The sequence below is a fragment of the Lactuca saligna genome, chromosome 8 (genome assembly GCF_052625555.1).
Source record: "Lactuca saligna cultivar CGN05327 chromosome 8, ASM5262555v1, whole genome shotgun sequence".
NCBI lineage: Eukaryota > Viridiplantae > Streptophyta > Magnoliopsida > Asterales > Asteraceae > Lactuca > Lactuca saligna.
The window spans coordinates 247637646-247709734 of NC_136424.1; positions in this window are offsets into that span (position 1 = coordinate 247637646).

Below are 72089 nucleotides of genomic sequence, written 5' to 3' on the forward strand. Positions count from 1 at the left end.
ATTGAATTGAAAGAATTGTTTGGTTTAAAAAGATTGGATGAGAATCGAAGTGTACCTCTGTCATAATGGACAAAACAGAAAACTCTTAACTCATTTGAGAAGAGTAAGGTAGCTCATTTTTGACTTATGCGAATATAAGCCTTTATGGGAAGAAATTATCATGTGATAATGTCATTAAGGCTTTCTTTGCACACATAGAGTCATGTCGAGGCTTTTGGTCTACATACAGTAGCATGCTTCTAGGGACATCCTAACTAGTCTTAAAAAAATTAATACCTTCCCATAGAAACAAAATGTATGACCACTTCGCATTTTAGCCCTGCAGTAAATTCTTAGCACACAATTGAAAAAACAAAGAAAAATAAAATCTTTTTGGATTTTTGATTTTTTAAAAGAAAATACAAAAAAATGAAAATGTTTTTGTATTTTTGAATTTTTCAAAAGAAAATACTAAAAAAAATGAAAATCTTTTTGTATTTTTGATTTTTCAAAAGAAAAAAATAACATATGGAAAATTTTCCTAAGTTGATATTACCACATATGCGAAATGATATGGATGCGTAGCCATGCGAAGCCTCTGAATGAACAGTAACCTCTGAACAATGTGAACGCATCTTCTGAACACAACATTTATTCTTGTGTGGATGAAATTGAATTCGCATTAAGCATCCCCAAACCTGCTAAAATTCTAACAAATGATTTTTCATCAAGAGGTCTTGTAAAAATATCAGCAAGTTGTTCAGTTGTTTTGACAAAATGAATTTCAATATTCCCATCTTCCACATGATCTTTGATAAAATGATATCGAAGAGCAATGTGTTTTGTCTTTGAATGTTGCACTGGATTATGAAAAATGCGAATCGCACTTTGTGAGTCACAATATAAAGGAATCTTTTTCATGTTTATTGCATAATCATGAAGTTGACTCTGAATCCATATGATTTGCGAAGTGCAAGCAGCCGCAGAGATGTATTCTGCTTCAGTAGTTGAGATAGCCACACAAGTTTGTTTCTTTGATTACCAGCTCACCAACTTTCCATCCAATAATTGACATCCACCAGTCGTACTTTTTCGATCCAAGGTACATCCTCCTAAATCAGAATCTAAAAAAGCTTGAATGAAAAATCCTATTTTCGCAGGATACCAAAGGCCTAAAGAAACAGTTCCCTTTAAATATCGAAAGATATTTTTCACTGCCGTCAAATGTGGTTCTCTTGGATTTGCTTGATATCTAGCACAACAACAAACCGAAAACATAATATCAGGTCTACTCGCAGTTAAGTACAATAAAGACCCTATCATGCTACGATACACTGTTAAATCAACAGCAGGAGTGTCTTACGAAGGATTTAGTCTTGTTCCTACTACCATAGGGACTCTAAGCTTCATGCTATTAAGCATTCCAAACTTTTCAAGCAAGTTCTTTGTATATTTTTCTTGATTGATGAAGATTCCTTGCCTGTTCTGTCTTATGTTTAAACCAAGAAAATTATTAATTTTTCCCATCATGCTCATTTCAAACTGACTTTTCATTAAATTTTCAAATTCAAGTGACAATGCTGGATCAGTGGAACCAAAGATAATATCATCAACATAAATTTGAACAAGCATTAGATGAAACCCAACTTTCTTGTGAAATAATGTGGGGTCGACTGATCCTTGTTTAAATTTAGATTGTTTCAAGAAATTTGTAAGTGTTGCATACCAGGCCCTTGGTGCTTGTTTTAACCCATATACAGCTTTATCTAAAATGTAAACATGATCAGGATGTTCAGTGTTTACAAAACCTGGTAGTTGTTCAACATACACTGTTTCTTCGAGTTTTCCATTTAAGAATGCACATTTAACATCTATTTGATAAACATCAAAATCTTTGTGAGCTGCATAAGCTAAAAATATGCGAACTGCTTCAAGTCTTGCAACAGGTGCAAATGTTTCTTCATAATCAATGCCTTCTTGTTGCGAATAACCTTTAACCACTAATCTTGCTTTATTTCGAATAATATTGCCATCTTTGTCGGTTTTGTTTTTAAAAATCCATTTTAATCCAACAATTGAAACATCAGACGGTTTAGAAACTAATCTCCAAACCTTGTTTCGTTCAAATTCAGCCAATTCAGATTGCATAGAAACAACCCAATCTGAGTGTTCCATAGCATTCTTGACTGTTTTTGGCTCTATTTTCAAAATAAAGACATTAAACATACAAAGTTCTTGGTTAGTATTCAGTACCTCATTTTTCGCACGAATTTGAGCTCTAGTCAACACACCTTCTTGTAAATCGCCAATTACCTGTTCTTGTGGATGATTTCTTGTCCATTTCGCAAGTGGTGGATAATTTGGATCATAGTCTAATGGTGTATCTTCATGCATATCTTCATTTTCAGATCCTGCAACAGAAAAATGATCATTAAATTCATGAAAGTCTGTATTATTATCAAGACTATTTGTCTCTGTTTCATCAAGCTCTCTCTCAACATGATCTGCATTTGGATACTCCCCCTCAAAATTATGTTCATGGTGATTTTGCTAATGCTCCCCCTCAACTTGATGTTCTTGTTGATTTGGTGAATGCTCCCCCTCAACATGATTTTCTTGTTGATTTTGTGAATGCTCCCCCTAAAAAGTTGGGATAAAATCTTCATGGACACTTGTGTGTTCCTCCTCCATATGAGCATTTGGTGTGCTTTCACAAGTTATCGATGTTGAAGTTGTTGTTGATTCATCAGTATGTTTTGAGGATTCTGATGTTTGATTATCAGGAGCATTATTTTCTGCATCAATTGCCCTGTCAGGAATTCCAAAAATTAAGTCATAATCAAAATCATTAATTTCAGAATTATCAATTTGAGTAGTTGAATCCACAAGTATTGGTTTCTGATCTAATTTACTATCAATATGTTTAAGATAGTAATCATCAAATGTTAAATTGAAAGTTTCTTCAATTTTTCTTGTTCGTTTATTAAGCACTCTGTATGCAACTGAATTCTGTGAATATCCTAAGAAAATGCCTTCATCAGTTTTTGCTTGAAACTTTGAAAAATTATTTTTGAGATTCATAATAAAGCACCTGCAACCAAAAACATGAAAGAATTTTACATTAGGTTTCCGATTTTTGATAATTTCATATGGAGTAACATTGAATCTTCTGTGAATGTATGACCAATTCTTAGTAAAACATGCTGTGGACACAGCTTTTGCCCAAAGATATTGAGGTAGATTCGCATATGAGAGCATGGTTCTGGCTATTTCGCATAGAGATCGATTTCTTCTTTCAACTACACCATTTTGCTGTGGAGTATATGGTGATGAGAAATTATGCGAAATACCTTTGTTTGTAAGAAAATTATCAAGAGTTTGATTTTTAAACTCCGAACCATTATCACTTTTAATTTTTCATACATTCTTCTTCAGACTAATTTCAATCTTTTTGATAAAATCAATCATCGTCTGAGCAACTTCAGATTTCAACCTGAGAAAAAATACCCATGTGAATTTAGAGAAATCATCTACAACAACTAAAATATACCGCTTTTTATTTATTGTTGCAACAGTGATGGTCCACATAGATCAATGTGAAGAAGTTCCAATGGATCTACTATCTTTGAATCTATGACAATCGGATGACCTTTTCGATGTTGTTTTCCTTGTTCGCAAGCTGCACATAAAGAATCATTGTCAAATTTTAATATTGGTAACCCTCGAACTAAATCTTCAGTTACAAGTTTATTTATATTTCGAAAGTTCAAATGTGACAATCGTCGATGCCAAAGCCAGCTGATATCATTGGATGCTTTTGATAGTAAACACACAGCTGGTTTTCCCACAATTGGTTTGATGTCCAATGTAAACATATCACCATATCGTTTGGATTTTAGAAGTATTTCATTTGTCTTTGCATTTTAGATGATACTTCCTTCTTCATTAAACACTACTTGATTTCCTGTACCCACAACAAGTTGTGATACACTAATCAAATTGTGTTGAAGTCCTTCAACATAAGCAACTCTGTTTACTGTGAAGTTTCCATTTGTGACTTTCCCATATCCTTTCACTTGACACTTGTGATTATTTCCAAATTTGACAACTCCAGCATTCTTCAAGCTTCGATAATCTCGCAAGTTTTCCTTTCTTCCAGTCATATGACGAGAGCAACCACTATCAATATACCATTTTGGATCATATTGCTCGTCACATAGCACCTGCATTTATTGAAAAAATTTAGGAACCCAAGACTTATTGGGTCCATCATTAGTAGAATTAAACAACTTTTTGGAACTTAAAAACCATGTTTTCACTTTGCTTGTAACAGAATTCATTATATCAGCATCATCAGTTCTAGATACTGAAATATAGTCATTCAATAATTTTGGATTCGCACTGATTGTAATCTTATCCTTCACAACATTCGCATGTTTGATAATTGGTTTCCATTTTTGAACCGGAACTTGCAAATTATAAGATGATGTACCAGCAGTTGAAGAATTATTTGCGAACTTATCAAAGGCACTTTTGATTTCTTGTTCTGAAAACTTTGCACCTTGATATTTCTTTCCTTTCCCTTCAAACCAATTATTGATCATATTTACATCAGTCTTTCCTTTGATGTATGAAACTTTGGTTTTTGTTGATATTGAAGGATTTGGAAATTTTGGTTGTTGTGGTGAAAATTTCGCTTTGACTTGATTTGATTTCTTCAAATTTGATGAATTATTCGTGAATTTGTCAACATTTGGAAACTTTTGATTATTTGCAAATTTTTGCGAATTCTCAAATTTTCTTTTGTTGTCATATTTGCGAATATATGAAACTTTATCAACAGAATTTATTTGTTTATGAAAACTTGAAGTTGTGTTAGTGTTTTTATTTTGAAATTTCGACGATGTTTTTGAAATTTGTTCTTTTTCATTATTCACAACTTGCCAGAATATTGCTTTTCTTACTTGTCTTTTTGAAACATTATTTTCTGTTGAATAATTTCCAACCATCAATTTGAATTCTTGAGAATTTAATTTCACTTCAACCTTTGAGTTTTCAACTTTTTCAAAAGGTTTGTTTGATTTTTCACCTTTAACCACCCATTTTTGTAATGATTTTTGTTTTTGAAACACATAAGAATTTTGAGTTAAATTGTTTTCTACTGTGTTTTGATTTGCGAAGAAACCTTCAGGTGTTGACTTTTGATTATCTTTTTCAATCATTTTATTGAACTCAGGATGAATTTTCTCAGCATTTCCAGTAGTGACAAAAACTTGATTTGGAAAAATAGTTTTATCAGTACATACAAAATTTGGATATACCACTGTGTTGGTTTCCAAATAATGTGCGCCTTTGTCATTTAAAATTTTGTCAAATTCTTTTGTGTTTTCAAACACTTGATCAACCACAACCCTTTGATGTGTTTCAGTTGAATTTTTCTTTTCTTCTTTATTTTCATTAGTATCATCAGATTTCCATCTTTCAACTTCCACATTATCAAACTTACAACGTTGCGAAGTTGAAGATTTATCAACTTTATCCTCTACTATTGAATCAACTATTATTTCTTTACCTTTGATCTTAGATATGATATTAACGATTGACAATTGAGAACAATCAATCTCTTCTTCTTCTGCAATTTCACTGATTTCACTCACATTATCAGAATTTTCATCAATATCAGCATAATTGAATTGCGAAGTAAGAGTTGAATTTTCGGTTTTCTTTAAGATTTTCACTTGTTCACTTTTTGTCAAACTTTCATTTACAATGTCAACCAACTCATCAGCATTCAGAAATTCATCAATTTTGACAATACCATATGAATATCTATCATCAGGTATTTTGTCAAACTGAGCAATTGTACTTTCACAATCATAAGAAACAACATCAACTTTTTCACGCTCATACTCAAGAAAAGGTAAAAGTTTCCTATGTTGTTCTTTGCTAATATCAGAAGAATGATGTAAAGCTGTTAATTTTGCATACAATCTTTTTGCTGAATTACAATAGATGTTTCTTTGTGCTAGTAACAATCTAACATCATTAGAAAGATTATTCCTATCATAATCTATGTTTTTTATTTGCATTTCTAATTTTTCAACTCTACTCTTCTTTATTTCTAAATCCCTTTGTGTCTCACTAAGTTGCACATTTAATTTCTTAGCTTCATTACTAGCAGACACAATAACATAATCAAAATAAGCCACAATATCATCAAACGAAACAATTTCAGCATCATAAGCAGATAAAGGAATATTAAAAGATTCAAGAATTGCACGTACCTTGGTTGTCATGGGAGACTTGTTAGTGGATTTAGACATAAAACATTTCCCTAAAATGTTCTCTTCGCATTCCTCAAAACTTGCAAACATTCCTCCATGTGTGGGATGTCTCATTTCTTCATCATCAGATCCTGAAGACCAGATCTGATACGTTCCACTTTCTTCTTCATCAGATTCTCCCTTAGCAACCAAAGACACTCCTTTGTTCTTTGCACGTAATTCTTCAATCTTTTCAGAATAGTATGCTTCATCTTTGACTTTTTCTTTCTTTTCTTCTTTCTTTCGCAACATGCAATCAGCTGCGAAATCATTCGCACCATTGCAGTAGTGGCAATAAATTCCTGAATCACCCTTCAACTTTTTCTCTTCATTCGCATTTTTCTGTTTTCCATCTGTTTTCTCCATTTTCTTCTTCTCTTCTCCTCCAGTTCTTGTTACATCATTTTTCACATCACTATTCTTTCCTTTTGGATTAAAAGGCTTTTTGAAAAACTTTTTAACTTTGTTGTTTGAATAGTATGCTACTGCTTCATCATTGGAGTTCATCAAAAATCCTTCTACATCTGAACCATCTTTTTCGTCAGTTTCTATTACTTTTGAAACAAGAGCCAAAGGACCACCAATAGCTTGTTTTGATTCTTCATACATTTCTGTGACCTCACTTTCATGTGTTTTCAGTTGATTGTAAAGATCATTCAATGTAGGTGTATCAAAACATTGTTGATTCTTTATCATCATTCTCACACCGCGCCATTCCTTGCGAAGACTCATAATGAAAGTTAAATTGAACTCCATGGTGGATCTAGTAATTCCATACCTATTGCAGCGAAACATAAGCTCATTCAGACGATCATAACAACTTTCGAGAGTTTCTGTATCCTTTTGTCTGAATTCCTTCAGTTCAACTAGGCACTGCTTCACATAGTTGATCTTCGTCTTTTCACTACCTTGATATTTTTCTTTTAGAGTATTCCAGATCTCTTTTGCTGTTTTACAACTACGAATGTAATTGTAAACCACAGGAGGTAGAGCACCTCTTAGTTCTCTCATGCATCTCTTTTCATTTTTCTTCAATCGATTTCGTTGTTCTTCAACATCAGTAGATGCAGTGGATGATCCAATTGGTTGAACATTAGCAGGAGCTAGCACTGTTCCATTGATACACTTCCAAAGTTCTTCATCAATTCCATTTAAGTAATCTTCCATTCTATCAGCCCACTGATCATAGTATTCTGGAATTAACATCGGAATTTTGGTTGAGGAACCAAGCAAGTGAGAGAAAGAAGTCATTGAATTCATGTTGAAGTTCGCCATTGATGAACACAGAAAATATCTGAAAACTTCAAACCTTGATGAATTTCAGAATTTATCAAACGAATTGATCACAAATCACTAATCGATTACTCGACTTAACAATTCAAATGCAGAATCAATTCAAATCTGAAGATCAAAAGTGATTTTCAAAACCAAAAATGTGCGGAAAATTTTTAGTTAATTTGTAACTCAAAAAACAAATGATTCTTATACGAAAATCAGATCTAAGCAGTTTGAATCCTGCTCTGATACCAATTGATGAGAATTGTTATCGAGAATTTAGAAATGAAAAGATAGATTTGAATGATTAAGATGAAGAACATAGACAGTAAATATTAATCAGATCTTATATTGATAAAGACTGATTACAATGTTAAGCCGAAGTAAGTTCTGGCATCGTACTGCAACTTCTAGCCTAAGTCCCTATTTATAGGGAACAACAAAAAATATACTAAGTCTATACATTTGAACTTCTCACAAAAGATGACTTAGTAAAATAACATAAAATGTGAAACTATACAAAACACTTTATTCGACTTTTACAATATACATCAACAGGTTTTGTTCGATATTTGAGTTTGCCCTTTGTCCTGAGGTGCGCCACTGATGTGAAACGGCGATGAATCTTTTTGTCTTCGCACCACTCTTTGAAGGGACTTCCTTCAAATTGTGTGTCGTTATCGCTTATAAGAATTCCGGGTGTGCCAAAACGGGCCAAGATGTTCTTGGTCACGAGTTTTATCATTTGTTTTCTTGTGACGATGGGAAGTGGTTTTGCCTTTATCCACTTTGTGATTTTAATCCACGGCCACTAGCCAAAAGTTCACACCTCGCCGTACTGGTGGGAAAGGTCCCATTATGTCAATCCCATATTTGTGGAAGGGCCAGGGGCTGGTGATGCTGGTCAACGACATGGCCGGTTCATTTTGGAAAGGAACGAATGCCTAGAATTCCTTGCATTTTTTGGTTAGGGTTGCAGCATCATTGTACACATCTGGCCAATATACCCTTACGCGGAGTCTTTTTCCTTTAAGTGCTCAGGCGACTTCATGTGTTGACGCATTCCCCGAGTGACTTTCTTCAAGGAATGTATGTCCCTCTTCCTTAGAGATGCACTTTAGCCATGGACTGAGATACCCTCTTCAGTATAATTGGGTATCCCTGATTGCAAAATGTGACACCATGATCTTGACTTTTTCTTGCCTCCTAAAGGACATCTGGTAGCATGCCATGGAGTAAGTAATCGACATATGGTTTGGTCCATTCCAGTGCATTTGACACTGTATTGACCCTTTGGTTATCGATACTTCTCTCTAGGAGAACTTCAACTGGCACTTTCTTTGTTAAGTCATCATATGAAGTTGAGGATAACTTGTTGAGAGCATCCACGCTTGAATTCATTCCCTGGGAGATTTGTTTTATGGAAAAGCTTTTGAACGTGTTGGTTAGACTTAGGACTGCTTCTAGGTATTTCTGCATCCTTGAGTCTTTAGCCTCGTACATTCCATTTACCTGTTTTGTCATAAGCAGTGAATCGCTGAGGACTGCTAGTTGCTTTTTGCCAACCTATTTAGTGATCCTCAGACATGCTAGGAGTTCCTTGTACTCTACCTCGTTATTGGATACTTGAAAGTCAAATCGCAACGCGTATGTGATCTTTTTTCCTTTGGGGATTTGGAGGATCGGTCCCATGACTGAGCCTTCCTTTCTTGATGTGCCATCGGAATACAACTTCCAGAGTTCCTTACCCGCTGCAGGCTCTAGTGGATCGGTGGAGATCATCATTGGCACTCCCTTGAAGCTATTCGGGATTTCAACTAGGAAGTCTGCAAGGACTTGGGCTTTGATGCTTGTTCTGGGGTAGTTTTGGATGTCATGTTCACCCAAGTTTATGACCCGTTTGGCCAGGTGCCTGGATTTTCCTAGCCTTAGTAATACTTGCTTTATCGGGTAGCTAGTCAGAACATCCACCTTGTAGTCTTGGAAATATCTCCGCAGTTGCCTGACAGCGTAAACCAGGGTGAGGACTAGCTTTTCCAAGGTCGGGTAATTGACTTGTAGCCCTTGTGGGACCCTATTAACAAAATGAATGAGGGTCTGCTTGCCTTTTCTTTCCACTACTAGCACAGAAAACATGTCCTCTCCAGACGCTGCTAAGTACATCTGTAGTGTCTCCCCTTGGAGCAGGCGGGCGATATCTGGGAGTTTTTGTAGGGCGTCTTTCAGTTTTTGCAATCCCCATCTGCCTCTTGTGTCCATTTCAACTGTTTTTTATCTAAACATCCTTTGAATGTCTGGTAGAGAGGAAATGATTTCTCTACGGATTTGGCAGTGAACCTTCCCAATTTCATCAACCTACCGCTGATCTCCTATACCCCTTTGAGATTGTGGGGGCTTTCGATTCGAGGAGCTCCTGTATTTTAGTGGGATTAGGGAGAATCCATTCCTTGGACACCTGATACCCAAGAAACTACCCTTCCTCGACTCCGAAGGTGCACTTATCTGGCTTTAGCTTCATCTACGCTTTCACTAGCGTTCTAAAGGTTTCTTCCACATCTTGGAGTAAGTTTTCCTCGTCACGACTTTTGATTACCATGTCGTCAACCTAGACTTTGATATTCCTACCAATTTCATCGGTGATTACCTGGTCCATCAACCTTTGATAAGTAGCACCCGCGTGTTTGAGCCCGAATGGCATTTTTTGGTTGCAGAATGTGCCTTCTTCTGTATGGAAGGCTGTTTTCGCCTCATCTTCTTGTTTTATCTGTACTTGGTGATAACCCTTGTATGTGCAAAGGAAGCATCTGAGCTAAAAACCTTCAAGCAATTGGACTTTCTGATCGATCTCCGGAAGGGGGTAACAATCCTTTGGGCAGGTGTTGTTAAGATCTGAATAATCAATGCACATTCACCATGACCCATCGACTTTCTTCACCATGATAGGATTTGCTATCCGCATCGGGAACATGACCTCCTGGAGGATGCTAGCATTCACTAGGTCAGACACTTCTCCGTTTATAGCCCTATTCTGGTCTGCTACTTGGCCCCCTTTCTTTTGTTTAACAGGGTTACTCCCTAGTGCGAAATTAAGGCTATGCTCTATAACTTGTCGATCGATGCCCGTCAAATTGGTTTGTTTCCAGTAGAAAACAGTGGAGTATTGTTTTAGGAGTGCCACCAGTCTTTCCCTGGTTTTGTCTGACAAGTGATCGCCAATTTGCATGAGTTGTTCTGGATATTCATTGTTTATTTGTTGTTTCTCAGTGGAATATCCCTCTTTTGACTTCTTTGGCACTCGCACAAGCTCGAGAGCAGCTATGATTTGGTGACACTTTTGTGCCCTGGTATTTGTGGCGATGATCGTCATTGATCCTTGGCGTGCGCTAAATATAATGATGTCGTGGATCGTTGATGGTATGATGTCTAGTAAGGAGATTGTCGACCGTCCGAGCAGAATGTTCTGTTATGCCGGGTATCGGATCACATAGAATTCGATTGTTCTTGTGATTCGATCCCTCTTGTCGTCACTGAGCATCATTAAGGGTAGTGGAATTGTGCCCAATGGCTATAAACTGTGTCTGGTGAACCCTATCAACGGCCCACTGGTTGGGAGTTTTAGCCCCTCCTTCCATGCATCTGGTAGTTATCTAAAACAGTACTCGTAGAGTATATTAGAGCAACTACCATTGTTGATATATATTTGATGGATTTACGTGTTACAACTAAATCCAGATATGAGGAGCGGATCTCGTGGATCCTAGTTCGATGGTCTGGGATCGTTGCTCGAAAAACTGATATTGAGTAGATTTCTCGATACTACCTCTATTTCGTCCCCTGCTTGGTGAGCCGTATTTCCCTTATGAGGATTAGAGATAGTAAGTACTTCCATGTTCTGGAGCGGAAGTCCTTGCAGCAGATTGGGATGCAAATATCGTTTTCTGAGGCGATAAACCACTCGATGACAACTGCTGGAAACTGCTCTTGAGTACTGGCCCCATAGCCAGTGAGATTTGTTCCATGAGCACCTGGATTGGGATCTGTGACTTATACTCATGGTGGTGTCCTCTAGGTATTGCCACCGATATTTGAAATAGATCTCCAGTGTCATTAATTGGTTTTATTACTCTGAGGATATGTCCGATGGCGCCAAATGTTGTGACATGTTCAACAGGGGTTTGGATGCCGGATAATGGATATGCCTCGAGAGTTTTTCTGAGAACACAATACATCGAAGAATCGTTAAAGGACGTCCGAGTGTTCTCCTGGGATGTCGCTCCAACGATCAAGTTAGATTTCTGAGATAGGTAATTTTAGGGTAATCTTTTTGAGAGAGAAGATGGATCCCTTACGTGATGAGGAAGAGATCATTTTATATCTGCCTCTAACGGATCGTGGGGACCTCGTTTGATTAGCATGAGACATGGCCTCCTCTTACTGGGAGATTGTATGAGTAATTTGGGAGTACTTAATTGAGCTCGGCTGATTACAGCACCACACCCTTTTACTCTTTTCAAAATGCTTTTTGAAAAATGGTTTTTCTTTTAAAAAAAATTTATACCAAGTCCTCAGTTTGAGTTCAAACACACTCGAGAGTGTGCCCGAATCCTTCAAACCAAGGCTTTGATACAAACTTGAAACATCCCAAAAATACAGTCCAAAAATTTCATTTTAAGCCAATAAGAAAACCATAGTTAGCAAACATCATATAAAAATCATAAGTCGTGTATCTCAAACTAACATAAGCATCTGTCAAATATATCAGAGTATAAACATCTCAGGCTAAACAAATGGTGTGTGCACTGTAATCATCCCGATATCTTCCCTTTGCTACCAGAAGTACATGAAACCAAAATTGAAAATTGTAAGCATGAAGCTTAGCGAGTCTCCCCAAACTACCACATACCATACACATAATCACATAATCATATAATAACATACATTAGGTCTTGCCCGCTACATAATCAAATGGTGTGTGCAGTGCAATCATCCCGAGCTCTTCCTTATGCTACCAGAAGTACCTGAAACCAAAATTGAAAACTATAATCACGAAGCTTAGTGAGTCTCCCCAAACTACCACATACCATACACATAATAACATAATCATATAATAACATACATTGGGCCTTGCCCGCTACATCAGGCCCCGCTCGACATCGGACTGAAGTCTGGCATTTGGTCGAAGTTCGGTATACATATAAACATATCAACAATGCATATAACATAAGCACATAACATAAATATATAAATATTCCTCGGGCCCCACCCAGCATCAGACCGAAATCTGGAAACATGTGACATATAAGCATTCCTCGGGCTTACCCTGACATCGAGCCGAAGCCCGGATCATATACACAAGCACATGAAAGAATCACGAAGACATCCAGTATACAACATTCTTCGGGCTTTCCCTGGCATTAGACCGAAGTCCAAAAACATATAAACCTAAATCGGGCTATCCCCTACATCAGACCTAAGCTCGGAAAAAACTATAATATATCTACGGACCACCATTGGTGCCTTCAACCTATTCATAGAGGAGGAAACTCACCTTGCAAAGCCGAATGCGGAATCTCGAGGTAAGGAATCTCTAACACCTACGGACCACCATTAGGGTGAAATGACCATTTTACCCCTGGTCAAAGTCAACATTCTTGTCAAAATCAACATTTTGGGTTGACTTATCTCGCCGAGTTGACTCATGAACTCACCAAGTTCCATAAATCAGAAACCCTGAAATCACGATCCAACTCGTCAAGTTCCTCATGAACTCGTCGAGTTTCTCCTATTATCAGATCGGGACTTTCCAACTCCACTCGTTGAGTACGTCCTGAACTCGTAGATTTTTTCCTTCTGCGGGGTTGGGGAATTTCAATCCAACTCGTCGAGATCCTTTATAAACTTGTCGAGTTCTCCAGTCTGTTAAGCTATCTTAATAAATTAATCCCTTATCTTTCAGATCTGATCTCTAGACTTAATTTGCACACTGGAAATTTCCTTTTAAGGGTAAAGTTTCCAACTTTACCCATTAATACCCTTCCTTAATGGGTTTAGCTCAAACCCTATCTCTTTAAGACCTTGCTCTTGACCCAAAAGCCATTAATACTTCAATCTAACGCATACAAACTGAGATCTAGACCCTAGACTCTACATGAACATGTAAAGTCCCTAACTTTCTCTCCATGCATGGCCTTTTGGAGCTTAAAAGGCCAAAATGACAACCTAAAGCTTGCATGGGGCATCAATGGCCAAAAAGTTTGCACTTTTATGCCACGAAATCCCTTCAAGGACCTAGATCTAGAAGTATACTCACTTGGGACGTCTATTTCCCAAGGATCAAGATATCCTGACCAAAACCTCAATAAAAGTGAAGATGAAGAGATCTAAGTAATCGTTGAACAAGTTTGAGATTTGCTTACCAGAAAAGGCTGCAAACGGTGTGATTTTTCTGGATCTAATCAGTTCCTCTTGGGTCTTCAAGCTTCTTTTTCTTCTTCTTCAAGCTTCAAATGCACAAGTTTTCTCTCAAAAATAACTCACAAGCTCACACAAGGTATTAGGTTTTCGAGATTTAGGGTTTGGGACTTGGAGGCTGTAAATAAGGCCAACCTTTGGAGGTTAAGGTATTTAAATAGGGCGCAAAACTATGAAAATTAAGGTTTCATTTTGCTAGTCCTACTCGTCGAGTTGAGGCTCTCAACTCATCGAGTAGACTTTACAACTATTGTCCAATTCCATTCCTACACGACGAGTTTGGGGCCTCCAACTCGTCGAGTTTGCATACGAAAATGAATAAGTCTTAATTAAATACATACCAGGAACTAGGCGTTACACCATGGTTAAAATTCCCAAATTTGCTAAGGATGTGATGACTATCCAAAAGAAATTAGAAACAACATCTACCAATGTGCTTAATGAGTTATGTTCAACAACAATAATTGATGGGTTGCCAATCAAGATAGGAGATCCAAGCCGACTAACTTTACCTTGTGAATTTTGCAATACTACTTTACTAAATGATTTAGCTAATTTGGGGGCTAGCATCAATCTCATGCCATATTCCTTTTACAAGAATCTTAGTATACCAAATCTACAAAATGCGAGGATGACACTACGAATGGTGGATCACTTAATCACTCATCCACGAGGGATTGTCAAATATCTGTTGTTAAAGGGTCGGAAGACCATTTTTAAGCACCGCAAGAGATCTCGTTGACATCCATTACCCAAAGCTCACACTTTGTGTAGAAGATGAAGAAATCACTTTTGACATGAACCAAAAATTGAGTAATGACAAGCAAATAGATGAGCTGTCAGCATTGAATAATTGGCAAGAATAGAATTTCAATGATGCAAATGAAATAGAGAAGAAAATGGGGGAAGAATTAAACACTTGGGAGAAGCCTTACTGGAGAGAGTTGAGGATACAAAGCATCACGTGTGGGTTCCCATAACATTTGAAGTTTTCGCCTTTGCAACACCAAAGTCTAAAGTGAATGAAGAATGTGAAGAATAAACTTTGGTTTCAAGTGATGATGATAAAGTGAGTAAAAAATAGATTACACAAGAATTAAGAAAGCAAACCTTGGACAAGATGGATGTTGAATCAAGGGAACAACAAAAAGGAGAAGTAAAATCACAAATTGTTGGATGGAGTAAAGGGTTGAAGCGGAAACACGAGGAAAAATCCATTCCAAAGAAAAAGGAAAACTCAAAAAATGTGTACATAAGAAGGGTTCAAGCCTACAAAAGGATGTGAAAGGAGCAAAAAGAGAAAGGGAAGTGATTCGTACACAATAGTTTTTTGCCATACACAACAATTTATGCATTATAGAGTTGTACAGTATAAGATTTTAAAGAACCAATTGTTGTGTATGGAGAAAAGGGAGATCCCACTCCCAAACGTAACAACATAGATTGTGAAGGAGTTCAGCTCAAGACTCCATTAAAAAGAAGTGCTTATCGGGAGGCAACCTGATGATTTTAGAGTTTGCAATTTCTTTTCTTTTTTATTTAGTTTTAAATTTATTTTAGCTTAACCGATTGATCATGTGTTTCTCTAGTCTTTTGATCTTATTTTGTAGTGTTGAAAGAAGTTAAATAGTGAAGGAGCTTAATTCAAAATAGTCTGGAGATTTTAGAAGCGTAGAATCTAGAAGCTGCATTTCTTAATAAGTGTGGAATACCTAACGGGAAGATTTTGAAGAAAAGCACTCTGTAAAGATACCATGATGTGGTCATCATTACCACCTCGTAGCAATTAAGAATTTCGCGATCAAACGAGTTCTGACTAATCACCATGTCGTGGCTCTCAATTACCATGATGTGGCGTTTCTAATTTTTGTGAACACATCTTTTCATCATTGACACCGCGGCATGGAGTCTGTTTCCCACGTTGTGGTTGGGCTTCTTTGAAATATTTTGACGTATTTCATAGCATACTTTTTTAAGATGCAAGTCTCTACTTCACATTTACTACACATTTGCGAGAACTTGCATGGGTATGGTTTCCAGTTACATTTTTGAGATGTCCAAAGCTTTTCCACACGCTATCTAGACATCGATCTCGCCACTACTACCCTAAAGGGAGTCTATTCTTTTTTCTCCCTTTCTACTGCTTTTATGTGCTTAAATTGTTTTATGCATACAATAAGGGCATTATATGAAATAACTGTGGGGTAGGGGGTCGAAAAAGGAATTTAAGTATAAATTGGAAAATAAAACTACTAAGATTGGAAAAAAATTATAACTTAAAAATACTATAGATGTGAAGTAATAATCTTAAAAATTAAATCTAGTGACAATTTAAAACTTAAGTATGAAAAAAGTGTGTGGGATGATCTAATGTGAGCTTAGATGTTTACTTGAGCCAATATATATTATAGTATATTTCTTGTAACGTCCCAAAAAAGACACAAAATCGGCATTCCTAAAACATCGTCATACAAATCCAACTAGAACGATTGTATCAATCACCATTTATTAGCAGACTAAATCGAGAAAATCTTAAAGGAGGAGGTATGTTCTCTGCAATCATCACGAGCTCTTCCATTTGAAAATGAAATTACCTAAAACATAAACTGAAAGTCGTAAGCACAAAGCTTAGTGAGTTCCCAATATACCCCATACCATACATAACTAAGCATATAATGGGCCCCGCACAATGTGTGTAGCGGACCCCGCTCACACTCGCATATCGGGTCCTGCCATCTGAATATAATGCGCCCTGCACAATGAGATATGGGCCCCTCCCACACTCATATAACGGGACACCTCACACTGAATATAACGGGTCCTGCCACACTCATACAACCGGCCCTGCCTAGCAAACAAACACATAATCCTACTAACACATGCGATAATCACAAAGATAACAACATACAATATCGTCATCGAGCTTTGACCGGAATACATACCAATACAAACACATGCAAGATTCATGCATACATCTAGGATCCTAACACCATAAACCATGGTCCGGCATAGGTACCTTCGACCCGCTAAACACAGTGAGGAGAGTCACTGTAACACCCGATTCCTGGTATTCCTTTAATTCAAGTATTTCTTATGTTTTTCTCTGGGACTCGACGAGTTGGAGGCCCAACTCATTGAGTAGAGTCGTGATCTACGGGAAGTTTAAGTAGTCTACTCGACTACTCATGAGACCAACTAGGCAAGTAGATGCTGTTTGAGTGAAACCCTAAATTGAGGGTTTGCATCCTATTTAAGCACATTATGACCCCTCAACTCAGCCCCCATCGTCCAGAGCAAAACCTAACTCGAAACCCTAGTCGTTTATAGTGTGATCTTGAGCCTTGTGGTGTTACTTTGTGTGATTGAAGCTTGAAGAAAAGAAGGAGGCTTGTGAGATCAAGGGGAAACAAGAAGATCCAGAGTTTAGAGCATATTTCCAGCTTATAGAGGTATAAAGCTGAAACCTTGTCAATTCATTGTCTAGAACTTGATTTTGGACCCTTTTCTTAATCATTCTAAGCCCTAGTGAGGATGTATTCGATATTGAGTATAAGAAGTGAGTTTGTGCTTCAGATCTAGGGCTATTGGGGGTCTTTATGGCAGAAAGGTACCCACTTTGTTGCCATAAACACCCCATGGATCTTGTAGACCATCTTTTATGGCTTTTTGAGCCAAAGATCCCATGCATGTGCACCAAGCTTGGAGATTTACGTGTAAAATGGACATTAGGAGGCGAGATCTATGGTTTTCAAGTGTTAAGACCCATTTAAATCGACTGTATAGTAATGGTCAAGGATGGACTCGGCGAGTCGTTCTTGGGACTTAGCGAGTCGGGGTGTAATGACCACCAAATCCTTACTGTCAATGGAGCAGATGATAGTGTGGAAGGTCCCTCAGTTGTTTAGGCTCTGAAGGGGCTGGGAAATCATGGGACTCGATGAGTGTTTGAGAAAACTTGGCAAGTCCATGGAAATCTCCCAATATTTGAAGATGGACTCAACAAGTTGTTCTTACAACTCGATGACTCATATACTGGACACATTCTTATTAGGGAGATGAACTCCACGAGTTCAAGGATGAACTCGGAAAGTCGGATGAAGATGGACCCGATGGTATGATTAAAGGATAACTCGTCGAGTTCTTGCTAGACTCGATGAGTAGAGTCGGGGATTGTTCTGGGTTAGAGGAATATGGACTCGACGAGTTGGTACACCAACTTGGTGAGTCAGGTCAACTGGATGTGTACTAATGTTGACTTTGAATGAATTGAGTTGACCCTGGTTAAGGTTTCATATTCAAATTGAAAACTTAGAAAGGTTGTAGTGTAGGGATTGAAGTTTCAAGAAGAGTCGATTTGCATGCCGAGGATAATTCAGAACTACACGACATCGAGGTGAGTTACCTTCCAGTAAAAGTAGGTCTAAGGGACCAAGGCTAGCCCACTAGTAGATGTTTAGTTGAGATGATTTTCTTTGTGATAATCATTTGGTTCACTATTGCTTGACATGTGTGTATGCTAGTATGCTATGTTATGTGAGATAGTATCAGTTTGAGGGGACTAGTCCCCGATTCGGTCGCTAGGACCAATGGGTATGTTAGACACCCTAGATATGTCTGACAGCATGATTATGTTATGATATTATATGTTAGCGGTAGGGGGTGGAATAGTCCCTGTGTTCGGTTGAGACAGACCGGAGGGTAGGTTGGCACCTCAGAATACCCTGACATGGGTCAGTCAGTACCCCAGATTGGCTTGACATGGGTTGGTCAACACCCCAGAATGGCTTGAAATGGGATGCTTAGTACCTAAGAATGGCTTGACATGGGTAGGTCGGGCACCCTAGAATTTCCCGACAATATGTATGTGGTTTTGGTATGTGGTATGATGGGGGAAATCACTAAGCTTTGCGCTTACAGTTTCAGGTACCTCTTCGTCTAAGGGGAAGGAGTCGGCGGTGTAGTAGCGCATCACACACACACAAATTGTTTCCGCATTGAGTTTTTGGGATTCTACTATAATTTATATTACTTGTGTTGAGATGGTTTTTGAACACGTTGTTATAGTTTTTTATAAAATGACATGACCTTGGTAATGTTTTGGTAAACTATGTTGTGAAGTATTTATTCAAAATGAAATTTTTGGTCTCAAAAATTAGGATGTTACAAGTTGGTATCATAGCCTTGGTTTGAGGGATTCGGACATACCCTCGGGGGTATCTGAACTCCAACCGAGGGCTTGAATGTTTTTTACAAGGAAATAGTTTTTATAAAATCTAAATTAAAGAGTTTTGAGAAAGAACAAGGTCTTTGATGCTTGCAACCTGCCGAGCTCAAGTAATTTTTCCCCAAGATACCCATACTTTTTATGTTATATGATATGATTATGAGAACTGCATGCCAGATTAGGGCTAAGGATCTAGGAGGATGCCTTGTATGCCTGTTATGTGTTTATGAGAACTGCATGCTAAAATAGGGCTAAGGATCTAGGAAGGATGCCTTGTATGCCTGATATAGGAGCTCATTGATTCATATGTTAAAGTTGTTAGTTAGCAGTAAGATACCATGATTAGGTTATGCTTGATTTGGTTACTCTATGAAAGAATGTTGCTTGCTTTGTGCTATAAGGGTTCTTGCTAAATTTAACAAACTAGTAAGCGAATATGTAAAAGTATATGCAAGCTAGTTTTGGATAGGTGGTGGGGACCCCTAGTATAGCTGATGGCGGAGAGTAGGTCGGAGGGTGCCCTTGGAATGCCTAGGATGAGATCAGCTGGGGAGGGATAATGGTTAAGAGACTTGCTGAAGTTGAGGCAATCCTTGAGGAAAGTACAGATAGATGTGGAAGGTTATATGGGCCTGTACTAATGAAAGCAGAGGATCCGTACTCGAGTCAAGGAGGGCCAAGATGGAACCAGGAAACCTGGGGAGTGTGTGAGACCTCTCAACAGTGTGTATGATCGAGACATTTATGTGATTTATTTTCAGTATGGTGGTCACATGACATGGAGCAGGAGGTTCAAGATCTGGATCAGGATCAGGATCAGGCGCGGGTGCAGGGTCCGAGCAGGACGATGATGGGCTACGCGAGTTCATCGTGTCTAAGATCACGAAAGGTATCCTTGAGGCAACCCCTGTCATTTTTGGGTTGATCAAGGAAGGGATTATTGAGCTATTGGAGGATCGCCTCTATACATTCAGGAGTGATTTGGCGTCTGGCCAGACGGGTACGTGCACCCTACCCTTCAAGGACTTCAGGGGGAGTAGTGTGCCGGACTTCCATGGGGTGAAGGGCCCCATTGCTGTGAGGACATGGATCGCGGACATTGAGTCTGAGCAGTTTACGAGCTTTTTCCTAGAGGGGTCGAAGGTCCGCTTTGCTGCGGGATGTTTGAGGGATAGAGCCAGAGATTAGTGGGAGTCAGTTGGTGACTCGCTGGGAGCCCTAACCATCGAGGATGTGCCTTGGTCAAATTTTGTGACCGGGTTCAGGGTGGAGTTTGTGCCAGCTGTGGAGCTTCAACAGTTGGCCACAGAGTTTCTTGATATGAGGCAGACGACCAAGTCAGTGACAGAGATCACCACCAAGTTCAGGGACAGAACCTTGTTGGTACCTCGGAATGTAAGGGACGAGGAGATTAAGAAGACCCGCTACCACGATATGTTGAGGGCTGATATCTGGGAGCATGTCAATTATTCAGCTTCCCCGACCCTAGAGTCCATGATTGCCAGGGCGTAGGAGAGGGAGATTAATCCGGAGCACCTCAGGAAGAGGAGGGTATGTCACACCCCCAAACCTGAACGGCGGAAACGTTCGGGGGCGGATGACTTCATGTGGTAACGTAACAAATGAATACATAGTAAAGAAAGCAATACAACCATCATATATATATAATTGAAAGTTTACATTTGTCAAAAGTTACATGTTCAAAACTCAATTACGATATGATGTCAAAATACGAGATTAAACTGGCGCCGCAACATCCCTTCATCAAAAGCGAAATGCATACCTGAAATTACTGATTTCCTGGGACATACAAGTAATTTTGAAAGAGTAGATCAGCATTTAAGCTGGTGAATTTTATAAGTATTTAAATGACAATGTTTAAATGAAATGAAATGTTTTATCTTTGTTTGTATGTGTTTAGAAAATCCTATATTTTCTACTAGCATAAAAGTAGCCTTCATTCAAGACCAATGTTTGTTTCCAAAATGTATGTAAAGGTAAAATAATAAATGAGTTTGAAAACCTTGTAAATCAATGTGTTTTTAATACCCCTTGTGAGTTTTATAACCATACTATTGACTCGAAATGCCTATACACAACGTTCTTCAGGCGTTGGAATGTTATGATGTTTGTCACCCCAAACGGTGGACTGCAGCTAACAGTCAGGGCGCGGGTTGTCAAGCCCGTATATATCTATACACAAACACCATGCTCCCCCTCCAAGGGATTCTGGTATATAATACAGGACTTGAAATGTGTACTCGAACGTACATAAATTTAGTGTCTCACAAATCCGTGGTATAAAAACAGATCTACTTGTTAAAATGTTACGTTTGTTCTTGTATACAAAAGTAAACTTCTTGAAAATATATGTTTCTAGTACCTAAGAGTTAGAAATCTGTTCGTAAAACTATACCTATTATAGTTTTAAAAAGTGTGCTTTGTTTGTTTAGAAATACTTAGGAAAAGAATAATTTGTTTATGAAAGCATAAATTTTTGGTGTAGAGTCTAAGATAGAACAGAATAATTTAAGAATAGTTTAGTTTTATACATGTATTACAACAACTTTATATTTTAAAAGATCGAATGCTATTGTAACATATGTTATATATTTATTTATAAAAGTTCCTTTAAAAGTTTATAAATCGAATGTGATTTGAATATTTAACATTATATAAAAGAGTTTCTTTATGTAACACACGATAATACTCGTGTGTTTTACTTGTAATCCCCCCCTTGAAAGCATATAAAAGTATTTAGAATAATTAAAACGGTTGATTAAGGGGTATGAAACTCACTTGAAAGTTTTCGAGATAGCGAGATGGAAAACCGGGCAGAGTTTCGTCTCGGGAAACGGATTTTCCTCGGGATTCTCGGGAATCTCGGGAGTAAAATCGACCTTCGGGACTTGAGCCAAGAAGACCAGAGCTTCGGGTTTGAACAGACACGGGAAACGAGGCAAAGTAGAGAGAGAGAGAAGAGAAATGAGCCCTTTCCTTCCAAACCCTCGTATGCTATTTATAAGGAGGCTGGTCTGCCTCGGTACGCGGGGCGTACACTCGTACACAGCGCGTACGCGTACGTCATGCGTGACCGAGGCCTCGACTGCCTCGGCTTTGGATGGGACGGGTCGCTGGGTATGCGGGTCGGATGGGACGGGTCGCTGGGTACGCGGGTCGGATGGGACGGCGAGTCGGATGGTGCGACGTGGACGATCAGAGGCCGCTTCTCTCGGTTACGCGGGGCGTACAGGAGTACGCGACGCGTACCTCGGATGAGGGCGTTGACTCCTCTTCGGATAATATCCGAATTTTGATTAAAATAAATAATTAATTTATTTAATAACTTCAAAAATTCATATCTTCTTCATACGAACTCCGTTTTCGAAGGTCTTTATATCCTTGAGTAGGTGAGACTACGCTCTACAACTTTCGTTTAGACTCCGTAGGCAAATTCCAAAATTATTTTTATTATTGTTTTTATTATTTAATAACAATCCATCGTGTTTAAGGGAATTTCTTTGAAAGTTCATAACTTCGCTATATGAAGTCGGATTTGGGTGATCTTTTTACGTACGATCATGGTTCAAAGACATTAAATCATAGAAAGAAATTAAGTAGAACTTATTTATACATTTTATTACGCATAAGTGGTTACAATACTTGACCCATTTTGGTCGTTACAAAGAGTTGAAGTATCGGGTTGTCACATCATCCCCCCGTTAGAGAGAATTTCGTCCCGAAATTTAAAGTAGTAAAGATACTAGTGAACATGTAAGAGATGAGGGTACTTTTGTTTCATCTGATCTTCGCGTTCCCACGTGAATTCGGGTCCCCGCTTGGCGTTCCAGTGAACCTTCACGATGGGTATGCGACTTTGTTTTGTTTGTTTGTCCTCTCGGTCCATGATTTCTACTGGTTCTTCCACAAAGTTGAGGCTCTCGTTGATCTCGATTTCGTCGAGTGGGATAACAAGAGTCTCGTCGGACAGACACTTTTTCAAGTTTGAGACGTGGAAGGTTGGATGGATGTTACTAAGTTCGCGCGGTAGGTTAAGCTTGTAAGCCAAAGGGCCGATTCTGGCAAGAATCTCGAAAGGCCCTATGTATCTTGGATTTAGTTTCCCACGCTTTCCAAATCGTATTAAACCCTTCCATGGTGAGACCTTTAATAAGACGTGGTCTCCTACCTGGAATTCCAAAGGTTTCCTCCTTTGGTCAGCGTAGCTTTTCTGTCGGTCTCTTGAGGCTTTCAATCGTTCACGAATCTGAACGATCTTCTCTGTTGTTTCACGTATGATCTCCGGACCGGTGAGAGTGCTTTCAGGAACTCTTCTTCCAGCTAACTGGGTATCGCCCACTTCAGTCCAGCACAGAGGGGATCTGCACTTTCGACCATAGAGGGCTTCAAACGGAGCAGCCTTTATGCTTGTATGATAACTATTGTTGTATGAAAATTCGACAAGGGGTAAATGAATATCCCATGCCTTTCCAAAATCAATCACGCAGGCTCTCAGCATGTCTTCTAAAGTTTGTATCGTTCTCTCACTTTGTCCGTCTGTCTGTGGGTGGTAGGCTGTACTCATGTCTAGCCTAGTTCCCAGTGAACTTTGTAGTGACTGCCAGAACCTTGAAGTGAATCAACTATCTCGATCGGAGATAATGGATATCGGAACACCATGCAGTCGCACTACTTCCCTTAAGTAAGTTCTTGTAAGCTTCTCCATTTTGTCAGTCTCCTTGATGGGTAGGAAATACGCGGATTTGGTCAGTCTATCGACAATGACCCATATGGTATCGAGTCTACTTGTCGTCTTGGGTAATTTGGTTATGAAGTCCATAGTAATCCGCTCCCATTTCCATTCCGGTATCTCTGGTTGTTGTAGTAGTCCTGACGGTTTCTGATACTCGACCTTAACCTTAGCGCAAGTAAGACATTTACTCACGAAGGTAGCAATTTCTGCTTTCATGTTAGGCCACCAGTACAGTTTCTTAAGATCCAGATACATTTTATTTGAACCCGGGTGAATGGAATATCTTGAGTTGTGAGCTTCAGTCATGACTATGTTTCTGAAACCACCATGTTTTGGGGTCCAGATTCGGTCCATGAGATAGTAGGCTCCGCCACCCTTGACTTCTAAATTCTTCTCCATTCCTCGCAGGGATTCACCCGCCACATTTTCGGGTTGCAAAGCTTCCATTTGTGCTTCCTTAATTTGTGTGGATAAGTGGGAATGGATAGTCATGGTCAGAGATTTGACCCTCCGACCAGTGTATTCCTTTCGACTGAGGGCGTCGGCTACTACGTTGGCCTTTCCAGGATGATATCGAATCTCACATTCATAGTCATTCAGTAACTCGACCCATCGTCGTTGTCGCATGTTGAGTTCCTTCTGATCGAAAATGTGTTGAAGGCTCTTGTGATCGGTGAAGATAGTACTCTTTGTTCCGTATAAGTAGTGCCTCCAGATCTTCAGAGAAAATACCACAGCTCCTAATTCGAGATCGTGTGTCGTATAGTTCACTTCGTGTGTCTTAAGCTGTTGGGAGGCATAAGCGATAACCTTCCCCCTCTGCATAAGAACACAACCTAGTCCTTGATTTGAAGCATCGCAATACACAACGAAGTCTTCTATCCCTTCGGGGAGGGATAGTATCGGTGCAGTGCACAAGGCCTGCTTTAGTGTCTGGAATGCCTTCTCTTGTTTCGCTTCCCAGTTAAAGGCCACACCTTTCTGGGTTAATGAAGTAAGAGGTTTCGCAATGCTCGAAAAGTTCTTTATGAATCTGCGATAGTAGCCAGCTAGACCTAGAAATTGACGAATTTCAGTAGGTGTCTTTGGTGCCGACCAGTTCTCAATAGCCTTAATTTTGGAGGGGTCAACGTGTATTCCCTTTTCGCTAACAACGTGACCTAAAAATTCGACTCTTCGAATCCAAAATTCGCATTTAGAGAACTTCGCATAGAGTTTCTCCTTTCGCAGTGTTTCTAGGACTTTTCGTAGGTGTTGACTATGCTCTTCCTCACTTCGAGAGTAGATAAGTATATCATCGATAAAAACGATGACGAACTGATCCAAGTAAGGGCGGCATACCCTATTCATTAGGTCCATAAATACTGCTGGTGCATTGGTTAATCCGAACGGCATCACCACGAATTCATAGTGTCCATAATGAGTTCGGAAAGCTGTCTTTGGAATGTCCCCCTCTAGAACTCGTAATTGGTGATATCCCGATCGCAGGTCTATTTTTGAGAAGTAGTTCGCCCCTTGAAGTTGATCGAATAGGTCATCGATACGGGGTAGAGGATAGCGGTTTTTGACAGTAAGTTTGTTCAGCTCTCTGTAGTCGATGCACATACGGAACGATCTGTCTTTCTTCTTTACAAACAAAACCGGTGCACCCCAAGGTGAGAAACTTGGTCTTATGAATCCTTTGCGAAGGAGTTCATTAAGTTGACTGGAAAGTTCCTGCATCTCTGCTGGTGCAAGACGATAAGGCGACTTCGCTACTGGGGTAGCTCCTGGAATTAAGTCGATTCTGAACTCGACTTGGCGTTGCGGTGGTAATCCTGGTAGTTCTTCTGGAAAGATATCGGGAAAGTCGCGTACTACCGAGATGCTCTTGATGTCCTTCAGTTCTTGACTTGTATCGACGATGTGCGCTAGGAATGCCCGACAATCCTTCCGTAAGCACTTTCGAGCTTGGATGCACGAAATGATGCGAAGGTTTGTACTAGATTTGTCGCCGTAGATAACTAATGTTTCGTTGTTCGGGAGGTTAAGACGGACTGCTTTCTCAAAGCACATGATGTCAGCGCGAAGGAGACTCAACCAATCCATGCCAACTATGACGTCGAAACTTTTAATTTGTACCGGCATGAGATTGATTGGGAAAGAATGGCCGTCCAATGTTAACGTACAGCCCATGTATATGCAATTTGTGCTTTCGGTTTTTCCATTGGCCATCTCTACAGTGAATGATTCTTTTAACTTGCTAGGTTTAGGTTTAAGTAAATGGATAAAGTTTTGACTCACGAAGCTTCTCTCCACTCCACTATCGAATAATATGCATGCGTATGAATTATCGAGAAGAAACGTACCAGCAACTATAGTTGGGTCAGCTACAGCTTCGTCGTGTCCTATTGCCAAAACTCGTCCTACACCTCCGGTGCCTGCTGCCTTAGGACAGTTTCTCTTGTAGTGGCCCACCTCGCCACAACCGTAGCAAGCCTTCCCTACACCCGCACCGGGAATTTGAGTGATCGGCTTTGCGGGTTCTTTGCAGAAACGAGCCGTGTGTCCTTTCCTGTTGCAGTTGGCGCACTGCATATCTTGGCAAGGTCCATGGTGGTGGAAATTGCACTTGGTGCATTTTGGGAGGTTGCCTACATAAGGCTTTGTTGGGTAGGTATTTGTAGGGACTGTAGCAGGTACAATAGCAGCATTTACTGACACGAGTTGTTTCTTTGCGGATTCTTGGGAAGATCCACCCTTTCCTTTGATCCACGCTCTCTTCCTGCCATTGTTGTTGTTGTTGTTGTAGTTGCTGTATCCTTTCTGTGGTGCTGGTGCAGAAGTGGTTGAGTTCTGATGACCTCCGTAGTCGATCAGAGATTGTGCCAGTTCCTTAGCACTTTCAAAGGTGTCAGGTTTGGAAGCTAACACGCTTGACCGCATCTGGGGCGTCAGTCCCAAGATGTACCTTTCTATCTTCTTGCTCTCGGGAGCAATCATGTCTGGACAAAGGATTGCCAGTTCGCAGAATCTGTTGGTATAAGTAGCGATGTCGGTACTCACCATTCCGAGAGTCCAAAGTTCGTGTTCAAGCTTTTGAATTTCTCCCCGCGGGCAGTATTCTCTCATCATCATGGCCTTCAAGCTCTCCCAGCTTATGGAGTTTGCCACGATTAGGGTAAGTACTTTAACGTGACCATTCCACCAAGTTAAAGCTTTATCAAGAAGGGTGAAGGTTGCAAATTTGACCTTGCTGTGCTCGGGACATGAGCAGATTTCAAAGACTGCCTCCGTCCTTTCAATCCACTGCCTCAGAGCCATCACACCACCAGTACCATAAAACATCCGGGGCTTGGAATTGGTGAAGTCCTTATAGGTGCATTCTCGAGGTGGTCCATGACTCTCGCCATGGTTGCATGTGTGTGCGCCAGATCCCGAGACATTAGCACTTGAGTTATTGATCTGTGACATGGCAGCTGCCACTGCTGCGGTGACTGCTGCTTGAAACATTACAGCATCAAATTGGGGTGGTGGAGGTGGTGGTATAGGTATTTCCTCACTGTTGTTTCGCCTTGGATTCCTACGCGGAGGCATCCTTCAACTATAGATGGAAAGAAAACAAGGATAAGAATTTCATGAAATGGAAAATGTATGTGTCTCATGAATTAAATCGCTATAATTCAACAAGAAATGATAGTATGAGTCTTAAAATAGAAGAATGAAAGTTATTTGTAAGACTGAGGGTATGAAACAAGTATTTGGGTTCCCAAGGACCATTCAAGGTTCGAACGAAATACTCAGCATAGTAGTAATAGTGCCACTTATATTAATATAAAAGTTGTTACAACGATCAAGAAAATTTGTCCCTTATAAGGATCTCCGTTTACCAAGTTCAAGAAATTTAAAGACTTTTAGCCGAGGTCCTAAGCTATAACAAAATTTGAGTTCTTGACAAGCACTACTTGCGTCGAAAGTTGCGTTTGGAGCTTGACTCTGTATCTGATTGCTTCAACTCCATTAGACGCCTATCTAAAGCGGCTTGTTGTTCCCTTAGTTCGGCGAGGGCTGCAATAATTTGCGCTTGAAACGCTTCGGTTTGGAACTGAGCGTTGTCTTGCCTCTTGTCCAACCTACGGATGTCAGAAGTGTGAACCTGCACTTCTACGTTGATATCCCGGAGTCGACTAGCTTGTACTCCAGACTGATAGGACTGATTGGCTAACTTACCCACCATTACCGGGAGTGCTCGATCAGCCGAACTTCCGCCACGGACATCATAGAAGTCCCGGCACATGCCGTAGGGAGGGCGTAGGTTTTGCTGTTGGCTCCAATGGTGGAGGTGACTTCCCCAGACGGGAGTCGGTCCTTGAAAGTTCCTTACGAAGATGGGAGGTTGAATGGGTGGTGGAACGATAACATCCGGCTCTGAGTCGGTACCGGAGTCATCACCCACGTCTATGGGTTCCTCGTCCCCTTCGGAATCATCTTCGATCCATCCTCCGTTGCCTTGGTTGGGAAAGTAGGGGTCGCCATGGTGGTGAAATCCAGCCATTTGACTATACGAGAATTAGGGTTATAAGAATTGAATAAAGTCGGAACATGTAAAACGTGTAAGTTAAACTAGTTTAGATAGCAAATACTCCTATAGTATTTAAATTCTTGTGTTTGATTTTTGTAATGGCTTGGTAAGGTTTGACATTGTTGCCCACTACGATCATTCCTTGATTTGTGCGTGTCAACTTGCCTAAATACTTGTAAAATTGTATAACATGAAAATAGTTTGTGGTATGCATGTAATTGTACTTAAATGAACTATTAATTTAAGTTGAACGAAATGCTGCTTAAGTGTAAAAAAAAGAAATTTGTTTTGTCAGAGAGTATTAGTCCCTTAAGCATTTATAGTTTGTATATCTTATGTGGTTCGATATACTTAGTTCACTATAAACATTGCTCTGATACCAATCTGTCACACCCCCAAACCTGAACGGCGGAAACGTTCGGGGGTGGATGACTTCATGTGGTAACGTAACAAATGAATACATAGTAAAGAAGGCAATACAACCATCATATATATATAATTGAAAGTTTACATTTGTCAAAAGTTACATGTTCAAAACTCAATTACAATATGATGTCAAAATACGAGATTAAACTGGCGCCGCAGCATCCCTTCATCAAAAGCGAAATGCATACCTGAAATTACTGATTTCCTGGGACATACAAGTAATTTTGAAAGAGTAGATCAGCATTTAAGCTGGTGAATTTCATAAGTATTTAAATGACAATGTTTAAATGAAATGAAATGTTTTATCTTTGTTTGTATGTGTTTAGAAAATCCTATATTTTCTACTAGCATAAAAGTAGCCTTCATTCAAGACCAATGTTTGTTTCCAAAATGTATGTAAAGGTAAAATAATAAATGAGTTTGAAAACCTTGTAAATCAATGCGTTTTTAATACCCCTTGTGAGTTTTATAACCATACTATTGACTCGAAATGCCTATACACAACGTTCTTTAGGCGTTGGAATGTTATGACGTTTGTCACCCCAAACGGTGGACTGCAGCTAACAGTCAGGGCGCGGGTTGTCAAGCCCGTATAGATCTATACACAAACACCATGCTCCCCCTCCAAGGGATTCTGGTATATAATACAGGACTTGACATGTGTACTCGAACGTACATGAAGTTAGTGTCTCACAAATCCGTGGTATAAAAACAGATCTACTTGTTAAAATGTTACGTTTCTTCTTGTATACAAAAGTAAACGTCTTGAAAATATATGTTTCTAGTACCTAAGAGTTAGAAATCTGTTCGTAAAACTATACCTATTATAGTTTTAAAAAGTGTGCTTTGTTTGTTTAGAAATACTTAGGAAAAGAATAATTTGTTTATGAAAGCATAAATTTTTGGTGTAGAGTCTAAGATAGAACAGAATAATTTAAGAATAGTTTAGTTTTATACATGTATTACAACAACTTTATATTTTAAAAGATCGAATGCTATTGTAACATATGTTATATATTTATATATAAAAGTTCCTTTAAAAGTTTATAAATCGAATGTGATTTGAATATTTAACATTATATAAAAGAGTTTCTTTATGTAACACACGATAATACTCGTGTGTTTTACTTGTAATCCCCCCCTTGAAAGCATATAAAAGTATTTAGAATAATTAAAACGGTTGATTAAGGGGTATGAAACTCACTTGAAAGTTTTGGAGATAGCGAGATGGAAAACCGGGCAGAGTTTCGTCTCGGGAAATGGATTTTCCTCGGGATTCTCGGGAATCTCGGGAGTAAAATCGACCTTCGGGACTTGAGCCAAGAAGACCAGAGCTTCGGGTTTGAACGGACACGGAAAACGAGCCAAAGTAGAGAGAGAGAGAAGAGAAATGAGCCCTTTCCTTGCAAACCCTCGTATGCTATTTATAGGGAGGCTGGTCTGCCTCGGTACGCGGGGCGTACGCTCGTACGCAGCGCGTACGCGTACGTCATGCGTGACCGAGGCCTTTGGATGGGACGGTTCGCTGGGTACGCGGGTCGGATGGGACGGGTCGCTGGGTACGCGGGTCGGATGGGACGGCGAGTCGGATGGTGCAACGTGGACGATCAGAGGCCGCTTCTCTCGGTTACGCGGGGCGTACAGGAGTACGCAGCGCGTACCTCGGATGAGGGCGCTGACTCCTCTTCGGATAATATCCGAATTTTGATTAAAATAAATAATTAATATATTTAATAACTTCAAAAATTCATATCTTCTTCATACGAACTCCGTTTTCGATGGTCTTTATATAGCCTCACGTAGGTGAGACTACGCTCTACAACTTTCGTTTAGACTCCGTCGGCAAATTCCAAAATTATTTTTATTATTGTTTTTATTATTTAATAACAATCCATCGTGTTTAAGGGAATTTCTTTGAAAGTTCATAACTTCGCTATATGAAGTCGGATTTGGGCGATCTTTTTACGTACGATCATGGTTCAAAGACATTAAATCATAGAAAGAAATTAAGTAGAACTTATTTATACATTTTATTACGCATAAGTGGTTACAATACTTGACCCATTTTGGTCGTTACAAAGAGTTGAAGTATCGGGTTGTCACAGGGTAGAGACTGAGCAGGTTACAGGGGTTTCAGGGAAGAAACCCAAGGGATCCGACTTTAGGTCGAAGGTTTAGCCAGGCCAGAGCCGCTGCAGGAAATGCAGCAGGCCGCATGAGGGAGCTTGTAGAGTAGGATCTTTGGGTTGTTACAAGTACGGAAAGACAGGGCACTTTGGCAGGGAACGTACTTCCCCCGCCCCCACAGTTCAGACATCAGACTTGATTTCCTTCCATTACAATTAGAGGTGGCATAAGAAAGCCAACTGCCCTAGATTGTTAGCAGCATCAGTAGCAGCGCCAGTGGCGGTGCCGACTCTAGTGATAGCACAAGTGGCGGATGGCTGGAAGGTCAACGCAGAGACTCCAGTGGTGTGGAGCCGAGCATGTCAGCTGATAGCCGAAGAGGCACACGCTGCACCCAATCTGGTGACGTGTATGATTTCTTTTCTTTGCTCTTTTATGTTATGTCACTGTGATTTTGATATGATATATTTATGCTATATTTAGGATCGTTCCATGTGAACGGCATCCCAATTCAGGTGTTGTTTGATTCAGGTGCTACACGATCGTTTGTCTCTCTTGCGCTTAGCAAGAAGTTTCCTGAGTCCTCGGGCATGTTGGACTACCCTCTGGAGGTCGAGATTGCAGACGACCGGTCAGTAGGAGTTCCCATACCTTTGCGGGGAAACAAGGTTATTATAGGTATGTATTGGCTAAGCCCCAATGGGGCGGTGATTGACTGCACGTAGCAGTTGGTACAGGTCAGGACCCCAAGTGGGGGAGAGCTGGTGATTCAGGGCGAGAGGCCACAACAAGGACCAACTTTATGTTCGGAAACGAGGGCTAGGCGCTACCTTCAGCAGGCTTGCGTAGGATACGTCGCCTATGTTATGGATATCCGGGAGGCGGGTAAGGCGACGGTGGGGCAATATGCCAGTAGTACAAGAGTTCGCAGATTTCTTCCCTGAGGAGTTGCCTGGGATACCTCCGGAGAGACAGCTAGAGTTATGGATCGACCTAGTCCCTAGTACGGCTCCAATAGCCAAGGCACCATATCGGTTGGCTCCTACTAAGATGAAGGAGCTGTCCATGTAGCTACAGGAGATGTTAGACAAGGGATTCAATAGACCGAGCAGTTCACCCTGGGGAGTCCCAATTTTATTTGTGAAGAAGAAGGACGGGTCACATCGGATGAGTATAGATTATCGGGACCTGAATAAGATAATGGTGAAGAACCGTTACCCACTCCCAAGGATTGATGACCTCTTTGACCAATTACAGGGAGCATCTTGGTTCTCAGAGATCGATTTGTGTTCGGGTTATCATCAGATGAGGGTCAGAGAGAAGGATGTGTTGAAGACTGCCTTTCGGATGCGTTATGGTCACTATGAGTTTGTGGTGATGCCCTTCGGGCTCACCAATGCTCCTTCTGCGTTCATGGATCTCATGAATCGCGTGTGTAGACCGATGTTGGATCGGTTTGTGATAGTTTTCATCGATGATATCTTCGTTTATTCCAAGACGCGAGAGCAACATGAGGAGCACTTGCGGGAGGTGTTGGATACTCTGAGGAGGGAGATCTTATATGTTAAGTTCTCCAAGTGTGAGTTCTTGTTGCGCGAGGGGAAGTTTCTTGGGCACCTTCTCAACCAGAATGGCAATTCAGTTGACCCAGCCAAAGGGGAGGCCGTGATGACACTGGAGGTTCTGTGCTCTCCATCTGAGATTTGGAGCTTTTTAGAACTGGTAGGCTACTATCGGAGATTCATTCAGGACTTCTCCAAGATAGTCGTGCCCTTGACCTGGCTGACAAGGAAATTCATGGTCTTCCGTAGGGGGCCTGAGCAACAGGCCGAGTTTGAGACGTTGAGACAGAGATTATGCGAGGCACCAATCTTAGCCCTACCGGATAGCATGGATGATTTTGTAGTATATTGTGATGCATCCATCTCAGCTTTGGGCACGATATTGATGCAGAGAGGGCATGTTATCACTTACGCTTCAAGGCAGCTAAAGTCTCACGAGGCAAACTATCCAACGCACCACATGGAGTTGGGTTCTGTTGTTTTCGACCTCAAGACCTGGCACCATTAGCTATATGTGGTTCGTTGTACCATTTACATAGACCATAAGAGCCTGAGGTATCCTATGGAGCAGCCAAATCTTAACATGAGGCATCATAGGTGGCTTGAAGTGGTAAAGGATTATGATTGTGAGATTCTCTACCACCTGGGAAAGACCAATGTCATGTCCGACGCACTTAGCCGCAAGGTAGCACCATTTAAGGACATCTGTTTGAGGATGATAGTTGAGACTCCACTATTGGAGCAGATTCGGGAGGCCTAGCAGGAGGCCGTAAAGGAGGAGCATCGAAAGAGCGAGCGAAATGTAGGTCAGGTTTCCTCCTTCGACTACGATAGTCGGGGATTGTTGACTCTTCACCGTTGGGTGTGGGTCATATATCATGGAGGTGTGCATCGAGTATTGATGGAAGAGGCGCACAAATTCAGGTTCTTTATCCATCCTGAGGCAACAAAGATGTACATGGATCTTCGTCTTGATTATTGATGGCCCTGTATGAAGAGGGACGTAGCTTGGTTTCTAGAGAGGTGCCTAACCAGCAAGAAGGTCAAGGCTGAGCACTAGAGACCTCACAGCAAGGTCCAATCGTTGGATATCCCGTTGTTGAAGTGGGAGGATATTACTATGGATTTTATCACAAAGCTTCACAGGTTCGCGCATGGAGTAGATTCGATTTGGGTCATCGTTGATCGGTTGACCAAGAGTGGCCAGTTTATTCCGATTCAGCAGAGCATTTTGGCCAAAAAGTTGGCCAACGTCTACATTAGGGTGGTAGTGGTGTGGCACGGGGTGCCAGTTTTAATGATTTTCGACAGGGATGTTCAGTTCACTTCTAGGTTTTGGAAGAAGTTTCATGACGAGTTGGGTACTTGCATGTATTTTAGCACTGCATTTCACCCACAGACAGATGGTCAGTGTGAGGGGACCATCTAGACTCTGGAGGATATGCTGAGGGCGTGTGTTTTAGAATTCGGAGGTAGTTGGGACACTTACCTTCCATTAGCATAGTTTTCCTATAATAATAGCTATCATGCAAGTATCGACCATCCTCCTTTTGAGATGTTGTATGGAGGAAGTGAAAGACCTCGATATGTTGGGTGAGGTTGGTTAAAGGGTCATGTGGAGTACCGAGGTGGTACTCAAGACAATGGAGAGGATCCAACAAGTTTGGAGCGGGCTTCAGAATGCTGAGAGTCAGCAGAAAAGTTATGCCGACAAGCATCGATCGGACCTGGAGTTCCAGGTCGGAGATATGGTGCTCCTGAAAGTGTCACCTTGGAAGGGCGTCATTCGATTCAGGTAGCGAGGCAAGTTCGGCCCCAGGTATATTGGACCTTCACGGTCGTAGCCCGGGTGGGCAAGGTGGCATATAGGTTGGATCTTCCAATCGAATTCAATCAGATTCATAGCACTTTTCATGTCTACCAGTTGTGGCAGTGACTGGTAGACAATTCAGTAGTAGTTTCATTAGAGGATATTCAGGTGGATAACAGCCTGAATTACATCGAGCGGCAAGTGGCCATCCTTGAAAGGAAGTCGAAGGATCTGAGGAACAAGAGAGTGGAGTTGGTTAAGGTGCAGTGTCAGCACTGCAAGGGCTCGGAATGGACCTAGGAGTCGGTGGACGAGATGAGGGAGCATTACCCCGAGGTTTTTTAGGATCGAGCAGCAGCCTTCGAGGAAGAAGTCTAAGATAAGTGGGGGAGATTTGTAACACCCGATTCCTGGTATGCCTTTAATTCAAGTATTTCTTATGTTTTTCTTTGGGACTCGACGACTTGGAGGCCCAACTCGTCGAGTAGAGTCGTGATCCCCAGGAAGTTTAAGTAATTAACTCGACGAGTCGGGAGACCAGCTCGGCGAGTAGACGCTATTTGAGTGAAACCCTAAATTGAGGTTTTGCACCCTATTTAAACACATTATAACCCCTCAACTCAGCCCCCGTCATCCAGAGCAAACCCTAGTCGTTTTTAGTGTGTTCTTGAGCCTTGTGGTGTTACTTTGTGAGATTGAAGCTTGAAGAAAAGAAGGAGGCTTGTGAGATCAAGGGGAAAGAAGAAGATCTAGAGTTTTGAGCATATTTCAAGCTTATTAGAGGTATAACTCTGAAAGCTTGTCTATTCATTGTCTAGATCTTGATTTTGGACCTTTTTCTTCATCTTTATAAACCCTAGTGAGGATGTATTCAGGATTTAGTATAAGAAGTGAGTTTGTGCTTCAGATCTAGGGCTATTGGGGGTCTTTATGGCATAAAGGTTCTGACTTTGTTGCCATAAACACCCCATGCATCTTGTAGACCATTTTTTATGGCTTTTTGAGCCAAAGATCCAATACATGTGCACCAAGCTTGAGGATTTACGTGTAAAATGGACATTATGAGGCCAGGTCTATGGTTTTCATGTGTTAAGACCCATTTAAATCGACTGTATAGTAATTTTCAAGGATGAACTCGACGAGTCGTTCTTGGGACTCGGTGAGTCGTTCTTGGGACTCGGCGAGTCGGGGTGTGATTTTTGGGTTTTGAGCATTCTAACACTCCTAAGTGTACATGCAACCTTAAATATCTTCGATCTATGTTTTCTCTATTATACATGCAAATATGAAGTTTCCAAGATATTACCCTATACTAGCATACAAATATCATATACTTAAGTAATATAACAAGTTAGAATACATACCTTTTAATGAAGCTTGAAGTCTAGAACTTTAAGAGCTTAGCCCCAATAGTGAGGAAGCCTCAAGTGGAATCACAAATCACTAAAACACCTTGGAAAACCTTTAGAGAATATGGATAATTGGCTCACACGTATGAAATCAGTTATTTCCCTCTTGAGTGTATCCACACTAGCCACTAGCATAATTTCATGAACCATAAGACCCTTTATATAATGTGGAGGATTAAAGTTAAACCCTAAACACGTGACCTTTCATTTCCTAGGATCCATGGGTTAAAGCTCCATGGACTATCCATGAAGACTTACCCCGACCTAAATGAACTTGGCCCATTACACATATATATCTAAGAGTCCATAATTAATTAGTTCCTTTTGATCAATTAATTAATTATAAATTAATTCTTGATCAATACTAATTAAATAATATGATTATATATTAATATATTAGAACTTATAATATATTAATATAAATCATAAGCATGCTATTCTCAAAGGATTATCCGTATAAACTGTTTCGGTGAAGTGCAACCCAAATCTACCATGCCAAGTCGGGTCAACTACATACCAATTATAGTTATTGTCACACCCCGAAACCGAAGGCGGAAACATTCCAGGGTGGACTCCACGTTGAGTATAAAATCCAATGCACATAGTAAGCAAAGTAAACAACCATTACATTACATATTAGAATTTACATATGTTCAAAAAGTAAAGTGTTACAAGTGTTATACATATGTATATATAAACAAAAGTTTAGACGTGTCTTCTACGTACTCCGTCTTCATCAAAAGGGTCATCTGGTACCTGTCTAATGCGGACCTGAGAATACAAGAATATTAAAAATCAGCATAAAGCTGGTGAGTTCATAAGCGGTTTTGTTTTATGAAAATGTACGAGTTCCTTTCGGTTTTTGAAAAAGTTACGACTCAAGAAAATCCCATATTTTCTTAAATGAAATGTTTAGTTATTTGTTATGTTACATGGTTTTGGTTATGTACAATTGTTATCCCAAGAAAGTTCTATATTTTTCTAAAATGTTTGTGAAGTGTTATCGAATCTGAAAGTAACGTAAAAGTATCTACCATACTTAAAGCGTGTGTGTGTGTGAAGTTTCCTGAAAGTTTGGTTACCTTTAAATGTACATTAGTTTTAACTCGTATATTAAACAAAGAAATAAGTATAAAGTTATCATAATCTTGATTGTGAGTTCCATAACCGTACTACAGACTAGATATGACTCAAGATGGGGCCAATATCTTCTATGACTTTTGTCACCGTTGAACCTTTCGGTTCGGCTGTAGCTAGCAGCCAGGTGCGGGATAGTCAGTACCGTATAGATCTATACACTCAAGTCACGCTCTCCCTTTTCGAAGATCTTGGTTACAGGGATAGTCCTCCACTTTCGTGTCTAGGGGAAGTGTTGTAAAGGACGTGTCTCCAATCTTAAGATTCATGAATTTAAAATTGAATATTTTAATACGCAAAACCCGGTTTTATTGGTTCTTTACTTTCGTATCTAGGGGAGTACTAACTAGGACCTGAGTAAGTTCCAATGATACCTATCCTTCACACTCGTGTCTAGGGGTGTTTTATTAAGGATAATACAAAAGTTCTATGATTTCAAACAGTAAATGTGTGAACTATCAATTGCGAAGTATAAAGTATAACACTATATAATAAGAATTGAAATTTGGTTTGAAAAACAACTCTGGAAGTCAAACAGTTTGTTAATATGTTTTTAATTCTTAAAAGTTTACGGATTATGAAACCATTCAAACGAAATAATGAACAAAAGTACAAGAATATATTGTACTTAAATTCATTATTTCGTTTGAATGGTTTCATAATCCGTAAACTTTGAAGAATTGAAAACATATTAACAAACTGTTTGACTTGCAGAGTTGTTTTTCAAACCAAATTTCAATTCTTATTATATAGTGTTATACTTTATACTTCGCAATTGATAGTTCACACATTTATTGTTTGAAATCATAGAACTTTTGTATTGTCCTTAATAAAACACCCCCTAGACACGAGTGTGAAGGACAGGTATCATTAGAACTTAGTCAGGTCCTAGTTAGTACTCCCCCTAGATACGAAAGTAAAGAACCAATAAAACCAGGTTTTCCATATTAATATATTCAATTTTAAATTCATGAATCTTAAGATTGGAGACACGTCCTTTGCAACACTTCCCCTAGACACGAAAGTGGAGGACTATCCCTATAACCAGAATCTCCGAAAAGGGAGAGCGTGACTTGAGTGTATAGATCTATACAGGACTGACTATCCCACACCTGGCTGCTAGCTATAGCCGAACCGAAAGGTTCAAGGGTGACAAAAGTCATAGAAGATATTGGCCCCGACTCGAGTAATATCTAGTCTGTAGTATGGTTATTGAACTCGCAATCAAGATTATGATAACTTTATACTTATTTATTAGTTTAATATACGAGTTAAAACTAATGTACATTTAAAGGTAACCAAACTTTCAGGAAACTTCACACACACACACACACACACACACTTTAAGTATGGTAGATACTTGTACGTTACTTTCAGATTCTATAACACTTCGCAAACATTTTAGGAAAATATAGGATTTTCCTGGGATAACAATTGTACATAACCAAAACCATGTAACATAATAGATAACTAAACATTTCATTTAAGAAAATATGGGATTTTCTTGAGTCGTAACTTTTTCAAAAACCGAAAGGAAGTCGTACATTTTCATAAAACAAAACCGCTTATGAACTCACCAACTTTATGCAGATTTTTAAAATGCTTGTATTCTCAGGTCCGCATTAGACAGCTACCCGACGACCCTTTTGATGAAGACGAATTACATAGAAGACACGTCTAAACTTTTGTTTATATATACATATGTATAACACTTGTAACACTTTACTTTTTGAATATATGTAAATTCTAATATGTAATGTAATGGTTGTTTACTTTGCTTACTATGTGCATTGGATTTGATACTCAACGTGGAGTCCGCCCCGAAATGTTTCCGCCTTCGGTTTTGGGGTGTGACAGATTGGTATCAGAGCAAAGGTACATCCTATCGATGTATCGATAAAGTTTTCTTTCCGACTATTAGTCGTCTTGATGGTGAATTGTCTCATTTACTAGTGAAGGGCTAGGATCAAGAAGATGTATGAATGAATAGTTAACAAATTTTCCTTTTAGCACTAGAATCGAAAAGGATTGCAGACGTAAGAGTTGTTGAGGAGGAATATACCTGAGGCAACGGTGGGATCAGCGGCTGTCTCCTCTCGTCCTATTGCTAGAACTCTTCCAGTGTTACCAGCCATTGCTACCTTGGGGCAGTTTCGCTTAAAATGCCCGACTTCTCCGCAACCATAGTAGGCCTGACCAATGCCTACTCCGGAAGCCTGATTGATTGATTGAGTGTGTCTCTTGCAGTTCTTTGCAGTGTGACCCTTTTTGCCACAACTGTTGCAAAACACCTCTAGACGTGGGCTGGAGGTGAGGTGATGATAGTTGCACTTATCACAACTAGGGAGGGTTCCAGCATACCTACTGGTAGGTGTTCGAGCTAAGGATCCAACAACAGAAACAGCTGCAGGGGTAGTAGCAGCGTGAACTACCACAGTTTGCTACCTCTTCGAAGACTCCTGCGATGTCTGACTTTTCTTCTTCTTCAAAAATTTTCTGATCTCATCACTACTCTCTGTCGGTTCAGGAGTGGTAGCTGCTTCTTCAAGGTCATCACTATGGTCGATTAAGATTTGTGCTAAACATTTGGCATTGTCGTATGTATCTGGCATCGCAACTATGATGTTTCCTTTTGTTGGCTGGGTCAGCCCCCAGATAAATCTCTCTATCTTCTTACTCTCCGGGGTAACCATTCCCTGGCAGTGTAGCGCCAAGTCATCGAACCTGGAAGTGTAAGCGGCAATATCGGAACCTTTCATCTTCAAGTTCCAGAGTTCGTGCTCTAATTTCTACATTTCGCCCCGAGGGAAGTACTCAGCCAGCAGAAGTTCCTTCATGGCTTCCCAACCCATGGCATTGGCTACAGGTAAAGTTAGGGATTTGACTCGGCCATTCCATAAAGTCATGGCTTTGTCGATGAAGGTGCAGGCGACGAACTTTACCTTATCAGATTCTGAACAGGCACAAATTTCAAAGATAGATTCGATTTTCTCGAACCATCGGGTGAGGGAAATGACACCTCCAGTGCCGTCAAAGGATGTGGATTTTGCGTTCATGAAGTCTTTATAGGAACCCACTTTTCAGTGTCCCTGGCTATCTTTTGGGTTTTGGGTTTGGGTACCACCTCCTAAATTATCGGGATTCATTTGTGACATGGCGGTTGTCACTGTGGTAGTAACAACTGCCTGAAGTGTTACCAAATCGATTTGAGGAGGAGGGGGTGGTGGAGGGTTGTTGGTCTTTGAGCTGAGTCTCTTTCTTGGAGGCATGTTGATCTAATAAGATCAGGAAAGAGAGGATGATAAGTCCTCCGAATTGAATCAAGAGATATGACAGATATATATATATATATATATATATATATATATATATATATATATATATATATATATATATATATATTACGAATAAGCGATAAAGTAGGAAAGAGTTATCAAAATAGATAATTTTATTGCTAGAGGAATGATCAGGGAACAACTCTCGAATGAGGATTTCAAGAAAGGATTGTCTCGAGAAATACTCCCATAGTATTTCATGATTCGCTACGACCATGGTTCGATGTTTGGGGTATTAGGGTAAGTTTTAGGCATGCTGAACACCACAGTCACTCCCAAGCACATGTTGGTTGTGCCTTGAATGAATATAGTTGTCCAGGCTATATTGTCCTACACACGACTACATAACTGCCCAGGTTTAACCGCAGCATACAACACCCATTTACTTATGTTTTGTTCTACTTGTAGTTACGGATCTCGATGGTTAGGTATACTTGTATACTTTTGAAAATACTTATACTTTGAAGTATACTTTTAGTTCAGAGCACTTAGGCCCCTTAGTGTTTATAGTTTTATACCTTGTAAGGTCTGGTATACTTTATTCATTATAAACAAGGGCTCTGATACCAATCTGTCACGCCCCAAAAACCGAAGGCGAAAACATTTTCGGGGCGGACTCCACGTTGAGTATCAAATCCAATGCGCATAGTAAGCAAAGTAAACAACCATTACATTACATATTAGAATTTACATTTGTTCAAAAATAAAGTTGTACAAGTGATGATACATATGTATATATAAACAAAAGTTTAGACGTGTCTTCTACGTACTTCGTCTTCATCAAAAGGGTCGTCGGGTACCTGTCTAATGCGGACATGAGAATACAAGCATTTTAAAAATCAGCATGAAGCTGGTGAGTTTATAAGCGATTTTGTTTTCTGAAAATGTACGAGTTTCCTTTTAGTTTCTGAAAATGTTACGACCCAAGAAAATCCCATATTTTCATAAAAGTAATGTTTGGTTAACTGTTATATTGCATGGTTCTGATTATGGTCAATTGTTATCTCACGAAAATCCCATATTTTCCTAATGTGAAAGATGTATACTGAAAACCTGATTATCATAGTAAACTAATTCTTAAGGTTATTAATTTACTATATCCATTATTACTAAAAAGTAAATCTCTATTATCCAAATTGCGAGCTCTATAACCATACTATAGACTAGATATGACTCGAGTCGGGGCCAATATCTTTTATGACATTTGTCACCCTTGAACCTTTCAATTCCGCTGTAGCTAGCAGCTAGGTGCGGGATAGTCAATCCCATATAGATCTATACACTCAAGTCACGCTCTCCCCTTTCCAGAGATTGTGGTTACAGGGATAGTCCTCCACTATCGTGTCTAGGGGAAGTGTTGCAAAGGACGTGTCTCCAATTTATAAGAATAACAAATCTACGAGTAATAATGCGAAATATCCTGTTTAAGTTCTATCTACAAAGACGATCTTCCACTCACGCATCTCTGTGGAGTGTTACCGAGGACAAAACAATATACTAAGTCTCTTGTTCAAAGTTCAAAGATTATGTTTTTAACTATTATAACGGGGAAAACCATTTGTGAAAATATAAAATACAACAATGTATAACATTTTTCACAAATAATATGATAATGTGATCTGCAAGTTCAAACGGTTATCTGTTATGATTGTCAGTGTTAAAAACATATGTAATATGAAACACAATACTTATAAAACAAGTTTTGAGTACAAGTATTACTTGTACTTTGCTTGTATTCCCCCTTGAAAACATTGCAAAATATTGAAAAATGGTAGGGGTATGAACTCATCGGTCGATAAGTGTGTCAGATTGGATGCTAAGTGTTTGTTTTAGGCTTGATAACATGCGAGGTTCGTATGTAATATGAAATGATATACAAATGTATCTAATTCGACTTTAAATCACTAATTAGATATGATTATGCACTCCAAGACGTGAAAACACTACAAATCAAGTGTTTGGAGTGACCCGGGTGACATCTAAGGACATATATGGCTTGGATAATGTGTTTACTCTTCGAGAGTAAACTCCTTATGGAGTTTTCGACCATAAGACCAACTCCACATGAGTTCACAGTCGTGAACTCATGGGTGAGGGTTTTATGGTGCTAAATGGCCTTATATGACATGGGAAAATAGTTAGCATCAAATCTAAGGCATAGGAATGGATTTAACTCACTTATGGACCATTTAATGGAGTTTACGGTAGTAAACTAGGAGTTTACGTCCGTAAACTCTCCCACACACATTCCTTATGTGTTTTGGTGGTGCTAGGACAATCACATGTGATTTAAACTCATTTTACAAGCCTTGGATGGAATTTAGGGCATCATTTGACTTGTGTTTATGAGTTTACGGGTCAGGAACCCATTCTAGGGGGGTTTACGGCCGTGAACTCTCCAAGGGATGGTTTTCAACAAGTTTAAGGACCCTAAATCAATTGTGGTTGATTCTAGAATTTAATCCAAGGCTATTGGTGTGTTTAAGTGGCATTTTAACACTTTAAAATGAGTTTACTCCCCATAATATGGATTTTATGGACCAAGCATATTCTTGGGCAGTAAACTCATGTTTAATCTCCAAAATTTAAGTTCGAGGTGTTCTAAGTCCCAATTGGTAAGCCCTTAAGTCATATCTAAGCTCCTAATGTGGTTTGGAAGGGTTTTTGGGCTCCAAAACCCATTTTATGTGAGTTCACGGCCTTGGAATGTTCTAGGGCCATAAACTCATGAATATGGTCCTATTTCATAGTTTGACCACGAATTTGAAGGTCTAAGGTGTTATACTAGGAGTTAGGGTAGTTACCTTGGTGATTTGGAGCTTAAATTTGATGATTTTGGACCTAAATCCTGAGTTTGAGTAGAGAAATTACAGAGAGAGTAGTGAGAGATAGGAAAGGCTTCATATGAAATCTTTTGAGCTTTACATAGGTCCTAAGTTTGGGACACGGTGGAATTCTACCCGATACCGACGTTAAATAGGGCTTTTGGTCGCACCCGATTAGGTTGTCGTAACCCGGCTGGACAAATTCTAAAATTTATCAAATTATCATGGTTTTCCACATTATAATAGTTAAAAACATAACCTTTGAGCTTTAAACAAGAAACTTAGTATATCATTTTGTCCTCGGTAACACTCTACAGAGATGCGCGAGTGGAGGATCGTCTTTGTAGATAGAACTTAAACAGGATATTTCGTATTATTACTTGTAGATTTGTTATTCTTATAAGTCGGAGACACGTCCTTTGCAACACTTCCCCTAGACACGATAGTGGAGGACTATCCCTGTAACCACAATCTCTGGAAAGGGGAGAGCGTGACTTGAGTGTATAGATCTATACGGGATTGACTATCCCGCACCTAGCTGCTAGCTACAGCGGAATTGAAAGGTTCAAGGGTGACAAATGTCATAAAAGATATTGGCCCCGACTCGAGTCATATCTAGTCTATAGTATGGTTATAGAGCTCGCAATTTGGATAATAGAGATTTACTTTTTAGTAATAATGGATATAGTAAATTAATAACCTTAAGAATTAGTTTACTATGATAATCAGGTTTTCAGTATACATCTTTCACATTAGGAAAATATGGGATTTTCGTGAGATAACAATTGACCATAATCAGAACCATGAAATATAACAGTTAACCAAACATTACTTTTAAGAAAATATGAGATTTTGTTCGGTCGTAACATTTTCAGAAACTAAAAGGAAACTCGGACATTTTCAGAAAACAAAACCGCTTATGAACTCACCAGCTTTATGCTGATTTTTAAAATGCTTGTATTCTCAGGTCTGCATTACATAGGTACCCGACGACCCTTTTATTCGGCAAGTGGAGTTTCACATTGATTTGGTGCCAAGTGCGACACTGGTAGCGAAATCTCCTTACCGCTTGGCTCCACCTGAAATGAAAGAGCTCCAAGATCAACTTCAAGAACTAAGTGAAAAAGGGTTTATACGGCCAAGCTGCTTGCCTTGGGGTGCTCCTATTCTCTTTGTGAAGAAGAAAGATGGATCCCAGCGAATGTGTAATGATTATAGGGAGCTAAACAAGTGCATGATAAAGAATAGGAACCCGTTGCCACGTATTTACGATCTTTTCTATCAGCTTCAGGGAGCGTCTTGGTTTTCCAAGATTGATTTACGTTCCGGTTACCATCAGATGCGGATTTGTGAAGAAGACATTGAGAAAACAGCATTTTGTACTTGATATGGGCACTTTGAGTTCGTGGTGATGCCTTTTGGGCTCACCAATGTACCCGCAGTGTTTATGGATCTCATGAACCGGGTGTGTAGCCCAATGCTTGACCGTTCGGTCATAGTATTCAGAGATGATATCTTGGTCTATTCTAAGAGCAAAGAGGAGCATGAGCAACCCCTTCAGGAGATTCTGGAAACTCTGGCAAGAGAAAGGCTTTATGCTAAATTCTCAAAATGTGAATTTTGGTTGGAAGAAGTTCAGTTCTTGGGGCATGTGGTAAACAAACACGGTATTAAGGTCGATCAAGCCAAGGTTGATGCGGTTAAACAATGGAAATTTTAAAAAACACCTTTTGAAATTCGCAGTTTCTTGGGTTTAGCCGGTTATTACCGGAGCTTCATTGAAAATTTCTCTAAAATCGCCTTGCCACCATGTCTTTCCCCTTTTTCGCAGCTGATTCATGGCAATCACAACTTTGTACTGGTCCGGACACCCAACAGTCATAAAGGCGCGCTCAACATCTAACACCCAGTGCTTAGTAGCAACTGGGTCAGATTCACCGATCCAAAGAGGATGGCTACACTTGTTGAACTTCTTGAAGTAGTATGCCGAATCCCGAACGGGCGGAGCCGGTAAAGCTCCCCCGGGAATAGTTGTGAGGCGCTCATCCAAAAGAGCACCGACCTGGTTGATTATGTCATTGGTCACACCTGGTATTAGTTCTTTGAAAGCGTTATTGAATTCCTCAGCGACAATATCCCTAACTTGCTCCATTTTGAGCTGATTAAGTCGAGCAGGCGAAGCCATCTGTATCCGTAGAAGGAGGAAAATATTAAGAAATAATTTAGCCTAGATATTTCTAGGAAGATGAAACACTCATCTTGCCAAGATTTCTCAACCTTGTCCCGACCCGAAACGGGCACCAATGTTTCAAATAGTAGGGGCCCTTCTACTACCTTCCACGCAAGTTCCAATTTCACATTCACGTCTAGTTTCACTACTAGTCTTCAGAAAGTTTGAAAAATCTTTTAAAAAGAAAATAAACTCTTATCAAGCCTCAAATTTGAGTCTAGAACATCCACAAGAATGCCAAGTTCCCTCAAACTATGGCTTTCATACCAACTTGCGACACCTAAATTTTTGCAAAAATTTTAAACTTTTAAAACCCATCTTAAATTAAATTTAAACGACTCAAATAGTCATAACACAATCCATCAACTTAATAATCATATAAAATAAGTGTGGAAGTAATAATAGTAATAAGTTCCCAACAAAAATAACTAGTAGCGATGTCCCGGTGCTCCATGTCAAGCCTTAGCCTCTTTAATCTTAACACCTGAAAAGTTATAAGGGAAACCGTAAGCACAAAGCATAGTGAATTCAAACACAAACATTGTACTAACATTCATATTTACTAACCCTAATCCATTTTCCAATTATAATTGTATAATAAGGGCAAAGAACGAATCAACGCCAATAATACAAGAAGGACTTGTAGGTTTGAACCACACCGGGAAGATCCCGTATCACTTGGCCCTAATCACCACACCTCACGATGAGTATTACGTTGGTTATCTTACCTACCCACCGCACCGGTAAATCTGTATCCTTTGGTGGTGTCCCCATATCCATGATTATTTACATACAGTGCACATGTACGAATTAAAACAATACTTATATAGCATGCTTTTATAAGAAATTCAAATAATCACACACGAGCTAACTAGCAAACACAATATTCAATACAACAGTGTGGGAGAACTCACCTTGAGTGAGTAGTAAGGATAACTAACAATCAAATAATGCTACCAAGCTTGAGAAAACTTCAAAACCTCACCTAATAAGGAATAAAGGTTAGAAAGGAGAAGTAATGAAGCTACGAGTTGAGAAAAGAGTAATCACAACAAGGTCTCTAAAATAGACCTGCTGTTCAAAACGGATTTAATCCAAAATCTAAAACAAAAACATAGCTTTAACTAAATTTTATAGGAAACTATGATTGTTCAGGGTTCCACAACTATAAAGAACTCATTCTAACTCCAAAATATGAATTTTACAAAATGGTGTATGACTTCTGTCTCCAACAATACAGTCAAATGATGTTGGCCAATTCTACCTAACTTGTGAGTAGAATTCGTCCAAACCAAAATTCAGAGAAGTAAAGGAAATACAAATGAAAGTCTCAGAGTTGGAATTGAATGAAAATCATCTCCCAAACTCCCGATATAAAATTCACAGTGTGGATAATCACAGCACTAGCAAAAGCTAGTGACTGCCCACTGATCTGGAGTGTGGATCCATTCTAACCAATTTATAATTGGAAATAACACCCCATATGATCCATATCTTAAACTCATAATATCAAGAACATATAGAAACTTGCAATGACTCTGGATCCTTTTCCAAGCCTTAGAAATGATGAAAACAAAATGACATATCATAACAGACCCGGATCAGACCTAACAACAAAGATGCCATTCTTTCCAATAGATAAATCCTTATCAGTGAGGTTGGCCTGCTTAATAAAGTTATCCAACTAAATTTTTGAACTTTGGGAACTTTTTTGGGGTCTGTTTGAGTTCTACAGCTCAAGATATGAGTTTCACATAATGACTACAGGTCTGATGGAAAACAGAATCATAGCCACTCGAGATTCCTTTTTGGCTTATCTATCCTTCTCCCTTTGAAACACATTTTCAGATGTGTTCATCATCCCAATTTCGTCCCCATGATCATGGTGGTACTAAAAAGGGTTAGGTATCATTAGGATTTCATTTTGACACAAGATTGTAATAATAATCAACATGAAAATGAACATAAATCACATAAAATCACCACTCTCCCTTTTAGGGTTTCCATGATCTTTTGCAACATGTAATCCCCTAGATCCATCATCCACCATATATAGGGTGAAGATAGGATCTTGAGATAATGTATAACATACAATTATTTGCAAACAACAAAAGAGATACAAATCAAATAAGAAGGAGAAGAAGTGAAGATGAAATCATAAAACTAGAACAAGGTTATGAATCAAGTTGTAAGAAATGATAAGGAGGATCATACCAATATGAATCAAGGCTGGAAATGAACAAGAATTAAGCTCCAAACAACCGCCCCTTGGCTGCTCTTGATCCCAAAGAGAGAGAGAGAGAGAGGACGATGTGAGAGAGAGAGAGAGAGTATGGTTTAGAGTGGTTTTCTTGTGTGTGTTCCAAATGACACAATTAACACATTAAGTACCATTTACTAGATGGACTTTGCAAATAGGCCCATAGCCCATGGACTTCAATAAAAGGAGTTTACAAGATGATCAAAAGAGTCCAATGACATAAGAAATCAGACCTTCGTTAAATAAATTAACCCAAGGTTACAAGAATAATTAAATTAAAATAATCAAATGTACCGAGAAAAACCAGGGCGTTACAATATTGGAAGAGGTGATCAGTCACATAGATAGATTTGAGCTCTGGGTGGAGAGGATGGAGTCACAGGTTTCTTTTTCTGATGTTTGGATTAAGTATGTGTATAGACAGTTCGTTTAATTGATGGGTCTCTTTATAATGTACTATGGTTTCTAGTGTCCATTCCTGTACCTAGCACGATGGCTAGGAGGTATACATATATTTTTAGGTTAGAGTACTAGAAAATATCATACATGTTTGTTTTGTAACCTCAGAGCTTTTCTTACTCTAACCACCCCTTGTTTTAATGGATTCTGTATAATATATTATGCATATTATACTTACATGGTTACATGGAATTTGTGTTGTTGCGGCATTACTACTCCCATTAACACTAATACTAACACACCACGAAATAACCATGAGGGAATAAACTTATTGATTTCGACTAATTAACTCACATCTTGACACTAACTAAAGGAATATAGAAATGGCACCCTGAAGAATTACCATATCCAGCCAAGGTCTTCAAGTTAATAAGGATGCCCAGTCTGCCCATAGTAACCCACCTCTAGACCATGCGGCTACTGAGGCAATGGTTGAGCAAAGGATAATTGATGCTCTAGCCAAACATTGGAAATAACCACCACATAAACTCTGGGATAGGACTGGGAGGTTAAAGATCCTAAGGAAAAGATAAAAGTTCTCTAAGAGGATACACATATAAGGACTATATAATTTCAAGCCTAAGAAGTTCTATGGGAACAAACGAGTTGTATGCCTCATGAGATGGATCGAGAAGAGAGATTTTATCTTCAATATCAACTCTTATGCTGAGGAAACCAAGGTTAAGTTCGCCACTTTCACTTTTATGGATGCAATAATGTCTTGATGGAATAGACATGTCAAGACCCTAGGCCTCGCCAATGTTGATGCTTTATCATAAGAACAACTGAAGTAAATGCTCATCAAGGAGTATTTCCTTTGAGAAGAAATTTAACAATTGGAGGAAGGGTTATCCAACTTGTGTAACACCCATACAATTAGGTAATTTCTTTTATCCTTAAAGTATTATAGTATTGATAAAATGGTCCTTACACCATGTGTTCTTGGAGTGTATGTATGACGTAATCCCTAAGGTTGGATGTCGATAATTATGAGTACGCAGGTCATACTCGTCAGACGAGCAAACCCAAATTGTTAGGGTTTGAGCCCTATATAACTTCATTATCTGCCTTGAGACCCTCCCACCTTTAGCCTCCTTTCTCCTATTTGACTCCTTCCAAACCTTAAACATCATTTGTCAAATATTGAGCTCATTATGGTGTTTGGTGTTGATCTTTGAAGGAAGAAAGTGATTGGAAATCAAGTGAGAAGTTTTAATCCTTTTGGATATGAGTTTTTCACCTTTAAAGCAACCTCCATAAGGTATAAAGTTATGAACTTGTTGAATGTTTCATTAGATCTTGCTAGTTTTTTAGTGTTTGTAGTCATAAAAATGTGATCTTGGTCCTTTTCTCCTATCCATGAAAGATTTATGAAGCTTGGATTTTAGGTAGTAAGTTAGGGTTTGAATTTTGGGACACTCTAGTCATGCAAAGTCATAAAGTTGGAAACTTTTTGATTTGGGGGGTTATTTGGGAGTATATTTGAGTTCTAAACATGAGGTCTTAACGAAATAAGCAGTTATTGAGGAGAGTGAGAGTTGTTCGAGTACGTAGGGCTTACCCAATGGTACGCATTGCGTATTGGGTGGAGTCCCCATAACCAGAAGAGGATTGCACTACGCCATGCGTAGTGATTGAGTACGTAGGGCGTACTCAGCCTGTGTTGACTCTTTGACTCTTAACATTGACCTTTGACCATGGATTTAACCAAGTTTGACTTAAGGGAATTTTGGGTAATTTGAATAGTAGTTTAGGACTAGGTCCATGTTTATTGTATAGGTGATAAGTAGAGGCAACATTTGGAGCAGTGATCTGTTCAGCTATTTTTCACACTATAAGGTGAGTTTTCCTCACTGAACTTGTGGGTCAAAGGCACCAATGTCGGTCCACTAGGTTATGTATCCTAGTATATAGGATGTTGCTATATTGTAGTGATATGTTAGATCTGTATTATTATCTATTTGTTTTTATATGTTTTATCTTTTGCATATATCGACATAGTATGGTTGGTTTGTGGCAATATTACTTTGTGCGGTAGCCAACAAACCTGGGAGCAAACCAATCATAAGTTGTGGGCAGGAAAGGCAAGTTGGACCTATGTTGTGGGCTCGGGAGCAAGCCAGACTTATGTTGTGGGCTCAGGAACAATCCAGACATGAGATGTGGGTCGGGAAGGCAATCGAGACACATGTTACGGACTCAAGGGTAATCCATCCCGATGGATGTAGTCCCAGTATGCATGTTGTTATACGATGTGTGGTGGTATTTTGGAGGAACTCACTAAGATTTGGCGTACAATTTGATTCATGGTTTCAAGTACTTCAGAAGAAGGGCAATACAAAGTCTTAATCGTGCATATCATCCTGGATTTTATGTGTTTTTATAATTGTGGGATACTCTGATTCATGATGTAGACTTTTGAGAACTTGTTTTGTAAAACTTATGGATTTTTTCATGTTTTCAAATTGAAAGTTTTGCCTTGATTTTTGGGATGTTACAACTTGACAACCAAGGATCTTGCGACCCTTTGTCCAAACTTCGTGAATCTCGGGTACAGCTAGGTCGAAATGTACATATAGGGATTGGCTCAACCCATTCAATGGTTTCTAACAACATCTCGACCAACAATGTATGATAGTCCCAAGAGTTTAGCATACAACTTAACCAAACAATAGACAAAACGAGGCACTTTGGTCAAAAAAACTGACAACCTGAAGTCGGGGGGGAAAGTGAAACTTCGAAAGCGGATTTAAGACTACCTCAAAACATGCTCCAAACAAGAGACAAGACACCATCAAGGCATACGCCATCAGTCTAACCTCAATACTGGTTGCAACCCCCACACCCCAAGGACAGTATATGGGTAAGCATCCAAAATACATCCCTTATCATTTCCACCACTCTGGCAACTGCATGCACTATACTAGATGAAATCGCAGACGGCATACCATAAAATACTACCGAAAACCCGCGACTGCTCTGCAGTCACAACTAGCCCAGGGGTGGTTGTCTTTCCATACAATTAATCCTATCTGGAGTGTAGGATTACGAGTAACATCTAGAGGAATTTCCCAAAGCTTAGGAACGATGGAGGAAATACTCAGGGAAGAGCGTTTATGATTGGCAAAAAGGATTTCATTCAGAACCCTATTGTTGTGACATGTACATTTCATGTTAATGGTTTATACACATCTATACTCTTTGATTTTCTGCTGAAAGAAGTTTCATTAAACCTAATTTTAGAGAACTTTTAATCCATAAGGCTAGGAACATAGAAGATCCTTATCTAGTAGAAATGGGCAATGGAGAATCTAATAGTACTTAGGAAATACTAAAAAATTGCCTTCTAACTGTCAACCACCACACATTTCACGTCGACCTCATACATATGGTTATCGAAAGTTTCAATTTCATAATTGTCATTGATTGATTATCGCTACACTGAGCTGAGATCTTATTCTACAACAAAGAGTATGATTACACTTACCTAATGGGGAATCCTTACTATTCTATGGAGACAAGACCAAGAAAAACCTTAGAATAATCTCTTACATGAAGGCATAGAAATACATTCACAAGAAATATCACACTTTCTTGACCCACATCATAGATAAGAAGGGCGAGAAAAAGGAAATCAAAGATATTACCCAAATATGTGATTTTCCCAATGTATATCCGGAGGACTTGCTCGGACTACTACCAATTCGCGAGATTGAATTTTGAATTGACCAAGTTCCAAGGGCACCGCCAGTGGAAAAATCTCCTTACCGAATAGCCCCTTTGGAAATTCTAGAATTTTCTAGTCAACTTCAGGAGCTTTTCAATGAAGGACTTATAAGACCAAGCTTTTCACCCTGGGGATCCCAGTGCTATTCGTCAAAAAGAAGGATGAAACATTCAGAATGTGCGTTGATTATCAGGAATTTAATAAGTTAACAATAAAGAATAGATATCCACTCCCAAGCATCGACGATCTATTTGATCAACTGCTGGGATCCAGCTTTAACTCAAAGATTGATTTAACGTCAAGGTACCATCAACTTTGAGTACAAGAGGAAGACATCCCAAAGACAACATTTAGAACTCACTACAGTCACTATGTGTCACACCCTAAAACCTAAACGTTAGAAACGTTCCGGGGCGGAGGACGTCATGTACAGTATCACAACAAAGCATAATAGTAAACAAGCAACAAAATCATCCATTACATTAATAATATAATTTAATACAAGTGTGTTCTATATAGTTTATAAGACACCAAAAATATGAATCAAAATAAGAGATAAGTCTTGAACGCTCCATCTTCTAAAAAACCTGGCATCGGTACCTGTCTACTGATGACCTGACAATACAAGTTATTTTGAAAGAGTTTATCAGCTTTAAAGTTGGTAAATTCATAAGTATTTTAGTGTCATTATTTATATGAAAATGTTGGTAAGTGTTTGAATTATAAGTTTGTAAAAGTTTTTAGTAAATGTTTGTATCTCCTAGAAAATCCTATATTTTCTTCTAAAAGAAGCCTCCTACCAAGGCATCAAATGTTTTGTATGTTTGTTTCTTGTAACAGTGTATTTTTCCCAAGTGTGACTATCATTAACAAAATATAGTTTATACATTACCGTTTATGTGAGAAGATCACAATGTGAATGCAATGGGGAAAATAATAAAGTATTTTAGTGTTGTATTATAGTAACTACCGTTGTACTAACTACCTTAAGCCAATTGTTAATTAAGGTATAATGTGATATAACTGTAACCATACTTGTTCAACATAGTAAAACACGACACTCAAAGGCATCATAATGGTATTGACATTTGTCACCCGTAGACCTTCAGGTCCCACTGTAGCTAGCAGCAAAGTGTAGAACGGTCAGTCATGTATAGATCTATACACAAATTCACGCTCTCCCTCTAGGAGACTCTGGTTACAAAACGAGCCATAGTAGTGATTTCATGCCCTGAAGTAGTGACTCACATTTATGTTATAGTATTCTTGTATATGTATTTTATGTACTAGTGTAGTGTATGCTCCCTCTCTCTCTGTCTCTCTCTCTCTCTAGTATGTAGTATGTTCTCTTGTATAGTGTAGTGTATGTATTATTTCTCATTATAGTATTCTCTATCTGTTTCTCTTTATATTAAGTATATTTGTTATGTTTCTCATAATAGTATGTTCTCTTACTTTCTCTTCATAGTATGTATTAACTCATGTATGAACTGACTCTTTGTATGTTTCATTGTACTAGAAATAGTGAGTAGTGACTTCCTAAACTATACCTATTATAGTTTACAAGTAGAGTTGTTTGTATAAATGAATATGTTTGTACACCTTTGCTACCCAAAGGTATTGAACTGAGATAAAAGCTTTTATGTCCATACATATATACATAATATATAACTAAGGATCAAACGTCACTCAGACAAACAACAGGGTACTCTAAGTCCACAACCAAACAAGGAACAGGAAGTAAAGTGAGTTACTAGTCCTAAGTCCTTCAAACCTTACTTATATAACTATGTGCATTAGACATGGTTTTGACAATATGTAATTCTAAAAGAGTTAAAAGGAAAGATTTAGCATATAACAATAAGTTTCGTAAAGAGGTTAGTATGCAAAAGAGTTTGATAAACTTGTTGAAGTAGTTTATTTGATAAAACAGTTAAAAGTATAGTAAATCCATTTGTTTGATAGTTATTAATCACATGTGATTGATATAATAACTATAATGTTTCAACTTGTATTCCCCCGCACCCCATAAAAGCATTTAAAATCATTTAAAAGGTAGATTAAGAGGTATGAACTCACCTTTAGTGAGTAGCACGAATGAAAGATCGGTTTGTAGGATGCTAAGTGCCAAGTGAGGACTTGAGCACAATGGATCCTAAATAGCATATAATGACACATATATGTGTCTAATTAGTGTTTACAACATCTAATCATGAAATGGAACAACCTTAGGGACTAGGAAACACTTGTAATGAAGTGTTACACCACATAGGGTTGCATATAAGGGGTGTAGGGAATCACATTGGAGTTTACGGCCCAAATGGTAAGAATCCCATGAGTTTACGGCCCATGGGTTTACAGCCCAATGAGTTTATTGTCGTAAATTCATGGTGTCTTGTACCATTTTGTGTGTTAAGGTCGTATGGTCTTGCTTGAAGTGTTCTAGACTTAGTTCGAAGGCTTAGGAACGTGTAATGGCAACATTGCACCACTAATTAGGGTTTACGGCCCAAGGAGATTGCCTTGGATGTAAACAACCTTTTTTTCTTGATTTCTTGATGTTTTCAAGTCCTTACTTCAACATCCTAACTAACTAACATGTATAGGAAGTAGGAACTTACAATTTGAAGGCAAAAGGAGGGTGTTTTCGGCCCAAAACACCTAAGTGTTATTGGTGTTCTTGAAGAAATGAAGAACACTTTAAGATCTATCCAAAAGAGGAGAGTTCATGGATGAAATCATGTACAATCACTAGATATTCAAGGATATTAACAAATCAAGAGGAGAGACACTTACAATCTTGAAGATCTAAGAGAAAAGTCGGATGATACTTTAGAGAGAATGAGTTCTTTGGCTTGAAATAGTAAAAGTGAATAAAAATGACTAAGTGTCATATATATATATATATATATATATATCATAGAGTTTGCGGCCGTAAACTCTAGATTACGGTCGTAAACTCCAATTCTTGGAATTTTATAGCTTGTGTACTGAGCACAAAACTCTTGAATAAACTTCCTAACATCATCTCTTGATGGTGCTAGGCTTAGAACACTCAAACAGACTCTAAACATTGCTAAATGATAGCAGAAACAAGTCTGAATTTGATTGAATTGATTAACTGTACAAGATATAAATTTCGGGTTGTCACATCATCCCCCCATTAGAGAGAATTTTGTCCCGAAATTAGAGTTTAAGAAATTAAGTTACAAATAACTCACAAAAAAGTTGAGGATATTTCAATTTCATTTGATCCTCACGCTCCTATGTCAATTCAGGTCCTCGTTTGGCGTTCCAACCAACCTTCACTATCAGGATACGACTTTTCTTTGTTTGCTTGACCTCTCGGTCCATGATCTCAACAGGTTCTTCCACGAAGTTGAGGCTCTCGTTGATCTCGATCTCATCAAGTGGGATTACAAGAGTCTCATTGGATAGGCACTTTTTCAAGTTCGAGACATGGAAAGTAGAATGTACATTACAAAGTTCGCGGGGTAGGTTGAGTTTGTAAGCTACAAGGTCGATTCTAGTGAGAATCTCGAAAGGCCCTATGTATCTTGGATTGAGCTTTCCACGCTTTCCGAAGTGTATCAAGCCCTTCCAAGGTGATACTTTCAAAAGAACACAGTTTCCTACCTGGAATTCCAAAGGTTTTCTTCGTTTATATGCGTAGCTTTTCTGTCGTTCTCTAGAGGCCTTCAATCGTTCACGAATCTGAACGATCTTTTCTGTCGTTTCCCGAATGATCTCCGGACCTGTGTGTCACACCCCAAAACCAAGAACGGCGGAAACGTTCTGGGGCGGAGGACGTCATGTAAGTATCACAACACAGTAAATGTAAATAAGCAAACAACATCATCCATTGCATTAAATATATAATTTTAATACAAGTGTGTTCTGTACATTATAGACACCAAAAATAACGTATATCAAAATAATAAGATGAGTCTTGAATGCGCTCCATCTTCTCAAAAGCTGGCCTCGGTACCTGTCTACTGACGACCTGAGAATACAAGTTATTTTGAAAGAGTTTATCAGCATTAAGCTGGTGAGTTCATAAGTATTTTAGTGTCTGTATTTGTCATTCAAAAATGTTTGAACATGTATCAAGTATAAGTTTGTAAAATGTATGTAAAAGTTTGCAATTGTTCGTAAAAGTTTGAATCTCTCAGAAAAACCTATATTTTCTATTAAAGAAGCCTTTTACCAAGGCTTGTCTGTTTTGTATGTTCGTTTGATGTAAAAGTGTGTAATTTCCCAAATGTAACTATCATTTAACAAAATATAGTTTGTACATAAACGTTTAAGTGAGGTTATCACTAAAATATGTAATGGGTAAATTAATGTAGTACTGTAGCCTTTGTATTATAAGACTACTGCGGTACTAACTACCTTAAACCGGATTTATATTAAGGCATTACGTGATAAATTGCACCATACTATTGACTAGTAACAACGACAAATGAATGGTCGTAATAACGGAATGACGTTTGGCACCCGCAGACCTGTAGGTCCGGCTGTAGCTAGCAGCAAGGTGTAGGATTGTCAATCCAGTATAGATCTATACGCAAACTCAACGCTCTCCCTTCAAGAGAATTCTGGCTACAACTCGAGCCATGACAATTAAGTCATGCTCCAATTTAAATCACCATAATAAAGTATTCATGTATATGTACTGTTTCTCGTTCTAGTATATGTATATGTATTGTTTCTAGAATCATTGTATATGTATTGTTTCTAGTATATGTATATGTATTGTTTCTAGCATCATGGTATATGTATTGTTTCTAGTATATGTATATGTATTGTTTCTAGTATCATTGTATATGTATTGTTTCTAGTATATGTATATGTATTGTTTCTAGTATCATTGTATATGTATTGTTTCTAGTATATGTATATGTATTGTTTCTAGTATCATTGTATATGTATTGTTTCTAGTATATGTATATGTATTGTTTCTAGCATCATTGTATATGTATTGTTCTGTGTTACCCCGATGGTAACAAGCTATGATGTACTGATAAATATGAATCTGGAAGTACTTTTATGTCTATACATGTATATATTATATATAATTAATGTTGAAACGACCTTCGGATGGTCACCCGAAACTCCACCAGACCACATCCAAATCGAGGAAAAGGAAATAGGATAGGTGGCTTTCCTAAGCCTTTTAAACATTATTTATACATCTATACATATATGGGAATGCAATTTATAAGAAGTAGAACAAAGTTTAACAAAATCATTTGATAAGTAAAAAGAGTTTGTAAAACGTTTGAAATGAAACAGTTTGATAAATAGTTTGAACATTTGTAAAAATCGTTGTTTTCCTAGTTATTAATCACATGTGATTAAAGGCAATCACATGTGATTGAAGCAATAACTATAAGTATTTGACTTGTATCCCCCCCCCCATAAAGTGTTTAAAACATTTAAAATCATTTCAAAGGTTGATTCAAGGGGTATGAACTCACATGTGGTGAGTCGCTTGAATTGAGGTATCGGGTACCGTGCTAAGTGTCAAACGGAGACTTGTTCACATGTACGAGCCTAGTTATCATATAATAAGCATATATATAACTAATTAGCCACATAATAACTTATCAAAGTAAGTTAATACAATTAGGAACATGTAAGCACTCTTATGAGTGTTTAAGGTTCAAATGGTTGCATATGAGTTGCTACGGGACAAGGCAAAAGGGTTTGAAACATCAAATGGCCTTGTATAGGAGTTTACCACCCAACAAACCCCACATCTTGGAGTTTACGGCTGTAAACTCATGGGTTTATGGCCGTGAACTCCTCAAAGGTTGGTTTTGGGTGTTTTATGGTGCTATCTTGGTCCTAGCTCACTCCTAGCTTTGTTGGAATCACACATGAAGTAGTTTAAGGCTCTAGAACACTCCATATGGGAGTTTACGGCCTAAAGTCCTTCATCCTAGAGTTTACGGCCGTAAACTCTTGGATTTTAATTGATTTGAAGCACTTAAACAACAAGGATTGCTTTCATGAATTTATCTAAGGCTTATGGGGACAAGAGGCACACTTTGGTGCCTTCACTTGGAGTTTACGGCCCAAGATATGTTCCTTGGCCGTAAACTCCTTTCAAGGAGTGGTCTTGATGTGATTTGCTCTCCATTCAAGTCCCAAAGGTGCAAGGTAAATTGTCTAAAGGCTTAAGGGTTGCTTGGAATTATTTTTGTCCCACAAAAAGGGGTTTACGGCCCAAGAGGAGTTCTTGGCCGTAAACTCCTACTAACTTGTGATTTTGATGAACTTTTGATGTTCTAAACAAGTACAAGTATTAGTAGTTAAAGTCCTTAAGCATTTGGGGAAAGTTTTAGGGCATTTAAGCCCTTGAAAAGGGGTTTACGGCCCAAGGGAGTTCCTTGGCCGTAAACTCCTAGAACTTATGTTTCTTGGATGATTCCTAGGCTATAAAGATCATACACAATGTCATTGATAAGTCCCCTAACACGTGGATGGGTCTAGAAAGCATTAAAGTTCCATTTTGGAGTTTACTCCCCAAGAACGTTCTTGGGCGGTAAACTCACGGATCTTGTGTTTTGGACATATAAATGATGTTATAAAGCATATAACAAGTATTAAAACACGTTTAGGAAAGTAGACTCACAATCTGGGATGAAAACCCGAAGATCCGTCAGAGAGAATTGGCTTTTCTCTAGTTGGAATTGCAAATAATGAACTAATTTAGTTCTGAAAACTATTTATAGTCCTGGAATATTTTGACAGAAAATATTTTTATTCCGGGAGTCGGACTATAATATTGTGAAACTTACAGTGTTCAGGTTTCACGATCATAGGAGCATTCATTCTCCAGATATGTCCAGAAACGTAAACCCTAATGTACACAAACTTGTTCGGACAAGTCTGAAATTTACAGAAATTGGACTAGCTTCTATTGAATAGATGATGTTCGTACAAATGAAAATTTCGGGTTGTCACACTGTGAGAGTGCTGTCAGGAACTCGCCCTTTAGCTAACTGTGTGTCACCCACCTCAGCCCAGCATAGAGGTGATCTGCAATTTCAGTCATATAGGGCTTCGAATGGAGCAACCTTTATGCTCGTGTGATAACTATTGTTGTAGGAAAACTCAACAAGGGGTAAATGAGTATCTCATGCCTTCCTAAAGTCAATCACATAGGTTCACAACAAATCTTCCAAAGTTTGGATACTTCTCTCACTTTGTTCGTTAGTTTGTGGATGGTAGGTTGTGATGGGTTTTGAGCATTCTAACACTTCCTAAGTGTACATGCAACCCTAATAACCTTGGATCTATGTTTGTCTAATTGTCATGAAAAGTTGAATTCCAAGGTTATATTCCTATCTAGCATACATGGGGAACAATTTTAACTTAAAGTATAGATAGAATAACTTACCTTGTTGTTGTTTGTGTTCCTTGAAACCTTGTGAGCCTAGCACCCCAAGTGTGATGCCTCAAATGCTTCACACAACACCAAATGCTCTTGGAAGAACTTATGAGAGAACACACACTTCTTCAAAGTCAGCCAAGCCCTCTTGTTTCTTAGTGTAGCCGATTTTGGGTGGAGAACATGTTACTTATATAGTGTTGACACATCTAGGGTTAAACCCTAATGTATCATGACTCTTCATTTCCATGACCCTATGGGTTTGTAACTCCCATGGAGCATCCATGGAGCATCCTATGGGTGGAACCCAACTTGATAGTCCATGGAGCCTTTTAGCCCACTATATAAGATATGGATGATTTACATAATCAACCCATATATTTAATTAGTTATCTTTTGATCACTTAATTAATTCTAAATTAATTCTTGATCAAACTAATCAAATAATATTATTAATATATTAGAACTTATAATATATTAATAATCTCCAAGTGTTATTTCTCTCATTTAGTCTATCCAATTGCATGGTGCCATGCAACCCAAATGGACCATGCCGGGTCGGGTCAAGTATATACCAGAAATAGTTATGGACTTAGACACCTTATCCAACAGTCTCCCACTTGGATAAGTCTAATAACTATTACTGCAAGTATGACTTCAGGAACCGATCGGCAATCGTAGCTCTTTACAAGATTTCTCGAAACTGAGAAAATGATGGTACGCCATTTAAGATAAGTGATCATATAATCCTCTGTTCTAGATATCAGTCGGACAAACACATGGAACAATGTCTTACTTATTGTCCAACAATTTGTTTCCCGATTTCCGATTTGTTTGAAAAAGAACTTCATTGAACACATCAATTTAGTTCTGACCGGGCCCGGTACATAGGTCAAAACAAAATCATTGAGGGGCCCAGATATCAGCTTCTAATCCAAGAAGGAACATATAAACTTCGACTCATATGTTTGTTCTACTACTCATTGAATTATACACAAGAGCGCGATTTTATAACATCGAGTTACCAATGCGTTTTTCGTACAATCAATGCATAACCAACTTGTAAGTAACAAATCATATCTCTAGGTTTAAAGACTTATATGATATTACCGTCTCACGATCACTCGAGATAGAATTCCATGAAGTGATTCCAGTGAGCGTGGGTTGAGTCCAATGCTCAGAACTTATGAGCACTCATGATTGTTGTAGCCTTGTCCCAGACCTCTACAACCAAACATGACAGTCTTGATTCATACCTACTTCTGACATTTGACCGACTGTGGAGGTTTGAATAATATGTTATACCAAACAAAATTATTCTGGAAGTCAAAACATGCAAAAGAAATATAGTAAACGATCGACAAGAGATAGTAACACTTTACTCATAAATAAAACACTTTTATTCATCATCAAATGTTAATTACACTTTACAAATTTCGAGATTATCTAACTACTAAATCTAATATCATCCTTCAGCCCTATGCTCCGAGCATGCTGGAGATGCTTAACCCGAGTCAGTCCCTTCGTGAGGGGATCTGCCAGATTCTCATCTGATGATACCCTCTTTGCCACGAGGAGTCCTTCTTCGATCCGATGTCTGATGAAATGGTATTTTCTGTCGATGTGTCTGGATCTCCCGTGATCCCTTGGTTCCTTGGCTAAGGCAACAGCACTTTCACTATCACAGAAAATTTCCATTGGCTCTTTAATAGCTGGTACAACTCCAAGGTCTCCAATGAAGTTCCTCAGCCATAAAGCCTCCTTTGCCGCTTCGCTAGCTGCAATATACTCTGATTCACAAGTAGAATCTGCCACTATCTCTTGCTTGGAACTCTTCCAAGAAATTGCTCCTCCATTTAGGGTAAAGACCCAGCCCGACTGAGAGCGGAAGTTATCCCTATCAACCTGGAAGCTAGCATCACTATACCCTACAACTCTCAAGTCATCACTCCCACCGAGGGTAAGGACCCAGTCCTTAGTCCTTGGTAGGTACTTGAGAATATTCTTTACCGCAGTCCAGTGTGCCTTTCCAGGGTTCCCCTGAAACCTGCTAACCATGCTCAGGGCAAAAGCTACATCAGGTCGAGTACACATCATAGCATACATGATCGATCCTACAGCCGAAGCATAAGGTACTCGACTCATTTGTGCTATATCAGCCTCAGTGCTAGGGCTTTGTGTCTTACTCAGTTTGGCGTTACTCTGGATGGGCAACTCTCCTTTCTTGGAGTCTTGCATTCTGAATCTCTTCAGAACCTTCTCCAAGTAGGTACTTTGACTAAGTCCAATTAGTCTTTTACTCCGATCTCTCAAGATCCTTATCCCCAAAATATAGGCAGCTTCACCAAGGTCCTTCATAGCGAAACACTTTCCAAGCCAGGACTTTACTTCCTGCAGGGTTGGAATGTCGTTTCCTATGAGTAGTATGTCATCCACATACAATACCAAAAAGCTAACTATACTCCCACTAGCCTTGACATATACACAAGATTCATCTTCACTCCTAGAAAAGCCAAATTCCTTGACCTTTTCATCAAAGCAAAGATTCCATCTACGAGGTGCTTGCTTTAATCCATAAATGGACTTCTCAAGCTTACACACTCTATTAGGGTACTCATTGCTGACAAAACCCTCTGGCTGACTCATGTAAACATCTTCAGCCAACTTCCCATTAAGGAAAGCGGTTTTGACATCCATTTGCCAAATTTCATAGTCATGAAATGCGGCTATGGCTAACAGAACCCGAATAGACTTAATCTTGGCTACCGGAGAAAAGGTCTCATCATAATCCACTCCAGGAATTTGAGAGAAGCCCTTTGCAACCAGTCTAGCCTTATAAGTGTGTACTTTACCATCCATGTCGGTCTTCTTCTTGAAGACCCATTTGCACCCTACAGTCTTTCGACCTGGTACATTCTCAACCAAGTTCCAAACTTGATTGTCATACATGGATTGTATCTCGCTATCCATAGCCTCTTTCCATTTAGCAAACTCGGGGCCTGCCATGGCTTCCTTGTAGCTGTTAGGGTCATCTTGACTTACTAGTGTCCCATCACTAATAAGTGTCTCACCTTCTGCAGTAATATGGAATCCATAGTAATGCTCAGGTGCACTCCTAACTCTCGTGGAACGCCTCAGAGGTACAGATTCGTCAATCGGCTCAACAGGAGTTTCCTCCTCAAGTTGAGGGCTAGAGTTTGAAGTTCCTTCACCACTTGATTCTTGAATTTCTTCAAGATCAACTTGCCTCCCACTGTCTCCTTGGCATATAAACTCTCTTTCTCGAAAGACTCCTCTTCTTGCTACAAAGACCACATTGTCACTAGGTCTGTAGAAGAGGTAACCAAAGGATTGCTATGGGTAGCCGATGAAAATACACCTCTCGCTTCGGGGTTCGAGCTTATCATGAGTCTCGCGTCTCACGAAAGCCTCGCAACCCCAAATCTTGATGTGGTCTAGTTTAGGTACTTTACCAGTCCACATCTCGTGAGGAGTTTTGGCAACTTTCTTTGTAGGAACTAGATTAAGGATATGGGCGGCAGTCTCTATGGCATACCCCCAGAATGAGATTAGTAGCGAAGCTCGACTCATCATGGAACGAACCATGTCCAACAAGGTTCGATTACGCCTCTCAGCCACACCATTCAACTGCGGTGTCCTGGGAGGTGTCAATTGTGAGACAATCCCACATTCCCTTAGATAGTCGAGGAACTCTGAACTAAGATACTCACCACCCCGATCGGATCGAAGCATCTTAATGTTCCTGCCCAATTGATTCTCGACTTCCTGTTTAAATTCCTTAAACTTCTCGAAAGTCTCTGACTTATGCTTGATTAAGTAGACATATCCATATCTACTGTAATCATCAGTAAAAGTCAAATAATAACGATTAGCATCCCTTGTGGCATGTTTGAATGGTCCACACACATCCGTGTGTATAAGGTCCAACAAACCTTCACCCCTTTCACACGAGCCTGTGAAGGGTGACTTTGTCATTTTTCCAAGTAAGCATGATTCGCAACTATCATTTGACTTTAGGTCAAACAACTCCAAGACTCCATCCTTTTGGAGTTGGCCTATGCGTTTCTTGCTTATATGTCCAAGACGACAATGCCATAATGATGCTTTATCCAAGTTATTATTATTAGTAGAATCAATACACAAAACATTATTTCCTAAGTTATCTACAATAGATACAGCTTCATACACACCATCACAAGGTAATGCTTTAAAATAAAGTACATTATTAAAGAAAGCATTAATCGAACCAACTTCATTATCAAACGAAAAGGTGAAACCTTGTTTGTACAATGCATGAAAGGAAATAATATTTCTTGCCATTTCTGGTGAATAACAACATTTATTCAAATCTAAATTTAACCCACTACTTAGAGATAAAGTATAAACTCCAATCTTGGTGACAGGTGTAACTTTCCTATTCCCCATGATTAAGTTTATTCTTCCTTGCTCCACATTCTCACTTCTTCCTAGTCCCTGCAAGTCACAACAAATATGAATACCGCAACCGGTATCAAGGACCCAAGATTTCGAATGGGGTGAGTTATTAGAAATGATAGTGTAAATACTTGCATGGTTGGGTTTGACTTTCCCATCCTTCACATCCTGCTGGTACTTTGGGCAGTTCCGCTTCCAATGAGCTTTTTCATGGCAATAGAAGCATTCAGCCTCTTTTGGGTCAGAAGAAGGAGTAATGAAACCTTTCTTGGTTCCACTTGAAGAAGAGCCATCAAGGGTCCGAGCCTTGGTACCCTTTGAAGATCTCTTTCTCTTCCTCCCTCGACTTTGCCCGATTGCCAAGACCGGAGTTGAGTCTGGAGTAGGAGTGATAGCAACCGACTTCCCCTTAAGACCTGTTTCTGCGGTCTTGAGAAGTCCCTGAAGTTTGCTGAGGGTGACCTTTTCCTTGTTCATGTGATATGTCATGCGGAATTGATCATAACACGATGGTAAGGAGTGCAAAATGATATCTATTGCAAGCTCCTCGGGGAAGTTCACATTGAGCTTCAGCAAACGATCCACATACCTTTGCATTTTCTGCATGTGGCTCGTGACGGACTCTCCGTCCTTCATGATGGTTGTTATCATGGAGCAGATGACTTCGTACCTCTCTTGTCGTGCACTTTGATGGTATCTTTCCATCAAATCTTGGTGCATTTCGTAAGGGTAGAAATCCTCATAAGACTTTTGGAGTTCAGCTGTCATGGTGGCCAACATGATGCAAGCCACCTTGGTTGCATCTCTGTCATGAGTATGAAAGTCAGCGATCTCCTGTGGAGTTGCAGTGGACTCATCAATTTCCTTAAGCTCCTTGTCAAGGACATATTCTTTATCCTCGTAGCGGGTAATCATCCTGATGTTTCTGATCCATTTATTGAAGTTGGATCCATCAAAGGTGACTTTCCCACACAAACTCATAAGAGTAAAGGAGCCATTAGGATTTGAGCCAGAAGCATTATTTGAAGACATCTGAAAGAGAAGAACAAGTTTAGTTTAGATTTAAGAGAGTCCTTAATAAAACACCCAAATGTAATATTAAGGCTAGGATCCAATCACAATATAATATAACTTAGAAGAGGTATGCCGTAATCTAAGCTATACCATATTTGAAAGGTAGGTGAATGACGATTCACCAATTTCCACCACGAAAACCGAAATATTAGATATTTAGTTTTTATTGGTTTTAGAAATTCCTAGATTCTTTGAGATCCAATGAACTTTTCAAAGGCATGTTTCAATCTCGAGAGTGCCCTCCAAGTTTTGTGACTGGTATGCCGAGGATCACAAAACGAGGTGTGAAGTAACCATGCAAATCACTTGGTACCCTTAAAGTTTATCACTCAATCGATGTGCCGGTAAACCACACACGCTCCACCGATACTATAATAAACCTTAAGTCACCCTTTACCTACCTTGTTAAGTCCAAGTTAGTGTGCCGGTTAACCACACACGCTCCACCAACGACTTAGACAAAGTGTAAAGTGTAATTTCATGGATTAGCACCTTATTCACAGTTTCCTAAAGTAAGTAAGATTGGGAATTTAATAAAACGTTTAGTTACTTTATTATATTCATCATACTTTGAATGAGAATTTATAAGTCCTTGTCTTACCCGTTCGGCTAACGACCCTCCACCAGTCAAGCAAGCGGTGGGTGAGAATATACACCCATTAACTCACCATTTTATAGGCAACAACCTTATACCCACCTTATAGACCGGCTTCGTGAATGAGGTGTACTAGCGGTAAGACGACTTTATTCTTATACATATATATATAATTTTTAAATCATCATAATATAAGTATAAGGGTTGAATTTTAACTTTTAAAATTCTAGGGGTTGGAACTTAAAGTTTTAACTTAACTTTACTTGTTCCAAAACTTGAGGGCAAGTTTTGTAACTTTCAAAACTTTTCATTTCTTGTAACTTATGAGTTTAATAGAGTAATAAAATGAAGACTCTTCATTTTTCTAACTCTTGTGTTTTTAATGGTTTTAATTCAAGTGTGACTCTTGGTTTTCCATAACTTAAGGATAAGTTATGGACTCCATTAAAACACATTATGATCAAGAATTAATCTACCAAATAGGTTACAAATAATTCCTATGATCATCTAAAACATCATAAGAACAAGAACATGAATATGAACATAATCAAAAATTACATAAAACTTTGTAATTTTGATAACTAGTTGTTGTAAATGAATTAGCAAAGACATTACACGACCAAAAACAAGTTTTCAATTACCAAAACAGTTTAGGGTAATGTTTCTAATTCATTTCCAGCAACTGAATCGAAATTCTGCACTCAGTCGACCCTACTCGCCGAGTGCATGAACTGACTCGCCGAGTTGGTTGAAGATACACGTGAACTCGCCGAGTCCCCCCTATAGACTCGGCGAGTCCACTCGTAGACAGCAAGATTTTCGACTTTTTTTTTGCAACTTTTAAGCACAAATAAAAAGCAAACAAGCCTAGGCTTTGATACCACTTATGGGTTTTGAGCATTCTAACACTTCCTAAGTGTACATGCAACCCTAATAACCTTGGATCTATGTTTGTCTAATTATCATGCAAAGTTGAATTCCAAGGTTATATTCCTACCTAGCATACATGGGGAACAATTTTAACTTAAAGTATAGATAGAATAACTTACCTTGTTGTTGTTTGTGTTCCTTGAAACCTTGTGAGCCTAGCACCCCAAGTGTGATGCCTCAAATGCTTCACACAACACCAAATGCTCTTGGAAGAACTTATGAGAGAACACACACTTCTTCAAAGTCGGCCAAGCCCTCTTGTTTCTTAGTGTAGCCGATTTTGGGTGGAGAACATGTTACTTATATAGTGTTGACACATCTAGGGTTAAACCCTAATGTGTCATGACTCTTCATTTCCATGACCCATGGGTTTGTAACTCCCATGGAGCATCCATGGAGCATCCTATGGGTGGAACCCAACTTGATAGTCCATGGAGCCTTTTAGCCCACTATATAAGATATGGATGATTTACATAATCAACCCATATATTTAATTAGTTATCTTTTGATCACTTAATTAATTCTAAATTAATTCTTGATCAAACTAATCAAATAATATTATTAATATATTAGAACTTATAATATATTAATAATCTCCAAGTGTTATTTCTCTCATTTAGTCTATCCAATTGCATGGTGCCATGCAACCCAAATGGACCATGCCGGGTCGGGTCAAGTATATACCAGAAATAGTTATGGACTTAGACACCTTATCCAACAGGTTGTACTCATGTCCAGCCTCGTTCCCAAGGAACTTTGTAGCGACTGCCAGAACCTCGAAGTGAATCTACTTTCTCTATCGGAGATAATAGATATAGGAACACCATGCAGTCGTATGATCTCCTGTATGTATGTTCCTATAAACTTATCCATCTTGTCTTTCTCTTTGATAGGCAGGAAGTATGCGGACTTGGTCAACCTGTCAACGATCACCCATATGGTATCGAGACCACCCGTTGTCTTGGGAAACTTAGTTATGAACTCCATAGTGATCTGCCACCACTTCCATTTTGGTATCTCTGGCTGCTATAGTAAACCTGAGGGTTTTTGGTATTCGACCTTGACCTTGGCGCAAGTAAGACATTTATTCACAAAGGTAGCAATCTCTGCTTTCATGTTAAGCCACAAGTATCGCTTTTAAGATCCAGATACATCTTATCTGATCCTGGGTGGATGGAATATAGAGTGTTGTGCGCTTCGGTCATGACTAAGTCACCGAAGCCACCGTGTTTTGGTGTTAAGATCCAGTCCATGAGATATAAGGCTCCACCACCCTTGACGTCCATGTTCTTATCCATCCCTCTAAGGGATTCACCCGCCACATTTTTGGGTTTCAAGGCTTCAAGTTGAGCCTCTTTGATTTATGTGGACAGGTGCGAATGGATAGTCATGGTCATTTATTTGACTCTTCGACCAGAATATTCTTTCCTACTTAGGGCGTCGGCGAATACATTCACTGAGTAGCTCGACCCACTGTCGTTGTCTCACGTAGAGCTCCTTCTGGTCAAATATGTGTTGTAAACTTTTCTGGTCTATAAAGATAGTGCTTTTCGTACTATACAGATAGTGTCTCCAGATTTTTAAAGCAAACACAACTGCCCCTAGCTCAAGATCGTGTGTGGTGTAGTTTACCTCATACGTCTTCAGCTGTCTAGAGGCATATGTGATGACCTTACCTCGTTGCATCATAACACAGCCGAGCCCCTGGTTGGATGCATCGCAATACACTACAAAGTCTTTTATCCCTTCGGGGAGGGATAGTATCGGTGTGGTGCATAAGACTCGCTTCAACGTTTTGAAACGCCTTTTCTTGCTTCTCTTCCCAGTCAAAGGCCATGCCTTTATGGGTCAATGTTGTAAGAGGTTTTGCAATCCGAGAGAAGTTCTATATGAATCTGCAGTACTAACGAGCGAGGCCTAGAAGTTGACGAATTTTTGTAGGCGTCTTCGGTGCTGACCAGTTCTTTAATAGCTTTAATTTTGGAAGGGCCCTCGTGGATTCCTTTTTTGCTAATCACATGTCCTAAGAACTCGACTCTTTGGATCCAAAATTCTCATTTAGAGAACTTAGCGTAGAGCTTCTCTGTTCGTAGTGTTCCTAAGATCTATCGTAGATGATCATTATGCTCCTCCTTACTTCGAGAGTAGATAAGTATGTCATCGATGAGGATGATGGTGAACTGATCCAAGTAAGGATGGCACACCCTATTCAATAAGTCCATGAATACTGTGGGCACATTAGTCAATCTGAATGGCATCAAAACGAACTCGTAGTGTCCGTAACGATTTCGGAAGGCTGTCTTCTGGACATCCTCATCTAGCACTTGTAACTGGTGATACCCGGATCTCAGATCAATCTTTAAAAAGTAATTCGCCCCTTGCAATTGGTCGAACAAATCGTCTATGCGAGGCAGAGGGTAACGATTTTTTACCGTAAGTTTGTTGAGTTCTCTATAGTCGATGCACATACGAAACGATCTGTCTTTCTTCTTGATGAACAAGACCGGTATTCCTTAGGGTGAGAAGCTTGGTCTAAAAAATCCCTTGTTGAGCAGTTCGTTAAGTTGACTAGATAGTTCCTATATCTCTGTTGGTGCTACGATAGGGCGATTTGGCTACGGGGGTAGCTCCTGGGAGTAAGTCAATTCTGAACTCGACTTGTCATTGCGGAGGTAATCCTGGTAGTTCTTCTAGAAAGATGTCGGGAAAGTCACGTACTACCGAGATGTTCTTTACGTCTTTGATCTCGTGTCTTGAATCAACAACGTGAGCAAGGAATCCTAAACTATACCTATTATAGTTTACTAGTAGAGTTGTTTGTATAAATAAATATGTTTGTACACCTTTGCTACCCAAGGGTATTGAACTAAGATAAAATCTTTTATGTCCATACATATATAAATAATATATAACTAAGGATCAAACGATACTCAGACAAACAACAGGGTACTCTAAGTCCACAACCAAACAAGGAATAGGAAGTAAAGTGACTTATTAGTCCTAAGTCCTTCAAACCTTACTTATATAACTATATGTGCATTAGACATGGTTTTGAAAATATGTAAATCTAAAAGAGCTAAAAGGAAACGTTTAGCATATAACAACAAGCTTGGTAAAGAGTTTAGTATGTGAAAGAGTTTGATAAACTTTTTGAAGTAGTTTGTTTGATAAAACAGTTAAAAGTATAGTAAATCCATTTGTTTGATAGTTATTAATCACATGTGATTGATATAATAACTATAATGTTTCAACTTGTATTCCCCCCCCCCCTCCCATAAAAGCATTTAAAATCATTTAAAAGGTAGATTAAGAGGTATGAACTCATCTGTAGTGAGTGGCTCGAATGAAAGATCGGTTTGCAGGATGCTAAGTGCCAAGTGAAGACTTGAGCACAATGGATCCTAAATAGCATATAATGACACATATATGTATCTAATTAGTGTTTACAACATCTAATCATGAAATGTAACAACCTTAGGGACTAGGAGACACTTTTAATGAAATGTTACACCGCATAGGGTTGCATATAAGGGGTGTAGGGCCTAACATTGGAGTTTACGGCCCAAATGGTAAGAACCCCTTGAGTTTACGGCCCAATGAGTTTATGGACGTAAAGTCATGGTATCTTGTACCATTTTGTGTGTTAAGGTCCTATGGTCTTGCTTGAAGTGTTCTAGACTTAGTTCCAAGGCTTAGGAAGGAGTAATGGCAACATTGCACCACTAATTAGGGTTTACGGCCCAAAGAGATTGCCTTGGCCGTAAACACCCTTCTGTTCTTGAGTTGTTGATGTTTTCAAGTCCTTACTTCAACATCCTAACTAACTAACATGTACAGGAGGTAGGAACTTAGAATTTGTAGGCAAAAGGAGGGTGTTTTCGGCCCAAAACACCTAAGTGTTCTTGGTGTTCTTGAAGAAATGAAGAACACTTTAAGATCTATCCAAAAGATGAGATTTCATGGATGAAATCATGTACAATCACTAGATATTTAACGATATCAAGAAATCAAGAGCAGAGACACTTACAATCTTGAAGATCTAAGAGAAAAGTCGAATGATACTTTAGAGAGAATGAATTCTTTGGCTTGAAATGGTAAAAGTGAATAAAAATGACTAAGTGTCATATATATACTATAGTTTATGGCCCTAAACTCCAATTCTTGGTATTTTCCGGCTTGTGTGCTGCACACTGAACTCTAGAATAAACTTACTAACATCACCTCTTGTAGGTGCTAGGCTTAGAACACTCAAACGGACTCTAAACAATGCTAAATGATAGCAGAAACAAGTCTAAATTTGATTGAACTGATTGACTGTACAAGATAGAAATTTTGGGTTGTCACACTATGAGTTTCTAGTTATGCCTTTCGGCCTAACTAATGCCCCAATAGTCTTCATGGATCTAATGAAACATGTGTGCAAACCCTACCTGGACAAGTTCGTGATCGTATTCATCGATGATATATTGATATACTCACGAATAGAGGAAGTACACGAACAAAACCTTCGGATCATTTTGGAGTTGTTAAGAAATTAGAAATTGTATGCAAAATTCTCAAAGTGTGAATTTTGGATCAGGAAGTATATTTTCTAGGAAAAGTAGTAAGCAATAAAGGAATTCACATGGACCTTTCCAAGTTCAAAGCTATACAAAAGCAGGAAGCACCCGCAACGCCAACATAGGTGTGACATGACACTCACGCAGAAGGATACAAAGTTCAAATGGAAGGAACAACAAGAATATGTGTTTCAGAAACTAAAACACATGTTGTGTAGTGCGCCAATTATTTCATTTCCGGAAGGAACAGAAGACTTTGTTGTCCATTGCGACGCATCACACCTGGGTATGGGATGTGTACTTTTGCAAAGAGACAAAGTGATAGCTTATGCTTCACTTCAACTTAAGACTCAATGGAATAATTACACCACCCACGAATTGGAATTTGGAGCAGTAATTTTTGCCTTAAATATCTGGCGACACTATTTGTAAGGCACGAAGTGTTTCATATACACTGACCTTAGAATCCTTCAGCACATCTATAACCAAAAATAACTCAACATAAGACAACGAAGATGGCTTGAACTGTTGATCGACTACAAGTGTGAGACTCAATACCACCCAGGAAAGGATAACATAGTAGTCAATTCCCTGAGTAGAAAGGAACGAGCCAAACCTCATAGGGTGAAATCTCTCACTCTAACCATGCAATCACACCTTGTTGTCCAAATCCGAGAAGCACAAGTAGAGACACTTAACGAAGAAACTAGGCAAAGTAATGCTTACAAGGTATGGAGAAACAATTTGAGTCCAAGGAAGATGGAACCTTACGTTTTATGGACCGAGTCTGGGTACCAAAATTTAGCGACATTAGGAGCCTAATACTAGACGAAGCTCATAGGACAAGATACTCAGTTCAACCAAGAACTGATAAGATGTATCTTGACTTAAAGAAATGTATTGGTGGCCGAACTTGAAGGAAAAAATTGCCACCTACGTGAGCAAATGTTTGACCTACATTAACGTCAACGCAGAATACCAAAAACCACCGGGTTTACTGAAACAACCCGAAAAAATCGAGTGAAAATGGAAGCAATTCACCATGTACTTCATTACATAACCACCCAAGACAGCTGGTGGTTCCCACACTATTTTTGTACTAATCGTTAGTCTGAATAGGTATGTCCATTTCCTATCAATCAAGCAACTGAAAAAATGGAAAAGGTAGCCAGGACTTATGTCAA